The sequence below is a fragment of the Callorhinus ursinus genome, unplaced genomic scaffold (assembly GCF_003265705.2).
Source record: "Callorhinus ursinus isolate GAN/ISIS: 27379988/994484 unplaced genomic scaffold, GSC_fseal_2.0 scaffold13, whole genome shotgun sequence".
NCBI lineage: Eukaryota > Metazoa > Chordata > Mammalia > Carnivora > Otariidae > Callorhinus > Callorhinus ursinus.
In genome coordinates, this window is record NW_027397075.1 from 16,765,940 (window position 1) to 16,837,868 (window position 71,929).

The 71,929-nt window shown below is 44.8% G+C and overlaps 2 protein-coding genes and 1 pseudogene across 3 annotated transcripts in view; 2 read left to right on the top strand and 1 right to left on the bottom strand.

Moving 5' to 3' along the window:
* Positions 1-22,640: 22,640 nt before the first annotated feature.
* On the top strand, positions 22,641-52,762 carry FBXO28 (F-box protein 28). Its single transcript, XM_025877765.2, is given in 6 exon segments — positions 22,641-22,752; positions 22,754-22,924; positions 36,016-36,125; positions 39,319-39,457; positions 45,890-46,085; positions 48,029-52,762. Coding segments are annotated over 6 exon segments (1,107 nt in total). The 5' UTR covers positions 22,641-22,656; the 3' UTR covers positions 48,424-52,762.
* An 8,274-nt stretch (positions 52,763-61,036) lies between these two features.
* Positions 61,037-63,107, bottom strand: LOC112828803 (F-box only protein 27 pseudogene; annotated as a pseudogene).
* DEGS1 (delta 4-desaturase, sphingolipid 1) overlaps positions 63,009-71,929 on the top strand; it is a 9,966-nt gene continuing 1,045 nt past the window's right edge. The window contains exons 1-3 of one of the 2 annotated variants that reach the window (XR_003209544.2): positions 63,009-63,187; positions 67,819-68,561; positions 70,575-70,700. Coding sequence is in view for 1 of the 2 variants with exons in the window: in XM_025877797.2 (XP_025733582.1) it covers positions 63,106-63,187; positions 67,819-68,561 (825 nt within the window). In the remaining variant the exon portion in view is untranslated. The remainder of the gene's footprint in view (positions 63,188-67,818; positions 68,562-70,574; positions 70,701-71,929) is intronic. The other variant, XM_025877797.2, reaches the window with a different exon arrangement.

Consider the following 71,929-nt stretch of genomic DNA (forward strand, 5'->3'; position numbering starts at 1 on the left):
AAAGGGCTGATATCCAAGATCATATGGTTTCACTTATTTGTGGAACATAAAGAATAACATGGAGGACCTTAGGAGAAGAAAGGGAAAAATGAAGTGGGGAGAAATCGGAGGGGGAGATGAACCATGAGAGCCTATGGACTCCGAGAAACAAACTGAGGGGTCTAGAGGGGAGGGGGGGGGGGGGAGGGGTTAGCCTGGTGATGGGTATTAAGGAGGGCACGTACTGCATGGAGCACTGGGTGTTATATGCAGACAATGAATCATGGAACACTACATCAAAAACTAATGATGTGGGGCGCCTGGGTGGCTCAGTCGTTAAGCGTCTGCCTTCGGCTCAGGTCATGATCCCAGGGTCCTGGGATCGAGCCCCGCATGGGGCTCCCTGCTCCGCGGGAAGCCTGCTTCTCCCTCTCCCACTCTCCCTGCTTGTGTTCCTGCTCTCGCCATCTCTCTCTGTCAAATAAATAAATAAAATCTTAAAAAAAAAAACAAAAAACTAATGATGTACTGTATGGTGACTAACAATACATAATAAAATTTAAGAAACACTGTAATGAAAATTAAAGTAAAATCAAGTGAAACAATCAGAATGAAAAGAATATGGGCAATAGAAACAGCAGGAAGCTGGACGGGCTTCTTCCTGGGTAGAGACCAGGAGCCACGGGTTCTGAGCTCTGAGTGTGAAAGACTCCAGGACAGAGGGAAGCAGATTCGACTACAGGATGTGCAGAGAGTGATTTTGGGAGATTAAAGCAACTGTTCCTGGTGGAGAACAGGGAAAATGTTTTTCCGCAGGTGCTCACAAAGGAAATCCTGTGTCATCTAGTCATCGACAGCCCCAGAAACATCTATAGGGGCCCAAACTAGGTGATTCAGCTTCCAGCTGGTGGCTGAGAAAGATGGACACAGTGCCTAGCTTTCTCTCTTGAAATTTTTCTTTCGCAACATTTTCAAATTTCTCCTGCTCTTTCGTGTTTTGAGCATTAGTGGAGAAGCTGTGAGGTGTTGGGCGGAAAATGAAGACCAAATGTGAAATCACTCTGACAGTCACCACTGTTATAAAGAGGGGCGGGAGAAGAAAAGGAGGATGTCCCTCCCTAAATAAATCAACTGCTCCTTCATGTTGACAAACCAGCCCTCCTTCGTAGTAGATGTGTGCCCCGTGTCCTGCCATCCTGCGGGTCAAATGCTAGATGTGCCATCAGGACACATAGATTCCACATCTCCTGTTGAAACGACAATACGGTACTTTTTTGTCTCTCTGCTGTGAGATCTCAGCCCCACGACGCTACCCTCAGCAGCCCAGCTGGGGATGTCCTGCCTCGAGCAGTTCTTTCCAGTCTCTGCCCAACCCCTCTGGAGGCTCCCTGTTTCCTGGATCCCTGTGACCTCTGTCATGATGCTATTATATGATTGTGGCAGAACCATTAGAAATAATGTCAGGAAACCTAGGGATATAAAACAGAGTCATGAGTAATTGCCTGGCTTGTGACTGCTCCGTGCTTGGTGTCCACAGTAGGCCAAGCACTGGAAGCAAGGTAGGATAAGGCATGTGCTGCATGACGTCCTCCCAGGATGTCCCCTAGCGGGTCAGTGCCCCTGGTTAGCATCCGATGCCCATGTGATTGCTAGAATAGGCACGTGACTGTGGGGGGCAAGGGCCATCCCCCCGTGAGGGGCACTTCTCAGAACCTGGAGAAATGGACAATGTAAGCTGAAATCACACTGTAATGTGATGCTATTTTACATTGGGAAAGAGGAAATGAATATCTTCATTGTAAACACTTCTGAAAGTAATGCTCAACAAGATCTTCCTGGCTGCAGAGAATACGGAGAAGTAGTGATTCTCACAGTCATGATCAGAAAGTCAGGCCATGGGGGACATAGCCAGCCTGGCAGGACAGGACCTGAGACCTGCCCTCATTATCAGAGAGGACGTGGACTTAGCAGGTGGGAAACACCGTGCCAGATGGCAGACCATGCCTCATTCCTCCTGCTCTCCCCAGTGAACCCGCGGACAGAAAGTCCGCTCTGTGATGGTGGAATGTGCGACAGTGGTCACCGGCTGCTCAGAGTGTGTGAGGCGGGTGGCTGAGAAGGGGTGCAGGGAGCCCCTCAGAGCAAGGAAGACGTCCTGCACCTCAACTATGGTGGTGGTTGTGTGGATACACACCCTCGACATAAATCATCAAACCGCACCGTTGAAATGTGTGCACGCCCCTGCATGCACGTTATACCAGCATAAAACTGGGGGTTTCAAGTTCATTTATGTAAGTCAGCTCTACACCCAACGTGGGGCTCGAACTCACGACCCCGAGACCGAGAGATGCATGCCCCACCGACTGAGCCAGCCAGGCGCCCCCATAAAGCTGGTTTTCAAAGGGAAAGTGAACACATTCCAAGCAAAGCTCTTGATCCCCTTACCTGGAACGTGCTCCTCTCAGGCTTCCCTGGCTCCGGAAATGTCTGCTCTCTTCCTCCTTTGTTCAGATCCTGCATCACTGACTCCTCTCCACACCTCACTCTGACGTCACTCCCCGCCTTTCCCTCCTCTGGCTCACTGCAAGCCACTGTCCTCTCTTGCCTGACGCAGGAGCCTCTCACTGGTCTCCCTGCCTCCATCCTCGGCCGCTCTACTGTTCTCCCCAGTGACCCGTGACATACCTGTGACCCCTCTGCTCAAAACTCCCCTGCCATTCCCTTTCTCACTCAGTATGTCCTCCAACGTGCCTGCATGGTCTGCAGGGCCCTCCGAGGTCTGCCCCCAGCTCATCCCCCACATTCCCATATTCTCAAGCACACACCCACCTCAGGACATTTGACTTGTTCCTTTGCCTTCAGTGACATTCCCGAGGCTTCATCAGAGAGGCCATCCCTGTATAAACAACATACCCACTAAACCATCATAATGCAAATCAAGGAAAATGGACTTTTAAATATGAAAAAGTGAAGTAAATATATTACAGATTCGCAAGCATTTTAAGCATAAAACTAACTAATCAAGTTCTACCGATGAGGAAATATTTTATATTCCAATATTAATCATTTTGACCTTAAAATATGCAAACTCTTTAATTCACTAATAGCATTCCTGAAAAACTACTCTAAAAAATTTTAAAGGTAAAACCTATATACACAAAATATTTATTACATCATCTGTGCTATAAACAAAAAATTCGAAACAATCAAAATATCCAGTACTTGGTAAATACTTAAATTACAGACGTTTAACGTTATAATTACCAACCTTATGTAACACCAAGGAAAAAATGTTTCTGATATATTTTGTAAACAAAAAAGAGGCAGAATCCAACCTTTGGTATTTTTACATTTACAAGTACGTAAAATGTGAGTGTAGTATATGAGGAAGCACTATAATGGAACAGCAGAAATAAAGATAGTCTGTTTTCAACTCTAAATTAGTTATTTCAGTAAGTTTTTCTTTTTTTAAGATTTTATTTATTTATTTGAGAGAGAGAGAAAGAGAGACAGTGAGAGAGTACAAGTGGGGAGGAGAGGGAGAAGTAGACTCCCCACTGAGCAGGGAGCCCGCTGCGGGGCTCGATCCCAGGGCCCTGGAATCATGACCTGAGCCGAAGGCAGACGCTTAACTGACTGAGCCACCCGGGTGTCCTCAATAAGTTTTTCTAAGAAGATTTAGATACAGAGCAAAATGACGTATATACCCTTGGATCCTGTGGACACTATTCGGCAGTACACACCTGAAGACAGAGTCTTCCAAACTTTCTGGACCTGAGAAATCCATTGAGTTCTTAGGGTTCTTTTTGTTTTGTTTTGTTTTAGTTTTTTTTTATTTAAATTCAATTAATTAACATACAATGTATTATTAGTTTCAGAGGTAGAGTTCAGTGATTCATCAGTTGCATACAACACCCAGTGCTCATTCCATCATGTGCCTTCCTTCATGCTCATCACCTAGTTACCCCTTCTCCCCACACCCTCCCCTCCAGCAAGCCTCTGTTTGTTTCCTGAGATTAAGAGTCTCTTACGGTTTGTCTCCCTCTCTGATTTCATCTTGTTTTATTTTTTCCTCTCTTCCCATATGATCCTCTGCCTTGTTTCTCAAATTCCAAGTATCAGTGAGATCATATAATTGTCTTTCTCTGATTGACTTATTTCGCTTAGTATAATGCCCTCTAGTTCCATCCACGTCGTTGCAAATGGTAAGATTTCATTTTTTGATGGCTGCATAATATTCCATTGCATATATGTACCACATCTTCTTTATCCATTCATCTATCGATGGACATCTGGGCTCTTTCCATTGTTTGGCTATTGTGGACATTGCTATTATAAATGTTGGGGTGCAGGTGCCCCTTCAGATCACTACATTTGTATCTTTGGAGTAAATACCCAGTAGTGCCATTGCTGGGTCGTAGGGTAGCTCTATTTTCAACTTTTTGAGGAACGTTGAGTTCTTGTTAATGCAGGTGCCCTGTGCCCACCCCAGGTCCACTGAGTCCACATCTCCAGAGGAGTTGCCCAGGGAACTATATTTTTAAAACTGATGATTAGACAACCACTAATTTAGGGCAGAGAATAGCATCATTGTGACATAAAAGATTCCAGTGTAGTTTTCAGGCCACTAATTGATTTGTCTGTAAGTATATGTTGCTCATTCTTCCTCATCCCCTCTCATTAAGGAGCCTCAGAGAACCATCTCAACAAGTCTCTCAAGCTACTTGCTCTGTGAGCTCACGAGGCAGCAACGTTCTCAGGCCATACATGGTAACAGAAAAGAAACAGGAAGACTGACTTGAGTCACTCGTTGAATTACAAGTAGAGAGTAGACCAAGGCGTTGTTTGTGAGATCCAGAGACAGAGGAAAGGAAGCTATGGGGGTTTTGTTTGTTTTTTAAAGATTTATTTATTTGTGGGGGTGCAGAGGGAGAGACTTTCAAGCAGACCCCCTGCCAAGTGAGGAGCCCGATGCAGGGCTCAATCCCATAACCCATGAGATCATGACCCAAGCTGAAACAAAGAGTCAGATGCCCAACCAACTGAGCCACCCAGGTGTCCCATTTTGTTGGGGTTTTTTTTTTGGTCTTGTTTTGTTTTTTAAGATATAATTGTTTTTTAAGTTTCTATTTAAATTCCAGTTAGTGACCCATATGGTGTAATATTAGGTTTAGGTGTGATTATTAGGTTTATAGTGATTCAACACTTCCATAGGTCACGTGGCACTCATCACAACAGATGCATTCCTTCATCCACATCCCCCCACCCACCACCCCTCTAGTAACCATCAGTGTGTTCTCTAGAGTTAAGAATCTGTTTTTTGGTTTGCCTCTCTGTTTCTTTTTTCCCCCTTTGCTCATTTGTTTTGTTTCTTAAATTCTACATTTGAGTGAAATGATATGGTATTTGTCTTTCTCTGACTTATTTTGCTTAGCATTATACTCTCTAGCTCCATCCATGTTGTTGCAAGTAGCAAGATTTCAGTTTTCTTCATGGCCGAATAATATTCTAGTGTGTATATATACCACATCCTCTTTATTCATTCATCTGCTGATGGACACTTAGGCTGCTTCCATATCTTGGCTACTGTAGATAACGCTGCCGTAAACATTGGGTGAGGAAGCCATGATTTTCAAGGGCATTAACATGATTGGGATGACGGTTTGGGGGGGTATGATATTGGAAGAAGGAACTGGAGAGGAGCACAAAACAGAGCTTCCTATGGTTGGAAAGAAAGGTGCCCCTGCTTCTTCACTTGCTCCCCACCTTCGGCCCAGGGTAAGGGAGAGATGCCCAGGTAGTCCCCTATCCAGGGACACAGCCCACATTTTACTAGACTAACTGCCATGAAGAAATTCCCCAGGGGGAGGTGATGCTCCTGGATTCATTCCCAATGTGTCAGATGAACTGTGAGGATACACAGCAGGGGAGTCAAGAGAAAGAACAAAAGACAGAACAGGTGGGTTGACTCGAGGCTTGGTCCTCAAATGGGTTGTGCTCTCTTTTTTGGCAGCAGCACAAGTCTGATGGTGAGGGCAGCAGAGTTCTTCAACGCCCTCCACCGTGCTGGACTCGAGCCTCCTCCTGCTCATCGTGCACACGATGAGAACATTACTCGCTCAGCTACAGGTTCCGACACAAGCCTGCCTCACACGAGCCCTTCCCAGTTTACCTCCTGCTCTGAGATGGTTTCTCGGAACCACAGTTCTGCCACATATTGTCCCAGCTTACGAGACAAAATGTCCTCCACTGAGAGTGTCATGGCACAGTTCGCCACGCTGGGCATTTGGGCTGCTGGCTGTCCCACCCTTGGGGGCAGTTTCTCTAGTTCTGGTTCCACTAGTGTCCTTCATCCCAGCCCTTGAGTCAGCAGGCCAGACGACTGATACACAAAGGGTATCTGAGTGACGCTGGAGGACATTATCTACTCGCATGCATTTGACATTTTGCAACAGGGCTGAGGATCAAGACACCTTCAAAGAGGTGATCATTTCTGATTTTCTCCAGACACCACAATGCCTCCAGAGGCTCAGAACCTGAGCAGGAAGACAAGCGTCTTGCTCTTTAAAAGCCCTTCTCACTCGTTCCCTGCTCTCTGCGATGTATTTGAACCCAGCAGGTGGGGTCTGAACCACAACCGCTAGTTCAGAGTATGCGGGCACCCTGAGCCTGCGGCTCTGCCATCTCCTTTTGGCCCCCACTCCATGCCTCTGGTTCTGTGGTCCACCCTCCACTGCTAGCATCTCCTTTGCTGACCAACGATAAAGCAGCTTTGCTCCTCGACTCCCCACACTTCCTAATCTGGCTGCACTGCATTTCTGCTACACCTGCGTCCGCTGCTGAAGCCCTAAAACGTGCCCCCCTCCTGCACCTACAGGACAATGACTGGGGGGGGTTGCGGACAGTAGAGATGTTTGAAAGGCCATACGTTGTTTCCATACAAAGTCTTCAGGCCTTTCTTCTCCTGAAAGCTGCAGAGTCATTCTGGCTTGTTGTTTATGGCTTAGGACTCCAAACCTGGGTTCCACATTCCGATGAAGACTGGAGAACTATGAAGCGGTTATTAAGGAGCCACGTCATCTGCATAATTTGTGCCCAAACCCCTGAGGGCAGGAGGCTCTGGTTCCCTCAAGACTTCATCTTAAGTCAGAACCACATTTGACCCCAAAACTATGTAGATCAGGATTTGATTTGGGGGATGATTCCCCTCAGACCACAGACCTGCTATGGCTCATGCTGCTGATGCCCACCCCCACAGACAGAGCAGGGTGATGCTGAGCCCTCCGTGGTTAAAGAGCTGTCACCCATTCCAATGACTAGTAACTATTAACACCCCTTGCTCCGCATCATTATCACGTAATCGAATTCTTTAGATACTTGTTAGCATCTCCTGTGCCAATGTACCACGCCAGGTACTCGAGGCACACGGAGAGTAATAAGACAAGTTTTGTCTTGAAAAGAATCACAGATGCAATCGCAAATTTAGGAAGAAAAAAAAAGGAGAAGTATTTGTCCAAAAGAAAAAAGCTGGATGGCCTATTCCTCACAAAGCGGTATGAAAATAACGAAAGTAGAAGCCAGTGCCTCAAAGTTAGAGGAAAATAAGGAAAAATTGTTTTTAAATAGTTAACTGACCAGAAAATCTGAGTTCCAGATTACCCTGACCTTGAGTCACAATCACACAATCTGAAAACACAGTTCCTCACAGATTGGTGTGGGGGAGGGATAAATATAGACAATCAAACCCTGTAACATGCCTAAGAAATGGGTGTGGACAAAAATAATAAGATACCGGGCGCCTGGGTGGCTCAGTTGGTTGGGCGACTGCCTTCGGCTCAGTTCATGATCCTGGAGTCCCAGGATCGAGTCCCGCATCGGGCTCCCTGCTCAGCGGGGAGTCTGCTTCTCCCTCTGACCCTCCCCCCTCTCATGTGCGCTCTCTCTCTCATTCTCTCTCTCAAATAAAAATAAAATCTTAAAAAAAAACAAATATTAGGTGTTTGCTTTAAAAAAAAAATAATAAGATACCTAGGAATAAACCTAACCAAAGAGATGAAAGGCCTGTATGCGGAAAACTGACAAAAGAAATTGAAGAGGATACCAAGAAATGGAAAGACACTCCATGCTCATGGATTGGGAGAACAAATATTGTTAAAGTGTCTCTACTACCCAAACCAATCTACAGATTTAATGCAATCCCTATCAAAATGCCAATGGCATTTTTCACAGAGCTAAAACAAATAATCCTAAATTTGTATGGAACCACCAAAGACCCTGAAGAGTCAAGACAACCTTGAAAAAGAAAAGCAAAGTTGAAGGCATCACAATTCCAGAACTTCAAATTACATTACAGAGCTGTAGTCATCAAGACAGCATGATATTGGCACAAAAACAGGCACATAGATCATTAGAACAGAATAGAAAACCCAGAGATGAACCCACAACTAATGGCCATTTAATCTTTGGCAAAGCAGGAAAGAATATCCAATGGGGAAAAGACAGTCCCTTCAACAAATGGTGTTGGGAAAATTGGACAGCAACATGCCAAAGAATAAAACTGGACCACTTTCTTACACGATACACAAAAATAGATTCAAAATGGTTGAAAGACCTCAATGTGAGACCTGAAACCATAAAAATCCTAGAGGAGAACACAAACAGTAACCTCTTTGACATCGGCCATAGCAGTTCTTTCTAGATATGTCTCCTGAAGCAAGGGAAACAAAAGCAAAAGTAAACTACTGGGACTTCATCAAAATAAAAAGCTTCTGCACAGCGAAGGAAACCACCAACAAATCTGAAAGGCAGCCTACAGAATGGGAGATGTTTGGAAATGACATATCCAATAAAGGATGAGTATTCAAAATACACAAAGAAATTATACAATTCAACACCCAAAAAACAAATCATCCAACCAAATATGGGCAGAAGACAGGAACAGACATTTTTCCAAAGAAGACATACAGATGGTCAACAGACACATGAAAAGATGCTCAACGTCACTCATCATCAGGGAAATGCAAATCAAAACACGATGAGATGTCACCTCACACCTGTCAGAATGGCTAAAATCAACAACACAAGAAACAAAAGGTGTTGGAGAGGATGTGGAGAAAGGGGAACCCTCGTGCACTGTTGGTGGGAATGCAAACTGGTGCAGCCACTCTGGCAAACAGTATGGAGGTCCTTCAGAATATTACAAATAGAATTATCCTATGACCCAACAATTGCATTAGTGGATATTTACCTAAAGAATACAAAAACACATGGGGCGCCTGGGTGGCTCAGTTGGTAAGCAACTGCCTTCAGCTCAGGTCATGATCCTGGAGTCCCTGGATCGAGTCCCGCATCGGGCTCCTTGCTCAGCAAGGAGCCTGCTTCTCCCTCTAACCCTCCCCCCTCTCATGTACTCTCTCTCTCTCATTCTCGCTCTCTCAAATAAATAAACCTTTAAAAAAAAAAAAAAGACAAAAAACACTGGGCGCCTGGGTGGCTCAGTCGGTTAAGCATCTGCCTTCGGCTCAGGTCGTGATCCCAGGGTCCCGGGATCAAGCCCCACATCGGACTCCCTGCTCAGCGGAAAGCCTGCTTCTCCCTCTCCCACTCCCCCTGCTTGTGTTCCCTCTCTCACTGTCTCTCTCTGTCAAATAAATAAATAAAAATCTTAAAAAAAAAAAAAGGAATACAAAAACACTAACTCACGGGGATACATGCACCCCAATGTTTGTAGCATCATTATCTGCAAATAGCCAAGATATGGAAGCGGCCCAAGTATCCGCTGAGTGACGAATGGATAGCGAAGATGTGGTATATTGGGGCACCAGTTAAGCGTCCAACTCCAGATTTTGGCTCAGGTCGTGATCTCAGGGTTGTGAGATCTTGAGCCTGTGTCGGGCTCTGTGTTGTACATGGAGCCTGCTTGGGATTCTCTCTCCCTCTCCATTTGCCCCCCCCAAATAAATTAAATAATTAATTTAAAAAGAAGTGGTATATATGTAATGGAATATTACTCAGCCATAAAAAAGAATGAAATCTTGCCATTTGCAGCAATACGGATGGAGCTAGAGAGTATAATGCTAAGTGAAATAAGTCAGAGTAAAACAAACACCATATAATCTCACTCACATGTGGCATTTAAGAAACAAAACAAACAAAGGCGCGGGGGGACAGAGAGAGGGTAGGGGGAGAGAGAGACAAACCAGGAAATAGACCCTTAACTGTAGAGAACAAACTGCTGGTCACCAAAGGGGAGGGGATAGGGGTTGGGGGAAACAGGTGATGGGGATGAAGGAGGGCACCTGTCCTGATGAGCACCGGGTGATGTAGGGAAGTGTTGAATCAACATTTTATACACCTAGAACTAATATTACACTGTGTGTTAACTAACCAGAATTAAAATAAAAACTTAAAAAACAAACAAGAAAATAAATAGGTGTGGAGCTTACTGACAATAAAGATTCTCACAGCTTCTGATTTGGTAGATCTTGGGCAGGGCCTAGGAACCTTCATTTTTATCCAATTGCTCCAGATTTTTCCGATCCAGGATTCTGCCCAGTTTGAAGACGTGCATGCTGACCCATTGTAACAGGAGCCAGGGCAGACCATGCCTAGCTGTCCCAAGACTTACCTGGAATGTTGAGATTCAAATATCCAGCTGCCCTGCTGTCCACTCATCCTCCCTCATCCCCCTTCACTAGAAGCTTCCCTGAACATGAGAGAGGCAGCAAGTGAAGGCTGAGGTTCAAGCTTCCTAGTAAGTCCACTGTGTGAGGAAGTGAACCACGGGAGCGTCTAGGTGAGGCATTTTGCGGGCAGAGAGAATGACCACGAGAGGGTGAATGTTGGCCGGGTGGGGGAACAAGAGGCCAGAGTGACGGAAGCCCGGGAGTAACAGTGAGTCAGAGCCGTCACGGGACCGAGTTTGCCGGGTCTTGCAGCCCGTTGCGAGGACTTTGGCTCTCCTGAGTGAGGTGGAAACCATCAAGCAGAGGGATGCGTCTGCCTTGGGACATGGCTGTGGCTGCTGGTTAGAACATTCTGAAGGGGTGCCAGGGAGGGCCCAGGGACCCCAGCTAAGAAACTGTCATGACAACCCAGGCAAGAGGTGGTGGGGTTCGGGTGCTCAGCGGAGGTGTGGAGGGGTGGAATATTCAGAATGATCCCGAAGGCAGAGCCCACAGGGCTTGCTGACGGATTCCAGGCGGGCCATGAGGGAGGAGTCAAGAAGGGCCTCCACGAAGGGTACTGGGTCTCTTTTTGGAGTGACGAAATGTTCTGAATTGACTGGTGTCGGTTGCACAACTCTGCGAATACACTAAAAGTCATGGAGTTGTACACTTCAAGTGGGTGAATTGTATGATAGTCAAATTATATCTCAATAAAATTGGTTTTTTTTTAATGAATGACTTCAAGTTTTGGGGCCTGAGCGATGAGCAGGGTGAAGTCTTACGCAGATGAGGAAATCTGTGGAAAGAGCAGGTCTGACGGAGCTCAGCTGGGGATATGGCAATGTGGGGACTTACTAAATTTGGGATGCCTGTTACACATCCAGATGAAGATACTCCTTAGGCTGTTGGATATTTGAATCTCAGATTCACAACGTGGACTGGGCTGGAGATACTCTCGTTTTAAAGGCACTGGGTGAGATCAGCAAGTGTAGACAATAAAGAGAGGAAGTCCAAGAACTGAACTCTGACGACTCCAGCCTTAAGGGATCAGGGGGACGAAGAGAGATAGTGGGTAGACGGGAAACCCAGGTGGAAGGTGATGTGAAGGCAAGTGCACAAAGTGTCCCGAACAGGGTCAAGCAATCAATGCATCAAATGCTCCTGACAAGTCAAGTAAGATGAGAACTGAAAATTGGCCTCAGACCTTAATGAGAGCAATTTTGGAGGTGTATGATCAGAGCAAAGGCCCTATTGGAACAGGATCGAGAGAGAACATGAGAAGTTAGGGGCAGAATCACAGCCAACTCTTTCCAGAAGTTTTGCAGGGAGGGGAAGGAGGGAATGGAGCAGCGGCTGGAAGGGCAGGTGAGGTGGAGAGATTCTTCTTCAAAGATGGCAAACCAGCGGCGTGAGCGTACCCGAACAGAAATATCAGGTAAAGAGAGAAATTGTAGAGGCGAGAAAGGATTGCTGGAGTGAGTCCTGGAGCAGCGGACAGAAGGCGGGATGTGGCATGTAAGTGGAAGGTCAGCAACGCTGGGAGCTAGCCAAGCACGTCCAAGGAACAAAGGAGAAGGCGGAGCGCGTGGGCAGGTGCAGGTCAGCGGACAAGGTAGGTTGACTGACGGAGGTTCTCCTGACTGCGTCTGTTTTTGTCATTGATGTAAGAAGCCAGGTCACCACTGAATGGAGTCGGGTGGGGGCGGGGGGAGTATGGAAGATCTGAGAACAGAAGGGAGGGTATGAAATAATCACTTAGGAAAATGGTGGGCGGAGTGAACTTGGGAAACGTACAGTGACTGCAGAGCAGCAGGGAGGCCCACCTGAGGGTGGCGATCGGGAAGTTAAAGCGAGAATGGTCAGTACAGTTGTATGTCTGTCAGCAGCCATGCTCAGCCTGCTAGTGCAGGCAGGATTAAGTAGAGAGTATGCTAACCCCGTTTGAGCCCGGAGCAGGACAGAGCAAGAAGGGCAAGAGAGTAGAGGTCCCCAGCCTGGAGAAGCGGTAACGAGTCCCCGAGGCTTGAAGCATCAGGCAGGATGGTGCCACGAGCCAACGAGGGGCAGTAAACAAGCCAGTGGGAGCAGCGGGGGTAGCTCCGGGGTTCAGGGGATGATCAGCATCGAGGTAAGAGAGTGAACTGCAAAGACAGACGCTTGGAACATGTTTGACGAAGATACAGAAAGTGACCATGGGTGTGAGCAGCTGAGACCGAAGAGAGAGGATCCTTGAGAGCAGAGGGACGTGATGGCATGTGCTCTGTCTCTAGATCTATGATGCTTTGGTGTCTGGGGCTTCTCCGATCTGGGGGAGGGGCTGCCCCTCCCAGGGTCAGCATGTTCCTAGAGAGAGCAAATAACCCGCCTTTGGACTCAGACCAACCTATCCAGACTCCAACCACCTCCTTTTATCAGCCTCTGGCAGTTCAGAAGACTGTCCCCTCGCCCCAAATCACCCCAGCGCCCGGTACCAGGCCCTCCTGTAACGCAGAGCCCACCAAAATTATTCAAACTAGGCAACCCTACACTCGGTCACCTTGCCCATCCTGCTTCACCAGTTCCTCCCTGTGAAAGCTGAGTGAAGGCTCTGGGCCAGACTTCCCCATTCCCCCTGCACCCCCACATGGCCCAGCCTGGCAAGGCCCTTCCCTCGGGGACTACAGGTGGCAAAGACTTCCTTTAAGGGGCTGTCTCTGTGTCTGCTGTCTTCCCTGATTAACACAAAATGCCAAGCACATTTAGAAACAGAGGATAAAGAGAGAATCAGGGAATCATAGTGACTATTCGATAAGTTAGAGCTACGGCTAGCATTCTCTGGACGGCCCAAATCAGACTCATTTTCTCTCCTCCCACCCCAACCTGGCCCCTTCCTGTCACCCTCACCTCCCTCAATGGTATATCAGTCATCCTGATGTGAGACACCAAGGCAAAAGAAAAAATTAAATTTCCTTACTGCTTACAGCCCACTGACAAGTCCCTCAAACAGGCAGAGTGACCTTTCTCTGGGTGCTGACCGCCCTCTGGGTGCTCAGCTGCCTTGATTAATACTTGGCAAAGGGCAAGAGGCAACCTTAGCCCAACCCCCAAGATCCTGTAAGTCTACTTCAACATACAAAAATTCCTTTGGAAACTCCCTTTATCTCTACCCCCCAAGATACACGTTGGCAGTCACCCCCCAAGCTTACGACCCACCGATATACATCCAAAGGTCTCATGACTCAGGTTTTATTAGACAGTAAAAAAATGACCTTTTCCTAACAGCTAGACCCCTCCCCCTCAAGGTTCTGGAAACCTTACTTCCAAATTCCTTAGAGACTTAACGCTCTCCCTAGCCCCTTCCCAACTTGAAAGTATAGAATCAGTCACTCCTCACAACCACAGAGCAGCTCTTTCTGCCCACAGGTCCTGTCCCCGAGCTTTAATAAAACCACCTTTCTGCACCAAAGACGTCTCAAGAATTCTTTCTTGGCTGACGGCTCCAGACCCCAACATTTTCCTACATCAGTCCTGCTACTGAATTTGTAGGACAGTGTCGTCTTTAACTTCTCCAGTACCGCATTTCTAGTACTGTTAGTTTGTTTCAGGCCTGTCAATTTTAACGACTTTTAACTCTGTATTTCTCTTTCCCACTCTAAAAGTCACTCCTCTAATTCAAATCCAAAGTCTTATTTTTCCTTGACCATCCTCCTAACTGGCATCCCTCCGAACCAGCTCTCTGCCTTCCAATCTAGTCTCGTTATCACCAGAATTACTCCCCCAAAACACACAACTGACCCAATCACTCCTCTACCTCCAAATGGCTCCCAGCTGCCCACAGCAACGGTCGTCAAGTGTTTGCAGACTGTTGGTTTTAGAGAAGCTGCCTCAGGGAACAAGAAGGAGATTGAGTGGGCAAGACTTGGACTGTCCACCTGGTTTTACCAGAAAAGGTCTGTATTAGGGTTCTTGAAAGATTTTCACTATAAAAACAGGATTTCGCTACTGTATCAGTCTGAGTCCAATAAAGAGAGAGAAACCGGCACCTGGGTGGCTCAGTCGTTAAGCGTCTGCCTTCGGCTCAGGTCATGATCCCGGGGTCCTGGGATCGAGCCCCACATCGGGCTCCCTGCTCGGCAGGAAGCCTGCTTCTCCCTCTCCCACTCCCCCTGCTTGTGTTCCCTCTCTCTCTGTGTCTCTCTCTGTCACATCAATAAATAAAAATCTTTAAAAAAAAAAAAAAAAGAGAGAGAGAAACCATAGAGTAATTTGAACAGGAAGAGTTTAATATTGTTCCCTGGAGGGGAGTCTATGAGCAAAACGACCTCCAGAGGCCAAAGGAGCCGTAAGATGGAAACCAAAGGCTGACAAGTCCTGCTTGACCAGAAATGGCTTTATTAAGGGGACTTAGGGAAGAAGCAAGTCCTGGGTGGCCACCAGATAAGATCTCCAAACCCCAGCTCCCGCAGGACCTGCTTTCACAGCCCTAGAGGCTAGGAGTACAGCTGGGGCCACCCAGGGGTGAGGCTTAAGAATCAGAGCGTGTCACAGTCAGATCTCCCCGCAGATCAGGGACTTGTGCCTTGAGGGCACAGGGATGGGTGTGATTAAACAAAGGGAAGAACGGGGTGGGGGCGGCACTCGGGAAGGTTTCTGGTCAGAGTGGCCATCAGGGGGATTTGTACAAGATGGTGGCAGTCGGGTCACACAAACATCAAGGTTTCATAACCATAGCAGTGGATGGGAACGAGACACTGGCTAGTAAGCAGGAAAGGGGACTCTAATGCAGGCCTGGCAAATAGAAGGAGCAGCCACAGCTTGGGAGCTGAGATACAGCCTCCAAGGGAGAGGCTCCCTCGGGGCTGGGACCCAGCCTTGCTGGAGGGCACAGCAGTGGCTGGGAGGATGGCGGAGCATGGCTGTAGGGCAGTGCTGATAGGATGGGCTGGAAATCCGCCCTCGGGAACTCACCAAAGCCTGGTCTCCAGGATGCCAGGGAAGGCTGCTCTTGGGGAGGTGTCCCAGGAGTGGCACTTCACCACTAGCCACCCAAGGGAGCAGGCGGTGCCAGGGGAGGCCGCTGGCCACTGGGTGCCGCTGACGACTGTGCACCACGGGAGTTGGTGCCCTGAGGAGCCCACAAGCAACCCCCTACCTGTTGCATAGTTCACGCTATTTGCTCTTACTGTTCCTTTTCTTTGAAATGCCCTCACATTCTCCTGCGCTTGTTCATGAAGAAAGCCTCCGAAAGGACCCCAACACCACCATCCTTCTAGGCCAGGCTGACCTGTAACCTCTTCTGTGAAGTGTTCCCTGATGCTTCAACTTGGAAGTAACAACTCCTATTTAGATGTTCGCATCAGTTTTGTTTGCAGACTTTGCGAATGGGCGGGAGGACACAGGTCGCTGAATCACTTGGTCTGAAGAACGTTCAGTCCAGGAAATTCAACTTATCTTTCCAAATGTACAACTTTAGGAAGACTGTGTATGAGGAAATGAGGAGATACCCAGCCAGCCTGCCAGGTCAGCGGGGTCAGTTCTGCGGGTCCATGTGATGATCAATACTGCAGCCAGACCCCATCCTCTTGAGGGTGGGAAACACTATTTATCTTGGTGTCTTCCCAGCATCTTACCTGTTTAGCAACCAATAAACATTCACTGAACTGAAGGTCAGTGGGCTATCTTTCTGTAGAACCAAAGCTTTAAACTAAAAATAAAGCATCTAAGGATAGCATTTCAGGCATTGGCCACAATAGGGAACTTCTCATCTGGTCACAGGATGGGTCTTAAAAAGATACTTAAAGAAGAACAAAGTTGGAGCCCCCCCCCCCGCACTTCTTGACTGATTTCAAAATTTGTTACAAAACTATACTAAACAAAACATTGTGGACTGTGGTACTAGTGCTAAGAACAGACATACAGGCGCCTGGGTGGCTCAGTCAGTGAAGCGTCTGCCTTCCGCTCAGGGTCCTGGGATGGAGCCCCGGGCTCTGAGCTCAGTGGGGAGTCTGCTTCTCCCTCTCCCTCTGCCCCTCCCCCTGCTCATGCATGCTCTCTCTCTCAAATAAAATAAAATTTTTTTAAATCTTAAAAAAAAAAAACAGACAGACATACAGACCAAAGGAATAGAGTAGAGCTCCCAGAAATTAACTCTCATATATATGGTCAAATGATCTCTGCCAAGGTTGCCAAGACCAATCAATGGAGAAAGGGCAGGCGCTTCAACAAACGGCGCTGGGAAAACTGGACAAACACATGTGGAAGACTGAAGCTGGACTCCCTCCTCACTTCATATACAAAAATTAACTCAAAATGGATCAAAAACCGAAATGAAAGATCTAAAACTATAACTCTCCTAGGGGCGCCTGGGTGGCTCAGTCGTTAAGCGTCTGCCTACGGCTCAGATCATGATCTCAGGGTCCTGGGATCGAGCCCTGCATCGGGCTCCCTGCTCCACGGGGAGTCTCCTTCTCCTTCTGCCTCTGCCTCTCCCCCTGCTTGTGGGCTCTCCCTCTCTCTCTCTCTCAAATAAATAAAATCTTTTAAAAAATAAATAAAATAAATAAATAAAAACCGGGCAGGGGCGCCTAGGTGGCTCAGTCGGTTGAACGTCCGACTCTTGGTTTCAGCTCAGATCGTGATCTGGAGATTGTAGGATCAAGCCCCACGTGTTCAGCAGGGAATCTGCTTGGATTCTCTCTCCCTCTCAAATAAATAAATAATAAAATCTTCAAAAAAAATTTTTTTAAGAGATGACACAGATGGCCAACATGTGAAAAGATGCTCAACATCACTAATAATTTGGGAAATGCAAATTAAAACTGACGTGGAGAACAAAGGTAAAAGAAATATAGAAAAAAATGAAATTTCCTTGCAACTTACAACCCATTGACAAGTGCTTGAGACAGGCAGAGTGACCTTCCTCTGGGAGCTCAGCTGCCTTGATGTTAATACTTGGCTAAGGGCAAAAGGCAATCTTAGTCTGACCCCCAGGATCCTGTAAGTCTACTTTAACATATAAAAATTCCTTTGGAGACTTCCTTTATCTCTGCCCCACAAGATATACGTTGGCAGTCATCTCCCAAGCATATGACCCACCGATATACATCTGAAGGGTTTCATGACTCAGGTTTTACTAAACAGTAAAAAATGACCTTTTCCTAACAACAGCCCCACAAGGTCCTGGAAACCTTGCTTCCAAATTCCAGAGACTTACACTCTCCCTAACCCCCTCCCAACTTCAAAGTATAGAATCAGTCACTCCTCACAACCACAGAGCAGCTCTTTCTGCCCATGGGTCCTGTCCCCGAGCTTTAATAAAACCACCTTTCTGCACCGAAGACGTCTCAAGAATTTTCTTGACCATTCACTCTGAACCCCAACATTTTCACATTAATAACCACAGGCAACTATCCACAAAACAGAAAGTTACAAGTGTTGGCAAGGATGGACAGAAATTGGAACACCCACACACCATTGGTGGGAATATAAAACTAAAATAGTGTAGCTGCTAAGGGAAACAGTATGGCGGTGCCTCAAAAAATTAAAAATAGAACTACCATATGATCCAGGAATCCCACTGCTGTGTATGGCTCCAAAGGAATATTATATTATACAGCCCTTAAAAGGAAGGAGACTCTGACACACTCTACAACACGGATGAACTTTGAGGGCATTATGCTCAGTAAAATAAACCAGTCACACAAAAAACAAATACTAGTCGATTTAGATGCGGTATCTAGAGTAGTTGAATTCGTAGCAACAGAAAGTGGAAATGTGGCTGCCAAGGGTGGGGGGCAGCAGAGAAGGGGGAGTTGTTTAATGGGTGTAGAGTTTCAGTTTTGCAAGAAAGAAGGACTTCTGGAATTAGTCGAGCAACAGTGTGAATACACTTAACACTACTGAGCTGAACACTTAGAAATGGTGAAGATGGTAAATTGTTTTTTTTTAAGATGATAAATTTTGTTTTTTTAATAAATTAAAAACATAGCTAATTACAATCTGTAGAAACTCTCAAATCTCTTTTTTTAAAAGATTGTATTGATTTATTTGAGAGAGAGAGAGCACAAGCAGGAAGGAGGCGCAGAGGGAGAGGGAGAAGCAGGCTCCCCGCTGAGCAGGGAGCCCAACATGGGACTTGATCCCAGGACCCGGAGATCATGACCTGAGCTGAAGGCAGACGCTTCACCAACTGAGCCAGCCAGGTGCCCCCAAATCTCTTTTTAGTCTGTGAGCTCATCCTTCTTTCTCTGTGTTGTAAACCTGCTAACAAATAGGAAAACCAATGTCTGGTTTGGGTTTCCTCTTTTTCATATATAAAGTCCTTCTTTCGGTGGAGGTGACATAGCACAGGTCACCCTTCCCCACACCTGACTGCACCCAAGCCAACACATCGTGACCAGGAAGGCTGATGGATAAGGGGGACCAAAATAATGTACATAATGGGCAGTGTCTGCATTGTAGTAATTTGACTTAGAGGAATTCAAAACTCCACCCATTTGCTCTATCAGCTCATTTTCATATGTGTGAGATAAAAGAAGGAAGGTAACGCTATTCACCCATTGTAAACATGAAACAAGAAACATACAGATCTTGAGATGCATACTTCCATCCTATACCAGAGATCACCATCTTGCAAAGGTCTTATAGTACTTGACTCGCATAAAGGCTCATTTAGAACCCAGAACTCCAGGAAGTCCAAATATTTGTTTTAGTTACAAGTATTTGTTTTGATTGGAAAGCATCTTCAAAGCAAGCTTTGATTTCAATAACTGGAACGAAGAAACCATGTGTTTTGAAATTTTCTCTATTAGAAAAAAATGTATAGGGAGTATAAGGGCACCAGATCCAATATGCATAAACAGAGGATAGTTTGAATGAGCTTACTGGCAGGAAGTGGCTTAAATTGTTTCCAAAGTTGTATTCTGTTGTGCAGATCCGTGGTCAGCGAACCCTAGGTTAACTAGTTGACCACCACAGATGGAGAGATAAGGGAGTAGGAAGGCTTTTCACAAACCCATTTCAAGCAAAACAAAACTGGTTGTAACTAGTGGATTTACAGAACAAATTAAGTTAGGGATGATTCACTTTTTAAGGGATTTTCTAAGTTTTCTTTATGAGAGTTGCCATAATATAATTAAAGCATAGTTCCACTTATAGAAGTCCGATTTCAACCTAGACTATTAAGAAAGTATCAAACTTGGGGGCGCCTGGGTGGCTCAGTTGGTTAAGCGTAGGACTCAGTTTTGGCTCAGATCGTGATCTCAAGGTGGTGGGATCAAGCCGTTAGGGGTTCCATGCTCAGTGGGGAGTCTGCTTGAAGATTCTCTCTCTCTGCCCCACCCCACCCCCCAGCTTGCATGCAGGCACACTGTCTCTCAAATAAATAAATCTTAAAAAAAAAAAGCAAACTTGAATAAAATGAGGTTTCATTTCAGACCAAACTGTAATAGGTTTTATAGAGAACAACACCCTAAGTAAAAAAGTGAACTTACAATCTATTAGAGTCGATGAAACAACATTTCATAAATTTGCAAGTGTAGCAGAAACATTTAGGCATAAAGCATTTATGGAATGCTAAACATGGTGGGGGGGCAGAAAAACGAAAGAAAAACTTCAAAGGGTTTCACAATGTGCAACAAGATAGGTGAAGTGACCAGTTGTTTAAGAGCCTGTGAATGGGGAAAGTGTGCCATTCTTTTTTTTTTTTAATTTTTTATTTAAATTCAATTAGTTAACATATAGTGTATTATTCGTTTCAGGGTTAGAACTTAGTGATTCAGCAGTCGTATATAACACCCAGTGCTCACTATATCCTGTGCCCTCCTTACTGCCCGTCACCCAAAAGGGTGCCCATTGTGACCAGCGAACCCCACCGCCAGTTAATCTCGTGTTACGTGCCCCTTTGCCCATAGCCCTTACTCATGCTTAGCTTCTCCTGCAGTTTCTGCATCTACTTTGCAACCCTTAGATTCCAAACCAGAGCTGCAAAAGAAGGGACATACTGGAGACTGAGATCAAGACCCAGGACTAAGAAGACAAAGCTTCAAAATTTAGTCATCTGTGCACCCTTACCTTTGTTATAGGATATTATGAGAATACAAAAATATAGAAATATTCAGCATTAGCCTTAAAAATAAAAGTCAGTTACTTTCCCCGTGAAAGGGGATTTGGGAATAGCAGAGAATTGCCGTCTGCGACATGCAAGCTATGACAAGACCACAGGCAAGTCCAACATAACGAAGGAGAGGAACGTGGTTTTACGGACAAGGAGGGAGTTGGGAGGGTTGCTTTGAAGCAAAGTCCACTGGAGAAAAACAGGAGTTCGGGGGGACGGTGGTTTGTCACCGGCCGCGCTGCTGGGGTGCTCGCTTCCTGTAGGAGGTGCGGTGAGCATCTTTCCCCGTGGGGGCCTGTAATTAGGGATTCTTCCCCGGGGAGGGTTCTTCTGTTCGATCTGCAGTTGACCTTGAGTGATGCGGCTCCCCCTTCCAGCCTCCCCTTCCGCATCCTTTACTGATTTTCACAAACACAACCTTTAAAAAGTTTTTATTTTGAAATAATTGCAAATAGTACAAGGAACTCTTGTATACTCTTCATCCAGATTCACCACTTATTAACATTTATTATATTTGTTTTATTAATCTCATTCTCTATCTGTTGAACCATTTGAGATAAAAGTGAGAGATGCCCCTTTACCTCTAAATATTTCAACGTGTATTTCCTAAGAACAAGGACATTCTCTTAAGAGCACAATAAAATTATCCAAATCAAAAAATGTAATGATTACAATATTGTCTAATATATAATCCATATTCAAATTTTGCCAATTGTCCCAATAATGTTCTTTTTAGCTGTTTTTCCTAATCCAAGATCCAGTTCAAAATCACCCATGAATATAGTTATCTTACCTCGTTAGTCTTTTAATCTGGCACAAAATGACAATAATGTTTTTGAAGAGCGTGGAACAATTAACCAGATTTGCCTACCTCAAATAAAGGTTATGCTTTCATTTCTTCTTCAGCAATACGATCTCGTGTGGCGTTCTTTTGAGGATATCGTATCAGGACGTACATGATGTCCGTTCCTCTCAAAACGCCTCATGTTAGCGTTAATGACATGGTTATGGTAGTTGTCCACCAAATTTCTCTACTGCAAACTTATTTATCTTTATAATTCGCATGTAGCTTGTGGGGAGTTATTCTGAGACTACCTAAATATTGTATTCCACATCCTACCTTTACTTTCTCCTTTTAGCAGTTTTTGATGACTCCCGCCTAAACCAACGTTTTTACTGAGATAACAACCACTCCAGCGCACTGGTTTTGGTGCACTCACAGGTGGTGCGCCCACGCTCTCCAGCCCCGAAGCATCCCGGCAGGACGAGTCCCCCCCCCCGCGTCACCCCCCCAGCAGCCCCCCCCCAGCAGCAGGCCCCGCCCCCCAGCGGGACGCCTCTCCCTCCGTACTTCCCCCCGAGCGCCGAAGCCCGCCCCTGGGCCCTCCGCCTTCCGCGGACTTGGCGGCTGCCCACATCCCCAGATGAGTGCTGTCCTTGGGTCTGGCTTCTTTCATTTAGCACGAAGTTTTCAAGGTTCCTGCACACGGTGGCTTTAATCAGTACTTCACTCTCGTCATTCGCCTAAACGGACCATTACCTGGCTCTCCACAAACGACGACGCTCTGACACACGTCGCGTCTACACTCGCCAGGCAACACTACTCTCCCCGCCCCGCGTCAGGAGGAGCGCCAAGAAAACCGCGCCGGCGGACAGCCCTCTAACGGACAAGGTTCCCTCGCCCTCCGGTCCCTGCCGGGCTCGGGTCAGAGGGCCTCCAAAGGTCTCCTCCCCGGGATGAATACCCCCCGGGATGAATACCCCCAGGCCTCACCGGCACCTCAAGCGGCCCCTGCCGCCGGCCACCGCGCAGGCTCCGCCCCTCCGAGGTCCCGCCCCCACGGCCCAAGGCGGAAGTGACGCACCGGAAGCGCCCCTGGTCCCCTTGCAGTGGGGGGAAGGAATCAAACCCCCAAGATGGCGGCGGCGTCGGAGGAGCGGATGGCTGAGGAAGGAGGCGGCGGCCACGGCGACGGCGGCCCCTCTTCGGCCGTCGGCTCTGCCCAGCGACTGCCCCCCCCCGCCCCCGCCCCCGGCCCCGCAGCCGGGCTCTCAGGCGCCCCCAGCCCCGGCGCTGGCTCCCGACCAGCTGCCTCAAAACAACACGCTGGTGGCGCTGCCCATCGTAGCCATCGAGAACATCCTCAGCTTTATGTCCTACGACGAAATTAGCCAGCTCCGCCTGGTGAGGCCCCCGCGGGACCCCCGCCGCCCCCTCCGCCGGCCGAGGTCTGGGGAGGGGCGGAGAGGGGAGCGCGTCCCCCGGGGAGGGAGCCGCAGCCGGCTCCAGGACGCGGAGTCCCGGCGCCGGGCGGCGGGGTCGTCCCCCCTTCCTGCCGCGGGGCTAGGGTCTCGCTGCCCCGGCCCGGAAGCGGGGCGGCGGCGGGAGTTGGGCGCCCCAGCGCCGCCCGGCCTGAGCGCCGGCCCCGCGGCTCCGGTAGCCGCCTTTTGTGCACCAGCGTCCAGCCCCCAGCCGGGTCCAGCCAGGTTTGGTCGGTCCGCAGGAATCACGCACTGTGTCCCCCCCCTTCCCCCCCAACCCCCGACCCAGGTTTCCCGGTTGGAGAAGATGAAGTAGGGTTGGGGAGGCCTCCCCAAACCCGGTGGGGGCTCCGAGGGGCGTGAACGCCATTTGGTGGCCCCAGCTCCCCAGGTGACCAGTAAAGTAGAGCCCACCGAGAGCGCGTCCGGCTTGGCCTCGCCCCGACACTTCCCACCCTCGGGGAGCACCTCGCCCCTGGACAGGGTTGGTTTCTCTTGCAGTTCATTTTCTAACTAGTGACTTAACGCCCACCCGCCGGCTTCAAATCACAGTAGTTCAGTGATTTATAGAAAGGAGGAATTTACCTCGCTCCACAGCGTGGACTGAAGGTTTGATGAATGTCTTAGTTCAGTAAGATCTTTTGCTTCCTGTCGGGGGATTTATCTTTAAGTGGGAAGGAAATTGAAGGAGGTGGACATTTTGAAGTGATTGCAAGCCGACTGTGTGTAGGAGCTGAATCTGTGCTTGGGATTGTTTATAAGAGGACAAAGACATATTTCTGAATGTAGTGTGTACAGCATTTTCTCATTCCTGTGCCACATTTTAGGTTTACACCTCCGGTTTAAATTTGATTCTGATTACGTTTTGGAAAGAAGATCATACTTTTTAAAGAAAGTTTATTAATTTTGATTCAAACTGATGACCAGGTTTTTTTCCTAGTCAGCCCAGCAGGTCTACCATGCCAGCCTGCAGAATGGAAGATTCCTCAGTTGAAAAGTCATATTTCAAAATTGATTGTCCCTGAATTCCCCAAACATGTCATCCTAGAATTCCATATAGAATCTTAAATATTCCTTCCGATTTTTATAAAGGATGGTGTTTGATCAAGATTCATGCTGTACACAGTTGGGCATAACATTTGATTGAATTGAGCCTCTCAGCCAGACAGTGGCTTTGTAAAGCTTGGAATATTCACAGTTTGGGTTTGTCAGTGTTGGGGAAAACTGGTTTTTTGTTCGTTTGTCAGTCGTGTACTTTTTTTAAAATTAGAAACATTTTTTGAGGGGGAAAACTAGCTTCTTAGGACATCCCACAGTTTATTAATAAAGGACATCTCTTACAAGTGAAATATTCAGTTGCATTCTCAATTTTAAAGCAGTCCTCTAGCCTTTTAAGGGTACAGATTTGTAGTTTCAAACAAAGATTTTTCATAAGGAGCTCCTTACCATCCCCTGCGCCACCACCCTCTTCCCCCCTGCCCCCCAAAAGATTCTGCAATTTTATGTCTCAAAGATGGGTCTTTTCCCTCTGGTTTAGTAATGAGGAACTATTTTCTTATTCTTTTGTTTACTTAAGGTTAATAGATAATTCTTAGATTAGGTGGTTAATCTTTTGTGGGCATTTGGAAGTGTCTTTGGTTTCAGATTGATTGGCTCGGTGTTGTAAGGTACAATTCAATTCCGGTAGCATTATAAAAGAAGATGTTCTTTCTTGCCACTAGATGTCAGCATTAATTTAATTGTGGTCTTTTAATGAAATTGGCAGGGTAGAAACAGGGCCTGGTAGGTGCTTTACTTATACCTAATGGGCTATTTGCCAAAAAATCAAGGAACTTTAGTATGTATGCTGCTATCTAGAGTACACATTAGATAACTCCCTTCATTTTAAGTTTTTTTTTTTTAGTGGAATTAAGGGTGGATATGCTTGGAAGAGAGTGATATTAATTAAGAATAGAATTAGTTTCCATAAAGCTAAATGTCAACTACTCAGTGGTTGATGAACTAGTTTATGTATTGTTTAGATGTTTGGGTTTTTTCTTTCTTCCCACTTTACTTGCCTTATTAGGACCTCAGTTGTAACTGTGGTTAGCACCTAAATTAGAGGACAGGCACACAAGCCATGTACTCATTACTTTGTATTTTCTTTAAAAGATTTTCTCTCGGTTGAAATTGCTAAAATAACATTTTTCAGTTCTTTGTGCAGTTTAGTTGATGATAGTCTTTGCTTCCTGTTGCCATGAATAATTGAAATTTGACTCTCCAGTCTAGTTCTTACCAAGGGATTGTCCAAATGCCTTATTGAATTGTTGGTTTGTTTGTTCGTTTTTCCTGCCATTGACTGTTGCTCCAAAAATGTACCCAGAGCCTAGAGATCCTGGTTACACAGAAATAGTTCTTTAAATATTTAACTCTTCCAATGTATTTAAAATTATTTGGTGGAACACAGCTTTTGAAGTGACAAAACTTGTACTTTGAGTTGTTTTTTCAGTAAGTCAGACAAATTTGTGCTGATGCAGCATTAGACTGTCACCTAGGCCCTCTTGATGGGGTGAGAATTTTTGAAACAAGTGGCAAAGGTTAAGAAGTGAGGTCCTACCCCCAGTTCGGGAGTGTATCTAAGCCAAGTTTGAGCCTTTGATTTTGACTTGTGAGCATAGTGTTCTCACTCACTGAAAAATGAGTATGGAAGGCTTTTTAAAAAAGCTGTTTCAGAGGAATCCTATCAAATTTTTTCCTGTATGGTTTGAGTGGGGAGCTCCGGTGGTTCAGGACATAAATATGACTGAAGGTTAAATTCAGAAGTCTTGCTCATTATCTGGAATGAAATTTTCTGGTAGGTAACAAAATACATCCATACTTTCATCCCAAGTTATTTCTCTAGAGCACTCTAGCTAGTTAAATCTCTTACCCATTTATAGTTCCTTTTTCATCTTTTGTTCAAATATGTTTGAAAATTTTATAGAGAAGGTTGATTGGTAGGAAATACGAAGGAAAATGAGAAACCATTACTCTTTTTTTTATAGGCAAGCGCTCTTCCTAATATCTCTTGCTCTGTGCCAGTAGTTCTCAAATTTTTTTTTAACCTCGGGACATCTTTATACTCTTAAAAGTTATTGAGGACCCTAAGAGCTTACCTTAGAAAATTCTAGAAGACACAGGAAGAGACAGTACATACTTCGTTAGTGGTCAGAAAAATAATGTTATCATGTGTCATGTGGCCACTGGAAAAGTCCACTGTATGTTATGGAAGAATGAGAGTAAAAATGGCAAATACCGTCTTAGTATTATGAAAATAGTTTGGCCTCACAGACTCTCAAAAGGATCTTGGGAATCCCAGGGGTCCCTAGACCACACTTTACAAACCTCTTTGGCTCTTTGTGGCGGCGTTATGGAGAATATATTCTGTGCATTGATGATTTGTGGTTTTTTCCCCACCATCTCATCATTGGGTTATTTTTATTAACAGGTACTTAAGTACAGGTTGGAGATTCTAATATTTAGGGGACAGTTCATTTTTCCTGCAGATTCTAGTCCTAACGTGAAGGGGTTCAACCAGTAACCCTGCCCAGAGTGTCATGAAGACAGAATGGACACACCTTCCTTGAGCACACTTAGAAAGCACCAGGGTAACAAATGCAAAGATAAGAAATACGAGACTGTTGAGGTTAATCGGGAGACTTAATCAGAGAGGCTTCCTCAAGAGAATGAGTGTTTTATCCAGTTTATCCTTAGTAAAGGTGAGAGAACATTCCCAGCAGAAAAGAAATGACGTGTACAATGTAGTGAAGTGACTGGAGCAGGCTAACTAATTACAGCTATGAGGTGATTGTCTGAAGTGTCAGATGTCCTGGATTAGTGCTCAGACTCCCCCCTTGTTTCACCTTTTTTTATTTCTCAGACTGGCCAGGTTTAAGAAACTGTTTTGAGAACCTACGGGGTTGACACCTTTTGCTGGGGGGAGCAAGTAAGAATGTTAAGAAACAACTTCCACCTCTTAACATCATCATCATTTCCTAACAGACCAGGGGCACCTGAACAACCTGGTCAGCAGAGCAGGGCAGATTCAGACGGTATGGGAGGATCCTAGCTTCCAAGGATGGCCCATGTGTAGGATCCAGTCTCAGGATGTTTAGGAGCCAAAGATAACCCTTGATCGAGGTTTCTCCCAACCACCTACTTCTAACATCTTGGACTTAAGCTCAGATTGAAACAGGCATCATCAGGCTGTTGAGTTTCCCAAACATGCTAGGCCTCTCGCAGCAGGTGCTGCTTCTGCCTGCAGCCTCTCCTTCATTCCCCCCTCCTAGAGAGTATCTGTTCCTTCAGGATACACCTTAAGTGTCAGTACCTCAGTACAGCCTCTGTGCCTCTTTTCTGAACCTCACTCAGTAGTACTTCTGAGTTCCCAACGCAACATGGTTGTACTTAGAGATTCTATTGGAATTGTCTTTGTAGGGGCCGGTTGGGCACCGAATTTAGGCTCCTCGTACCCTTTCATCAGAAATCCCGATGGCCTTCTGTAGTCTGTGATTCAATATGAGTACTTAGTGTTTGTTGAATAAATGAAGTAGTTCTTAAAAACACTGCACTAGGGACGCCTGGGTGGCTCAGTCGTTAAGCATCTGCCTTTGCCTCAGGTCGTGATCTCAGGGTCCTGGGATCAAGCCCTGCATCGGGCTCCCTACTCCACGGGAAGCCTGCTTCTCCCTCTCCAACTCCCCCTGCTTGTGTTCCCTCTCTCGCTGTCTCTCTCTCTGTCAAATAAATAAATAAAATCTTTAAACAAAACAAAACAAAAAACTGCGCTACTCCAAGTAAAGGATAGAAAATAAATGTCATTGTGAAATAAATGTGTTTTCTGTATACACTGTGGTGGTGCTAGAAGATGTGCTGCTTCATATTTACCTCCAACAGAGGAGAGTAGAATTTTTTAAATTTAAGACCATTTTAAGAAGCTTGGGTGACTAGAAAAATCCTCGTAATAAGGATGAAAATCGATAAGGTGAACGTGAAGCTCGTATGTGATTAGTAAGAGTAGCCATTTCCATTAGTGCGTCAGGCAGCATTGTAAGCAACACTCCGTTCCCATATTAATGAGGAGAATGATGGTACAGATCATCAAAACCAGAATAATCAGAAAAGCTGTTCTGTTTGGCTTCTAGGCGGTATTATAGAAATCCTGGGAACAGGCTTTTCTTCCTAATTGTTTTGCTCAGGCTAATATTTAAATACATTTTTAGGGGCACCTGGGTGGCTGAGTCAGTTAAGTGTCTGCCTTCAGCTCAAGTCATGATCTCGGGGTCCTGGGATCAAGCCCTGCATTGGGCTCTCCGCTCAGTTGCGGGTCTGCTTCTCCCTCTCGCTCTGTGATCTCTCTTACTCTCGCTGTCTCTCAAATAAAAATCTTTAAAAATAAAATAAATTTATATTTTCTTTCCAAGTGAACATGTAGGGGGGATACCCAGAGAATTTAAAATTTGTTGTAATTCTTCTTCTTTTTTAATTTTTTATTTAAATTCAATTTAGCTAACATACACTGTATTATTAGTTTCAGGGGTAGAATTTAGTGATTCATCAGTTTGCATGTAACACTCAGTGCTCATTACATCAAGTGCCCTCCTTAATGCCCATCACCAGTTACCCCATCCCCCAACCCAGCGCCCCTCCAGCAACCCTGTTTGTTTCCTATAGTCCAGAGTCTTAAAATTTGTTGTAATTCTACCTGCAGATAATTAACTCTGTGTCTCTCTGTATATGGTATTATGTATTAGACAATCCACACCGCGTAGACAGAATTTTTTAAGTGATTCTATCACCCATCATTAACTTTTTGCCACATCTGCATTATCTCTTTCACTTGTGTGCTCATTCTTTCCCTCTCTAAATGTGTGTGTTGTATGTCCTCCACACAGATTATTTCATTAAGCCATTTGAAAGTAAAATGCAAATATAATGACATTTTATCCTTTATGTAATCAGTGTTATCACTCCCCAGGGATTTAACATTGTGTTTTATATTCTAATTTCTCAGTTATCCCCAAGATGTCTTTATAGCTTTTTTTTGGTGGAGGATAAAGCTTTTGAATCTAGTAAAACAGTTGTCTCTTTAATCCAGAACATTCTCCCTACTTTTTTCATTCTTTAATGCAGTTGGCTTTTTGAAGAATCAGGGCAGATGGCTTATAAAATGTTCTACAATGCAGTTTTTTTTTTTTTAAAGATTTTATTTATTTATTTGAGAGAGAGAATGAGATAGAGCATGAGAGGGGGGAGGGTCCAAGGGAGAAGCCGACTCACTGCCGAGCAGGGAGCCCGATGCAGGACTCCATCCTGGGACTCCAGGATCATGACCTGAGCCGAAGGCAGTCGCTTAACCAACTGAGCCACCCAGGCGCCCTACAATGCAGATTTGTCTCATTGTTTCCTCATGGTTGACTTCTGGTTTTTGAACTTTGAAAGAATTCTAGAAAGATTTTGGTCTAGCGCCATTTCTCTAAACTTTAGCAGTGTGGTGAGAACACCCACTAATGTCCTTAAGATCTCGTATTGCCTCAAGAAGTCCTACTTGAGACTCGCGCCAGCAGTATTCTGTAGCAGTGGGTATTAGTCAAGACTGTGACCAGTTGAGAATAGTTAGAATAAGTGTTTCACTCTGTAGAGCTGCAGATCACTAACTGTAAAAAGATACTAATTAGAAGCCTAAATTCTTAATTTCACTTTTGCCACTAAAGAGTTTGATTGACTTTGTACAAATTACATAATTTCTTAAGGCCTCCATGTTCTCTCTCTGTAAAAAGAAAGAAAGGTTCCAGTGTCTTAAGTTCCTACCAGTTTGGGGGTTATTGATAAGCAGCCTAATTGTTAATAATAACTTCCGGATTAATTGGAGAAAAGCATCAAGTATTCAATTCGTTTGAGAACTGTAGAGCACTAAATAAGTACATGAAAAATCTGGTTCCATTACAGTATTTCCTCAATTCTAAGATATAATTTCATGTTTTAACATTTTTGAAATCAGAATGCATCTTGATCAACTTGTATGTGTATTATTCTAGCAGTGCTTTTTTTTTTCCCAGAAGAGCTTTTATTAAATTAAACAAAATCAAAGAAGTCCACCCTTTTATATTTCACAGCATCTAAGCCATCTGAAAAAGAAATGGTGCCAGTTATAATTGTAAGACCATTCCGATGTCAAATGTTAAAATATGAAAAAATATGTATCTTAGAATCAACTGAGATTTGTTACTAAGATTAGGTTTCACAGGAAAATTGCAGGCTTCACAGATTTATGGCATATGTGTCTTGCATTGTTAAGAAGGACCATAGGGGCACAAGAAATCAAAAAAGATTCCTAAACAAAGCAAAGAAAAATGTTCATTGGGGCGCCTGGGTGGCTCAGTTGGTTAAGCAACTGCCTTCGGCTCAGGTCATGATCCTGGAGTCCCAGGATCGAGTCCCACATCAGGCTCCCTGCTCGGCAGGGAGTCTGCTTCTCCCTCTGACCCTCTTCCCACTCGTGCTCTCTATCTCTCATTCTCTCTCTCTCAAATAAATAAATAAAATCTTTAAAAAAAAAAAGAAAAAGAAAAATGTTCATTACTACTTATGTTAGAAAGTGATGGAAAAGGATAAACATGGCATTTTAACTCTTCAAGTAATTAACAAAGAAAACCACATGTCCTAACTAGAGTGGCAGTAACAGAGGACCCAAACTAAATGTCTCTGCTGCAGACCGACATATTCCATGAGCTCCCTGGTATGTTGGTAAGTGTCTATTTTTGCTGATCTCTGAATGCGATGATAGTTTTTGACATAGTCATCATCATTGTATATTAGACTCCAGAATTCTATTTTACTCTCGTGGGTGAATGACCAAATTGCTAGGATTTTTGTTGTATTTTAATAACCAGGAAACTAAAATTTCTTCCCGTCAGCTTTGGGAAATTCTTTTTTTTTTTTAGATTTTATTTATTTATTTGACAGAGAGAGACACAGTGAGAGAAGGAACACAAGCAGGGGAAGTAAGAGAGGGAGAAGCAGTCTTCCCACCGAGCAGGGAGCCTGATGTGGGGCTCGATTCCAGGACCCTGGGATCACGACCTGAGCCGAAGGCAGATGCTTAATGACTGAACCACCCAGGCGCCCCAGCTTTGGGAAATTCTTAAAATACCCATAGATATAAAGCTACATTTTATTTTTTTTTTAAGATTTTATTTATTTATTTGACAGAAGGAGAGATAGCAAGAGAGGAAACACAAGCAAGGGGAGTGGGAGAGGGGGACAAGCAGGCCTCCCGCCGAGCAGGGAGCCCGATGCGGGGCTTGATCCCAGGACCCTGGGGTTATGACCTGAGCGGCAGGCAGACGCTTAACGACTGAGCCACCCAGGTGTCCGTAAAGCTACATTTTAAGTGAGATAAGTTTGCATTGCAAGTTAGCATACATCATCAGCAGCTATCATTAAACTGCCTACTGTAGGGAAAATTAGTGTACAGTTGACCTTTGTTTTCTGTTTTGTTTTTTAAAGATTTTATTTATTTGTCAGAGTGAGAGAGAGAAAGCACAAGCAGAGGGAGAAGCAGGCTCCCTGAGGGAGCCTGACATGGGACTTGATCCCAGGACCCCGGGATCATGACCTGAGCCGAAGGCAGACGCTTAACCGACTGAGTCACCCAGGCATCCCAACAGTTGACCTTTGAACAACGCAGGGGTTAGGAGCACCAACCCCTATGCATTTGAAAATCCACATACAACTTCTGACTGCCTAAAAACTCAACTACTAACACCCTACTACTGACCAGAGCCTTATCAATAATGTAAATAGTCGATTAACATATTTTGTATGTTCTATGTGTTAAGCTGTGTTCTTGAAGGGAAGCTGGAGAAAAGAATCATGAGAAGATACGTTTACAGAATTGGACTGTGTGTATAAGAAAAAAAAATCCATGTTTTTTAAATTTTTTTTTTAAAGATTTTATTTATTTATTTGAGAGAGAATGAGAGATAGAGAGCATGAGAGGGAAGAGGGTCAGAGGGAGAAGCAGACTCCCCGCCAAGCAGGGAGCCCGATGTGGGACTCAATCCCGGGACTCCAGGATCATGACCTGAGCTGAAGGCAGTCGCTTAACCAACTGAGCCACCCAGGCGCCCAAAAAAATCCATGTTATAAGTGGACCGGTGCAGTTCAAATTTGTGCTGTTCAGGGGTCAACTACTTCTGATTTCAAGGGTCACTTTGCTTCTTTTTGAATTCTCAACAAATATATGTGATCTATCGGTCAATTCACTGAACATCCAGGAAAGAAAGAATACCAAATTAAATGCTCCTTTTCTTACAATATTGATTAATGCTTAAAATATTTTTGACTTCAGCTTTTGTGGTGCTAGTCTCATTTGTCTGCCTTTGTGACCTTCTGTTTTCTCTTTTTACCAGCTTTTAACGATAATGTCAGTTGAGACTCTGTAAGCCTTTATTTTCTTTCTTTTTTTTTTTTTAAGATTTTATTTATTTGAGAGAGAGAGAAAGAGAGAGCACATGAGAGGGGGGAGGGTCAGAGGGAGAAGCAGACTCCCTGCAGAGCCGGGAGCCTGATACGGGACTCGATCCAGGGACTCCAGGATCATGACCTGAGCCAAACGCTTAACCAACTGAGCCACCCAGGCGCCCTAAGCCTTTATTTTCTTATGTTATACTTGTTCATTTGGGGGTTCATCTACATTGATTTCAGCTATCCCCATGTGAAATTTCTGGAACCAGATCTTTAGTCCCAATATAGTTTCTTAAAGAAAATAACCAACTATCCCCACACGAGATCTTTCAAAAAATGGGTGGCCTTTTTAAAGTTATTTCTCATTACCATCTGATTTCCCTGCTCAAAATACGGGAGATTTTATTCCGCTCAGATTTGCCTGCACATCTGATCTACCCTCAGAAGTAGTTTGCTTGCCAATGGTTTATTCACTCCAGATTCTGCCTTTGCTCGGGCCACACCTCCAACTTAGCAGTCCTTGTCCTCTTTGCGAAGCTAATTCAAATCTTGTATCATGTGAAGTCTTCCTTGGCTGACCTTATCTGCTTATTTATTCGCATTCTGATCACCCACACTAGTACTGGTCAGCACTCAGACGCTGAGCCGAGTTTTTGGGTTATTAGAAGATATCTCCATCCTAGTAGTTAGTTGATTCAGTGCAGCAAAATGCTGGTATAATAATAAAATAATTAGACAGTACCCGGGAAACTTACGATAACATTTGACCTTAATTTTTTCTCAGTAAATTTATTGCTGCTAAAAAATTATTTCTATTATTTTGTCTCAGAAATTGTCAAAGAGGTTGCAGAGTCCACAATGACAAGACGTGTTTCCTACCAGATTGTGTTAGAAGGCGCTTCACCTCAAATAGTTCTGGCAACAACCAAAAAAATTGCTTTTATAGCCCTCAATTTTTATCCCCCAGAAGTGCTGCTTTCAAGTCTTTGGGCTGATACTATTTTGATATTATCTGTTGACTTTCTACTGTGAAAGATGAGAATTGAGCCTGCTGTATTCCCCCTCATCACAAATACAGACGCTCTCCTCCTTCCCCCAATAACATAAAGTGGTTTTTTCCCCCCTCACATAAAGTTTCAGTACCGTATCGGGACAATGTATTTATTTAGGAATGGGGCACTGGTTCTTCAAGTTTAGTCTAGGTCTCCCAGAGTGGTTCCCAAGACCCTTTCAGGGAGTCTGTAAGATCTAAAGTATTTCCATTATAGTTCTAAGTTGCTATTTCTGCCTTTCACAAGTGGATAGTGGAGCTTTCCAGGAGCCCTGTGACATGTGATGATGTCAGCACACCGACAGCTCATGAAATGTCTGCTTGTGTGTTATGTTTTCTAGAACTTTCTAAGGTAATACTTAAGTAGACTGAATGCAGAAGCAGATATGGCCGTCCATTTGTGTTCTATAAAACTACATATCAAAGAGATTTGCAAAAATGTAACTCTTAAGTATTTTTAGAAGAGTTATTTTTCCTTTAAAAGTTATTTATGTTTTTGTTTTTTTTTTAATATTTTATTTATTTATTTGACAGAGAGAGACACAGCGAGAGAGGGAACACAAGCAGGGGGAGTGGGAGTGGGAGAAACAGGCTTCCCGCCTGAGCAGGGAGCCCGATGCGGGGCTCGATCCCGGCACTCCGGGATCACGACCTGAGCTGAAGGCAGACGCTCAACGACTGAGCCACCCAGGCGCTTGGGCACCTGGCTGGCTCAGGCAGAGGAGTGTGCAACTCTAACCCTTGATTTCGGGGTCATGGGTTTGAACCCCACGATGGGTGTAGTGATTACTATAAAGCATAAATAAACTTTACAAATTATTGATGTTGATATGTATTGGTTTTGTTATTTTTTAATAGACATTGAGCATATGTTGACAACTGGTTTGGTTTAGTTAAAAATAGATCCCACCAGGGGCACCTGGGTGGCTCAGTCGTTAGGCGTCTGCCTTCGGCTCAGGTCATGGTCCCGGGGTCCTGGGATCGAGCCCCGCATCGGGCTCTCTGCTCTGAGAGAAGCCTGCTTCTCTCCCTCTCCCACTCCCCCTGCTTGTGTTCCCTCCCTCACTGTGTCTCTCTCTGTCAAATAAATCTTTAAAAAAAAAAAAAAATTGATCCCACCAAATTCTAAAATATCATTTATTAGGAATTACTCTTAGTTTCATTACTTAAAGTTTGCTATGTTTTTATTTATTTTCAACTGGAAAAGAAGTGTTTTCCTTGATACCTTTCATTTGGCATGCTATGATTTAGGAAGTACATAGTATTTAATACTAGAGTATTACAACCTTCGTTAGCTTCAATCCAGTTTGCCAGAATTTACGTCTGTGTATTCTCAGGAGAAAGCAGACATATCAAGAGTTTCATCAACATTTCAATTTCAGCAAGTATTTGTCAAGCGTTTGTGCTTGGGTGCTATGAGAGATAGAAGCATATGACAACCACCGCCTAATCACCTTGGCCTTGATCTAGAGTTTCTCAATGTCTTGCACTTTCAACATCCACACCTGTACAGTGAGAACTAACATTCAAGTTGATTCCTCTGAGTCACTGCAAAATTCTCAGGGATCAAAGAACAAACGTATTTTGTGCACTGGGTTTCATTAAGATAAAAAAGATGCTGGCATGTCTCAGAAATAGAGCACCTATGGAACAAAGTGTTCCAGTTAGTACTAAGTTAAACCATTTATTTAACATAATTTTTACAGAGCACTTTAGGGTTTATCAGAGTGATTTTAGGGTGTGTTGTTTCTTTTAATCCTAATGATGTCCCTATTAATTAGATACTATGCACAGTATACAGAAGGCTGACTCAGTCTTTCAGGTAGCTGACTTGCTTAAGAATGTATAAAAGTTAGGTTCAAATTCAGGTGTTCTGACTTATGATCCTGTGCTCTTACTGTATAAAAACATACTATTCCTTAAAGATTCAAAATAGTTGAGATTCTACATATGTTAAAATATTTTATATTATGGAGGATATGACAGTGTCTAGTATAGAGTAACTCTCTGTAGTTAACCCTGACTAGAGAATTCTCATTCTGATTATAGATCATATAAACTTTATGAGAGGTTGAGCTTAAGTTTGAATGCACATTTTGAGCTAATGGAGAATTTTCTTTATTCAAACCATTAAAACCCTTTTGAATATATTGTTTTACTGATCTTCAGGACTACATTTTCTGACCACAGTAGTGGGGTACATTCAGAACATTCAGCCAATATCTAAAATAAAGGTAAAGTATTCCTTGCCTACACATAGTATTAATTTCTTAAGGTAATGCTTCAAGAGTCATAAAGCATGAGGGGTTCACCTCACATATATAGACATATTCCATATGTACAGATGTAGAGGTTCAGACAGCAAACTGGGCAACAGTACTGACACAGAACTTTCCTCTAACAGGAGTCTAAGTTAACTGTTACTTATTTGGGTTTTACCTATTAAAATTCTTCCTTCTCCTCCTTTTTCCCTGTAGGTTTGTAAAAGAATGGACTTGGTCTGCCAGAGAATGTTGAATCAGGGATTTCTAAAAGTGGAGAGATACCACAATCTATGTCAGAAACAAGTTAAAGCACAACTTCCAAGGTATGTTGTGGCTAGTGGTGGCAATAATTTACAATGGGAATTTTCTTTGTTTCTTGGTTGTTTTTTTTTTCTTTTTTTTTTTAAGCAATGGCTATAGCCAACATGGGGCACCTCTATTGTTTTGAGTTTTGTTTTTTGATTTGGGTAAGTGTACATATTAAATGGTTTCCAGCTTTTTAGAGGGAAGGGTACCCAGATCACAATAAGTGATTTTGACTATGGTTCGCCCATTCTCACCATTTCTATTCAATATTATACCAGAGTTTCTAGCCAGGGCAGTTAAGCAAGAAAAGGAAATAAAAGGCTTCCAGATTGGAAAGGAAGAGTTTGTGTTCTCTCTTCATAGATGACAAGATCTCATATATATGTGGTTGTATACACAAGGAGTCCTCTAATTGTTAGAGCTCATAAATAAGCTCCATAGGGATACAGGATGCAAGATCAATAGACAAAAAGGAGTTGTGTAATTGTATATACTAACAATAAATGATCCAAAAGCAGGTTAGGGCAATTCCAGGGTGCAGGGATGGGCAGGGTGGGTAAAGGGGAGTAGGAGGTGCAGGCCTCCAGGGATGGAGTGAAGAAATCACGGGGATGAAAAGTACCGCATAGGGAATCTAGTCCGTGGTAGTATAATCACATTGTGTGGCGACAGATGGCAGCTACACTGGGGTGAGCAGGGCATAAGCTAGAGATGCTGACTGCGTTGCACACCTGAAACTAATATAGCATGGTGCGTCAGCTACACTCAAAAGGGGGGGGCGGGGGCCTGGCTGGCTCAGCCACAAGAACATGTGATTCTTGATCTCGGGGTCATGAGTTCAAGCTCCATGTTAGGCATAGAGCTTACTTAAAAAAAAAAGACCATCCCTTTTATAGTACCATCAAAAAGAATAAGGTGCTTAGTAGTGACGATAACAGAAGAGGATTTGTCTGCTGAAAACTACAGAACATTGGTAAAAGAAATTTAAGGAGACTTCAGTGGAAAGACATTTCATGGGCATGGATTGGAAGACTTTTTGCTCTGAAAGTGGCAATTCTCCCCAAGTCGATGTGCACATTCAGTGCAATCCCTGTCAGAATCCTAGCTGTGGTTTTTGTGGAAAATGACAGGCCCACCCTACGATGCCTGTGGATATACAAAAGACTCAGAATAATCAAAACAGTCTTGAAAAAGAGCAACAAAGTTGGTAGGGTACTACCACCTTCCGATATCAAAACTGCAGAGCTGCTGTAATTGAACCAGCGTGGTGCGGACATGAAGACAGACGTGTAGACCGATGAATAGAACGGAGAGTGTGGACAAGAAATCCTTACATATTTAGTCAGTTGATTTTCAACCAGGATGCCAATAACTCACTGGGGAAAGAATGATGCTTTCCACCAGTGACACTGGGATAGCTGGGTATCTGTATGCGAAAGAATGAAGTTGGGCTCCCTCCTCATTCCATCCACAAAAATTAACTCAAAGTAGACTATATAGATCAAAGGTGAGCGTCAGGGCTATACTGTAAACCCTCACGTGGAAACAGTACTGACCTCCATGAACTTGGATTAGGCAGTGGTTTCTTGGCTATGACACCAAAAGCACGAGTAACAAAAGAAAAGAGTAGGCAGACTAGACTTCCTCAGAATTTAAACTTCTGTGCCACCAAGGATGACATCAAGATGGCAAAGGGACACCACACACAAGGGGAGAAAATAGTTACAGCTCCAATATCCAGTGAGGGACCTGGATCTAGATTGTGTGAGGAACTCTTAGAACTCAACAATAAAAAGACACAGAGCCAGGTTTAAGGGTGGGCAAAGACATTTCTCCAAAGAAGAGAAACTGAAGGCCAGCAAGCACATACAGAATGCTCAACATCCACGATCCCCGGGGTGTTGCAGATCAAAACACTGAGATAGCACTGAACACCCACTAGGGTGGCCAGAGTAAAGAAGTCGTCTTGGGAAAGATGTGGGCAAATCGGAACCATCATAAATTACTGGTGGGATTGTATAGTGGTTCTGCCACTTTAGAAAACACTTTGTTCCTCAAAAGGCTAAACGTAGAATTACCAAATGATCCAGCAATTTCACTCCTAGGTGTATAGCAAAATAAGTGGAAATACAGCCATACAAAAAACTTGGACATGAGTGTTCTATGCATCATTATTCATAATAGCCAGAAAGTGGAAACAGCCCAGAAGTCATCACCTGATGATCGGATCATCAGAATACTGCTATGTCTATATGACAGAATGTCAGTGGGCAGTAGAGTGGAGTCCTTGACACATGCTCCAACATGGATGAGCCTTGAGAGCTGTGCTCTGTGAAAGAAGACGGACACGAAATGCCACATACCATACGACTCCAGTTACTTGCCGTGTCCAGAAGGGGCAGATCCCTAGAAACAGAAAGTACACTAGTGGTTGCCAAGCACTGGGGAATGAGAGTGACTGATAATAGTTATGGGCTTTCATTGCGTGGTTGTGAAAATGTTTAGAAATTAAATGGTGGTAGTGGGTGCACAACTCCGTATGTACTAAAAAACGAAGTTATTTATACACATTAAAAGTGAATTTTATATGTGAATTATTTCTCAATAAAACTTTAAGAGTTTAAATGAGCTAGGGGTGCCTGGGTGGCTCAGTCAGTTAAGCCACTGACTCGGTTTCGGCTCAGGTCATGATCTCAGGGTCATGAGATCCAGTCACACATCAGGCTCCCCACTCAGTGCAGAGTCTGCTTGAGACTGTCTCTCCCTCTCTCTGCCCCTAGCCCCACTCTCTGTCTCTCTTTCTCTCTCTAAAGTAAATAAATCTTCAAAAAAATTTTTTAACTAAAACTTTAAGTGAGCTGATTTTATGGGCATACAGTCCCTTATCCACATGTCCTTGTGTAATTCTTTCATTTCTCTTTTCTTTTTGATTCATATGGCCATTAGGCTTGATACAGCCAAAAAACAGGAAAAAAAAAACAACCTGATCCACCCCCCCCCGCCCCCAGCCATTGATTAATTAGTACTAGTCCTTGGCAGGAATTTCTGGACATAGCGATTCATTGATGGTTACAGTTAAATTATGACCCAATCATAGGTATCAAATTAACAGGTAAATGTTAAACTGTTAGAAATCCCATTAAGGCATTTTCACTCCTTACCATTTAGTTCACAATATTTCCTTCATGCTTGCTTTTTTTCTTACTCTAGGAGGGAGTCGGAAAGAAGAAACCACTCGTTAGCTCGTCACGCGGACATCCTTGCTGCTGTGGAAACAAGGCTCTCACTGTTAAACATGACTTTCATGAAATATGTGGATTCCAATCTCTGTTGCTTCATCCCAGGAAAGGTAAAATAGAACCGCTTACCCAAAACAGCTGGATTGTGCTGCTTAAACTTAAATTATTATAAAGCGATTGTTTAAATGTCAGAATTGTACCCGCCTTTGTGGAATGAGTTCCTGTGAATGGATTTGTTTAGCTCCTGTACAGTAACTGATATAAATCCATGTCATACTTGATCTTCATGTTTAAATGAAACACACAGTAGAAGCTCTGCTGTTCTTTAGAAAAGCTTGTTAGGAATTCATCCTCACCTCCAGTTAACAAACTATTTCCATAAATAGGAAGAAATAACAGAGTTCCTGCTGAAAAACACATTTGTGGGCTTTTGCTCTTTGTTTAAGATCGACAGCAAACGAGATGGGTACTGTCCCTGCCTTCAAGATTGTTCTCATTTGGGGGAGATGGAGTGGGAGGGACAAGCTGGTTTTCGTTTTGTGTGAGAAACGTTTCATAAAGACAGATACTTCCAGATTCGGCAAGAATTGACAGTTACTGGGTAGCAGCACAGAAATAGTGCTGTTGAACACAGAAGTCAGTCTGTCCTGGCGTATTTACTGTCCCCAAGTTCACAAAAGCTCCAGCACTCTACATGCTACTCAGGATACTACCTCAGTGCATGTGGTATCTTGCTTCTTGAATTGAGAGTAAATTCAGATGAAATCTGCATTGTATTTAGAAGAGGCAGAGATGGATTGAAAGGTCCTTCTGCTGCTTAGTCGATACTAGCAAGAGTCCCTTAACATGGTCAGGACTAGTCAGTTCTGGAAAAACCAGAATGTTCTCTTTTTGTTATTTCTGTAGATACTTAACAGTGGCAATATTTTATATATACTTCCTCCATTTTCAGTTTTCTGTGATGTTTATGGGGAGGGGGATCCTGTTTCTTATTTTATTTGAAATATTCTTTAGTATACCTCACTTTCCTCCTGTTAGCTACACATTCTTCTGTGGGGTACTTAACTGTAAAAGGCAATTCTCATTCTTACTCCAGATTGCATGCAGATCTAACGTATAGGCCTCATCTCTCGTGTTCCTGGGAAGTTCATGGAACTAGTGTAGGTTGTCCCCTACAGCCTCATGGTTTTTGTCGCATATCTCATTGTTAGGAATGTGAATACATAAGAAACATCTTACAGTTTTCATAACCTCAGAAACACTTCAGCCAGTCGTTACGAACCAGAGTGGAGTAATGTGTGCTCAGTCCACATGGCCCACGGAGCCTGAGGTGCTTAGTACCTGGCCTTTACAGAAGGGGCTGATCTTTCTGGGTGATCAGGATCGCGTGATTGCAGTGCTGGTCTTGACTATCTGAACAAATAAATCCCATTGAGTCCTGCTGTTTTTTTTGCAAGTTTCTGACTTTTCACGTTAATTTTAGGACCAAAATAACAAAACCGAGGTGCCATGGAGAAGTCTTAAGTTGTCAAGGTGCAGCAGCCCCCGCCGCCCCGGGCCTCACCTCAGGACAGCTCCTCACTGCAGCCCCTCCTGTGCTCTCAGTGCCCTCAGTGGCAGAGCCGTGGGGAAGGAATTTCGTGCCCAGCCTCACCTGTAACGCACACCTGTACCTGTCCCTCTCCCTCGTCACTGCTATCTTCTTAGTTGCATGAAATACTTCTTCTAATCCTCAGAGCACGTTCATGTTCACTGACTCCTTTGCTTTCCACATGGCCATGGAAGGTCGAGTCCTGTTCCCTTGGTAAGAAAACTGAGGCTCAGCAGCAGATGGGTTTGACAGAAGTTTTGCACCAGCCTGCTGATTTTTCCTTAATAGTACCTGTGTCTTCACAAAAACTCACCCGAAGTTTTCTCCTGTAAACCTAAAAAACAACCCCACAAAAAAAACAAACAAACACAGAAATGATTTTTGTTTTTATTATCACACTTAATTCACCTTGGATTACTTTGTTTCTTAAAAGTGCCATCTTTATAGCTTATATTTTGCCTAAAACAACAAACACTGTATACTCAGAATATTACTTTTTTTGTTGTTTTGTTTAAGTGATCTCTGAGCCCAACTCATGACCCCAAGATCAAGAGTCGCCTGCTCTGGGGCGCCTGGGTGGCTTATTTGGTTAAGCATCTGCCTCCAGCTCAGGTCATGATCTCAGGGTCCTGGGATCGAGCCCCGCATCAGGCTCCCTGCTCAGCGGGGAGTCTGCTTCTCCCCCTGCCTGTCACTCCCCCTGCTTGTGCTGTCTCTCTCTCTCTCTCTCTCTCTCTCTCACAAATAAGATCTTTAAAAAATAATACTATAATTCTTTCTCAATATAACATATAATCTTGATCTGGCATATAGTTTCTATATTAGATTATTCTTGTGTTCCCCCAGATCCTGCTTCTGGATTTTACTTAAAACTTCAGGAACTTTCAGGACGCCTGGGTGGCTCAGTTGGTTGGGTGTCTGCCTTCAGCTCAGGTCATGATCCCAGGGTCCTGGGATCGAGCCCTGTAACAGGCTCCCTGCTCAGTGGGAAGCCTGCTTCTCCCACTCCCCCTGCTTGTGTTCTGCCTCTTGCTGTGCCTCTCGCTGTGTCTCTCTCTGTCAAATAAATAAGTAAACTCTTTTAAAAAATAAATTCAGGAATTTTCATACTTCATAAAATATCTCATTTTTATAGTTTTGGTAGAATTCATGTCTATAGTAAACATTTCATTTGCAGATTACTCTTTCACAAGCTATTTAAGTGAACCTGGGTAATATCAACATTATAGTTTAAATTAGAATGCCTGATATAAGAATTTTGGAATTTTTAATACTTGGGAAAAAAGCATTTTTAAAATTATTCTCTGGGGCGTGTGGGTGGCTTAGTCGCTTAAGCGTCCGACTCTTGGTTTTCGCTCAGGTCATGATCTCAGGGTTGTGGGATCGAGCCCCATGTCGGGCTCCACGCTCAGCACAGAGCCTACTTGAGATTCTCTCTCCCTCTGCTCCTCTCCTCTCTAAAAATAAAAATAAAATTATTCTCTTAAATAGTAGTCAAATTTACTCCTAAAATCAAGTGGTAGGTTAAAGATGGCAGATTAAATACATATTACCTCGAATTCCTCCCAAAGCTTGCTCTTATAGTAAAGAAGCTAATTTTAAAAAGAAAAGAAAACAGAGACCCCAAGAGGGAAGTTAGGAGAGCAACAGCAACAAACTTCTGGAAGCTGGAAAGTACACGGGCCAGTGGTGGCTGGTTTAGGGATCTGAGGAAGTTAAAGCCTGGATGGGCCACGCGGAAGCTGGGAGGCAGCGTCCTCAGCACAGCTGGCCTCCAGAAAGCTCCAAGCACCGCCAAGAGTGGGGCTAACACGGCAGGGTGGGGCGCGGCTCTGCATTTAAACCTACAGGTCCCCTTCCAACTCCAGACGGCTGGGTCATTGCCCTCCTGCTGAGTGAAAAACTAGGTCCTACTCACCAAAGGGGTTAAAATGGGGGCTCTCGACACACAGACCATACGATCACAAGGACATTAAAAGAAAATCGGTCTGAAGAATTCAGACTCGTCAGGAGTTTGCCATTGTCAGTCCTAGAAAGGGATCATCAGACTTTTTCTGTAAAGGGCCAGGTAGTACGCATTTCTGGCTCTGCAGGCCACGTGGTCTCTCTTGGCTCCTCAGCTCTGAGAAAAGCCGTGGACAGCATGTGGGAAACACACACGTGTGCATGTGTTCCAATAAAACTTTATTGACAGAAACAGCTGCAGGTCCAGCAGGGCCCCAACTGCTGACCCTTGACCACTGTATTGATATTCCGTCCATCTTCTCTTAGAACTAAGAGGCTGTAGGTGCCCAGTTCACTCCTCTGGACATTTTTCAAGTCATCTGACAGAAGTCACACTTTTCACAGTAAATTCAGGGTCCGTGTTAGCAGTTCACACATACTGAAGCACACATAAACAGAGGCCAGCTGACTGTTCTGGGAAATATGAAGAAAGACATGGTGAGCCCCTGTTCTTAATTAAGGCATTACCAGTAGGCCCTGGTAACACTTCTGTGCTTATTGAAACCCAGTGATTCCTAAAAGTCAGGATTTTCAGTGTAAATGATTATGCAAGGTCATGAGGCTAGATTTCCCTGAGCAAACTGAAAGAATTAGGTTTTGTTGGTTGGTTTTTAATGTTTTGGCCAGGGAGGCAGCAGGAGGAATGGCAGGATCGCATTTTGTAATCTCTTCTCTTTTTTGGGTAACTTCTTGTCTTGATGCAATTTCACATTTGCACAAAAATTGCAAGAATAGTACAAGGATTTCCCATATATCTTTTATCCAGATCCCACAGTTATTTACCTGTTGTCCTGCTTGCTTTTATTCTTCTGTATATGTTTTATTTTTTCTGAACCATTTCAAAATAGTGGAGATACTGTGAACCTTTATTCTTAAATATTCTGATGTATTGCCTGAGAAAGGGCATTCTCTAACTGAGCCACAGCGCAGTTACCAAATCAGGAAATGTAACTTTGGTACGATGGCCTCTCTCACTGACAACCCGCATCAGATTTCACCACTGATCAGTGATACCCGTCCTAGCTGCTCTTTTTCTCAGCCCGGACCCCAGGCCACGGTCACGCTAGACTCTGTAACCTCCTTAATGTGGAATACTTCCTCGGCTTCCTTTGTGTAGCTTGATCTTCACTTTTGAAGAACATGGGTCCCTTATTTTGAGGAATATTCTTTCGAGTTTATCGAATGTTTCCAAAATGTTGTGTTTTTTGTTTCTTTTAAAATTGATTTTAATATGAAGATGTTCTTAGAAATCAGTATTATTTGGGAACATTTCTTCTTTTTACTGTGCTTGCCCCAAAATAAATATATACGGTCCATGAACCTTTAAAACGAAAGAAGAAAAATCAATCTGTTCTTGCCACTGCCCCCTTTCTCGGTGTCCCCGCCCTGCCCCTCTTGTCTCCCCCCGCCACTTTCCTGGCGCCCCCTCCCACCCCCACCCCTCTTGCCCTCTTCAGTCTTCAGTCGTGTCTATGGTATGTCGTGTATTACGACGCTGCCAGTTTTAACACGAGCTGTGAGCATGAGAGACGCGCCGTATGTGGTCAGTAGCATACTTTGTAAAATATTATGTTAGCACCTCAGGCTCAGGAGGGATTCAGCATGCGGCATATTTGAAAGCTGTAGAAACAGCCATTAAGAGTTTGAGTGACCAGGGGCTCCCGGCTGGCTCAGTCAGTGGAGTGAGCGCTCTCTGGGCCCTGGGTTCGAGGCCCACATTGGGTAGACATTATTAAAAAGAATAAATAAAACTTAAAAAAAAATAAAAAAGATTGCAGGAATGATCTGCTGAGAAGTAGAAAAATCACAAGCTATTAAAAAAAAAAAAAGTTTAAGTGACCAGCCTAAGGCCTGTGATCTTTCCAGTAGACCTCAAGACTCATCATGCCCTTACATTCTTGCTGCTAAAGTAATTTTTGGAAAGTAATTAAACCCACTTGGAGGGTGAAATATTTTGAAAATTGGGTCGGCACCACGCTTTCCTAACATGTGCCGTTGCTGCCCTGAGTCACTCTGAACGGTAGAAGCCGTCGGGCCGTCTCTCCTTCGTCTTGTCCTTCGAGTGTAACTTTGGGACAGAGGAAAGAGAATGGTTTTAATTTTATTGAAAACGTGGATTATCCCACTTGACTAACATAATCTCCCTATAGTAAAATTTAGAAATGTTACCTTTCCTAATGGAAGACCTGAGCAAAGGGAGAGAGAGACCTTTCACACCATTACCTCAAAGACCAAAATCAGTAAAGATAAGAATATGGTACAAGTTAGTTTACAGGTGCAGTTTATCAGTTCTAAGGACTAGAGCTGAGGCCCAGAGTGCCTAGGGAAGGTCCGGCCGCCATCCCAGCAAGAGGGTCAGGACCCGGGACGGTCAGGACTGTTTCTTCCCCACATACGTCATGCCTGTGCTTCCCCACTGCGATTACCCTTAAAGTGAAAAGGGGTCTCTCGCTACCCTTTGCTGATAGTGGGAGAGGGGGACCCGAGGAGACCTCATCCCAATCCATAGCAGGTTTAAGAGAAACAAAAGCTCCGAGGACAGAGCGCCTGGTCCCGGAGCAGGATGTCAGGTCAGGTCCCCGGGGCTTTGGGAAACCATCCGGCTGCAGTGAAGTGCGTTTGGGTCAGTTTCTGTAGCGGCTTGTACACCCTTTTCCTATCACCCATTTACACTGTCGCCCTGTGCTTTCCCTCAGAGCGAAAGCTGTGTTTTATTCATCCTAAGTCCTTAGCCCCAGCACCTGATACAGAAAATTTTAATAAATGTGCATGTGAGGCCGGTGAAGGATTATAACAAGCCCAAAGCTGTGTGGGACAGACGTCTTGTCACCAGTGGCCAGCACCTCGGTCCCATCACCCCGGAGGTCTTTACCAGGATCGCACAAGAAGTGGTGAGTCATTTTCTTTTAAACACAGTGGAAAGTGCTAATGAGACTCCTTGTTTTAGGTGATTGATGAGATTTATCGTGTGTTGAGATACGTCAATTCTACCAGAGCCCCTCAGCGAGCTCATGAAGTACTTCAAGAGTTAAGGGACATCTCCTCCATGGCGATGGAGTACTTTGATGAGAAGATCGTGCCCATTCTGAAGAGGAAGTTACCAGGATCAGATGTGTCCGGAAGACTCATGGGCTCTCCTCCAGGTACTCTTGTTGATGTGTTCAGTGTAAAGTAACATTCAGACACAGTTCCCTAACTTGTTCCCCGCCCCCACACTTAATCATACATCGAGCCCTTTTCTGTGTCTGTAAATAGTATCTGCAACATGATTTTTAAGGACACATTGATTACAGACCGTAACTTGTGTAACTGACCCACTGCTGTTAGGCACATTTGCAGTATTTACACTTTGAAGAACAATCCCCTGGCTACATCTTGTACATATCCATAACTATTGGCATACAATAAATGTATTAGAATTTCTGGGTAAAAAGCCACAAATATATATGTAGGGTTTTTTTGTTTGTTTGTTGATGTTTCTGACTAGTTAATATCCATTTTGCTAAAACAGAATTATAATATACCAGATAAAACCCAAAAACTTCTTCATGGAATATTCACTTAATTATTTCAGCCCCTAGAGGGTCTGGCCGCTACTTGAAAAGACAGGGTACATAAGGCTGCTTTGAACCCTATCACTGCTTCTGTGGTAGCTCTTTTGCAAAAGTATATCTGATCCGAGGGGCACCTGGGTGGCTCAGTCAGTTGGGCGTCTGCATTTTGGCTCGGGTCATGGTCCCAGCGTCCTGGGATCGAGCCCTGCATCAGGCTCCTTGCTCCGCGGGAAGCCTGCTTCTCCCTCTCCTCCCTGCTTGTACTCTCTCACTGTCTCTCCTTCTCTCTCTCTCTCAAATAAATAAATAAAATCTTAAAAAAAAAAAAAGTACATCCAATCTGAGAGATTTGTGCCCAAATTGGTCAAAATATCTTCAACCTTTGCAAATACTTTACATCAGAAAACCTTTTTTAGTAAGACATTTTGTTCTGTTTGGATGAGTTAGCTCCCTAGAAGTGCTCAGTGGGGTGACCGAGTGGCTGTCTGTAATTGAATCATAAAGCCTGTAGCATCTCAGCATTCATACATTAGTAATTTATTATTATGGATGTGTTAGTGGAAATTAGATGAAGGTACGCAGAGAGAGAAGGAACAATGCGTCAGTCCAGGAAAATATTTATATGTATGTACAAGGAGATTGTTAGGACGGGTTTAGGGTAGGAATGGATCCATTTAGTCCTTTTAGAAAACCTTTAAGAGATAACATTTTTTAGGGTGCCTGGGTGGCTCAGTCGTTTAGCGTCTGCCTTCAGCTCAGGTCATGATCCCAGGGTCCTGGGATCGAGCCCCGCATCGGGCTCCCTGCTCGGCGGGAAGCCTGCTTCTCCCTCTGCCACTCCCCCTGCTTGTGTTCCCTTTCTTGCTGTGTCTCTGTCAAATGAATTAAATCTTAAAAAAATTATTTAAAAAAGGAGAGATAACATTTTTTAAAAAGGGCGTTATTGGTTTGTGATAGTGATTTTTATGCCGATGTTAACTTGTAGTATTCCTAAAACAGAATGATTCCAAAGCCGTCTTGCATCACCTCAGAACCTCTTCACGATCATTGTGTGTGATGTAACCCACTTTTTGATGGTATCCGTGTTTGGCTAACGTGGAAGCTCTTGTATAGAATTAAGTGCAGAGAGAACTTAAAAACATGATAGACCTGTACTTCTAACTCGAATGTTTACAGTTGCTCGTGTGAAAGAAGATAGAAAATAGTTCTATTCTAGTTTTACTACTTGTGTTTTCTTAGTAAGTCTTAAAAATGTTCTCCAGTATTTTAGCACAAGTTGATGCCGCTAAATGCCCCTCTCCATTTCCTGGCGATCCACCCATTGCCACATGAACCCAAGCATTGGAATTCAGGCTCATTTACCGTTAAGACTGGGGTGTCTGATTAATCCATTCAACCAAGTAGATTGCCAAGAGAACATTATTGGAAGTGATATTAGAAGGATATTCCGTTTCAAAAGAAGTTTAATGAAGTATTACCAATGATGAGACATTTTAAGTGATTAATGACCATTTAAAACCATTTCTCCGCAGTTCCGGGACCTTCTGCAGCCCTCACAACAATGCAGCTCTTCTCCAAGCAAAACCCTTCACGACAAGAGGTAACCAAACTCCAGCAGCAGGTTAAGACAAACGGTGCCGGTGTGACTGTTCTCAGGCGTGAAATTTCCGAGCTTCGCACCAAAGTGCAGGAACAGCAGAAGCAGCTTCAAGACCAGGACCAGAAACTGCTAGAGCAGACCCAGATCATAGGCGAACAGAACGCGCGGTTGGCGGAGCTGGAGCGCAAACTGCGGGAAGTCATGGAGAGCGCGGTGGGAAACTCCTCAGGGGCTGGGCAGAACGAAGAGTCTCCTCGGAAACGGAAAAAGGCAGCTGAAGCCATAGACTCCCTTAGGAAATCTAAGCGTCTCCGGAATAGAAAGTAAAGTGGGGGCGGGTCCTGGCTCCAGAGGAAGACGTGGCTGAAGCAGTTACGTACCTCAGGACGCCCCGGAGGCTTCTGGTCTTTCAGAAAGAACACAACTTCAGCTTGAACTCTCACGGTTGGGACAGTCTTCTCCCGCTTCTCCTGGTTGAACTGATGCACAGAACCTTTTTACTTTGCAATAGATTTGTACTAACCAGACCTGTCCTATCATGTTTTGAGGAGTTAACTTTTTTTCTGTGCAGATAATGTTTAAAGTAAGTTTATTTGTTCTTGCATATATGCACATTACAGAAGGATCTAAACAAACCAGTCTGGACAGACTAGAAGTTAAGTTGAATACAGAAAATGTCCTGTTTCACTTGAAAGAAAAGACCTACTTTTTAAATGGACAGTATCTTGTTTTAAAAAAAAAAAAAAAAAAAAGAAAAAGTTGACTTTTTGTTATAAGTGACCTTTGTCTGGAATGTCTGAAAAGTAGTAAATGCTTTTTGGTATCGAAGTAATGGGTAACTAAAACGGACTTCCATAGTGTTGACTATAGGAGGGGCCTCTACAGTATTGACTATATATTTTTATAAACTACTGGCAAGGGACTTATCCAGTTGTTCTACACATGTTTTCAGTTCTCTTCTGGGACCACGCCCTGCATTTGCATGGATGCATGCACGCATCGCCTAGTCAGCTCACGTAAAAAGCTCTTGCACTGGTATTGACCTTGAACCTCTCTACTTCTCCACTTTCTAGAGCAGCGTTAGTTTATTTGAGCACCTACCATCTTCCACCACCACAACAGCTTGCCTCCAGGGAAGAATTAGTCAGTCCATTTGTCCTCCGGTTTTAGGGGAATGAGGGAGCATCAAAGCCCATCGCTTTCTCTGTTCTCTCTAGGGTTCAGGTGCAGTGGCCAAGGCAGAACCCCAAACTCCAAGGCTCTGTCAGTGTTGGACCTCTGGGGACTGGTAGTGGCCCTTACTCACCACCGTGTGTGTTCGTGGATCAGTGTGGTGATCACCACGGGTGTGAGCAGGGGACCCAGCTTGTGGGATACAGTTTTGCCATTGAAAGAAAGCTCATTGAAGAACATCCTACTATGAAAAAGCATTTTCATCATTTCATTTCTGGGAGATGACCTGAGGGAAGCTTTTAAATATTAATTTCAAGCTTTCCTTATCCTACAACTTTAAACAAAAGCTTTAATTTCGTTTGCACTCCTGTTTTGAGCGTGTAACTGGAAAAGCATGTCTTGCACTGTTCACACTGCTAAGCGGTCACTTTAACAACCTCCAAATTGTGTACAGTGGTTTCTTTCCCCACTTGTATATTTTTGAGACCTTCAACTATTACTGTCCTCGTTTTATGTTAATGTACTAAATTATGTAGTTATTATTTGACTGATAAGTTCTTTTATCAACTCTCAACAACTGTTGCCTTGGGCTTCAGTTCTTTAAAATAGTTTTAGGTGTAATATAGAAAATTATCCCTGTCCAGGTGGGAGTTTGACACCTGCATAAAACCTAAGGTTTTGGTAAGTACCTTAGTTGAATAAAAGCACAAAGTTACCGCCCTTTTCACCCGTCCACCATGACACGGTTATGCATCCTTTAACCTCACCAAACGAAACTTTTTCTTACCCATTTTTAAGATTGTCCTTCCATAATACTGTCCTTAGATTTTGATCAATTTTCTGTCTGACTTGGAAACTCCATTTACAATGTAGTACGTTTTCAATGAAAAAACAAAAAAAAATACCATATAACATCCAAGTGTTTCATGGTTTGTTGGGAAGGTAATTTTAAAATAAACAATTTCCAAAAAACATTTGTCAGCCAAGGTCATCCATAAAAGTCCCCGTCTGGAACTCGTTTTCTCGGCAGGTGTCATTTTTGTAATCCTAGGATTTAGCCATATTGTCCTAACTCTGGAGCAGGCCTACTGGAATACTCATGGCTGTGAATAGTCTGCCTTCCCGGTAATAGGAAGACTCTATTAACCAGGTAACATGTTTACAGGTTTACAAAGTAGGATCCTTACGCATCAAAGGGATACAACCTCAGATGATGAGCAGTTGTTCATGAACTATTTAAAGTCCCTGGGTTTCTTTTTAAACTACACCTAGACACCCTAAATGTATGTAGAATCTTCCATTAGTTAGCATGAGTATTTGGCTTTCACAGGAAGCATCCACACTATCAGAAGGTAGATTTTCTGTTTCAAAATCCACACTTACACAGGATTCGCTCGTAACTGTCCAGAAGGCCCCTGAGTTGCACTTGTTAATGCACGAATGTTCCAGAAGAGTAGGAGAAGAAAGCACTACAGTTCAGTTGTCTGCTTAAGTCTTAAATCTGACTTAAGACATCTCGCTAAAAACACGTTAGGCTGTGGCCTTGACTGATTTGATAGCTGTTACACTTGCTTTGGGATAGCATAGTGGCATTTAGGGTTCGACGGATCACAAATTTGCATCCGCTAAAACCGACATGCCACGGGAAGGTTGCAGACTAGCCTCCCGAATGGGAAGAGTCTTGCCCTTGCCTGGGGTTAGACACCGGTGGCTTCAGCGCCAGATGGGAGCGTCATGTTGTCCTGGAACGAGATGCCATGAGTTCCTTGGGTCCTCTTCCTTGGCTGTTTCTCAGAGGAGGCTTCTCTGTGTCAGCGGGTCACTCCCACTAGTGACTCGATTATGGCGCAGCGCCCGTGACACAGACCCGAGGGGAAGAGGCGTCAGGAACGACGGGGACTTGCCCCCGCCTCACCCACCCAGGGCCCCCCACGTCTCTCCCACATGGACTCGGCTCGGTTTTCACATAATCGAAATACGGATTCTTTCAGGACGTGAGGTTACAGAACCTGCTGCTTTTCAAGCTCCTTTGTCGCTGTGCAGAGCCTGGAAGTGCCGAGGCAGACGCAGACGGAGCACCAGTAATGCATCAGACTGCTTTAAAGACTGTCGGGCTGCCATCTGGTCTAAAGCCACTGGTTTTAGAAGCAGCTTTGTTTTTGTTTTTGTTTTTTGGTAAGACGTGTTTTTTGGAATACTGAACTTTACAGGGGCTTGCCTTAATCTCTATTTAGTAGTTTCAAGGTGTTATGCGCTATTATTCTACTTGTTAAAATGTTGAAATATTCTATGTAGCCCCGAAGGTGGGTAAAACAGTATGAGTCATGCCTAAATAAATAAGCTAAAGGTGTCACTCTAGCTGGATTTTTTTGTTTGTTTGTTTTAGAAAAGATGGACGTATGAACAGAGGCTATGTGTAAGAAGCAAAAACCATGGCACCTTGAGATTGCACTATTTTATGCATTGTTTTCTATGCCATTTCATAGCCTGCACTTTAATCTCCAAAGAAACAATGTATGATGTCCCAGTTCCTGATCAATAGGAAACTGTTTCCTAAGACAGGGGACTTAATTCTGTTTTACTGAGAGTTTCTTGGAGGTGGATCCCTTTCCTGAGTTCTCTATTTCCTTAGCCATTAATATTTTCTAGGATCTAGGAACTCCTGATCTTGTATGTTTCCAACAGTATAGAATTTTAATTTAATGTAACGTAAAATCTCATCCTTGGCGATCAGCACATTCTTACATGCTGCCCTAGCAGTGAGTACCCATTTGTTACAGAGCCCTCTCGAAATATCATGTAAGTACGATCTGAAGCCGGGAATAGAGGCATTCTTAAAAGTAAACGTCCCGTATGATGCAGGCTCTCAGAACCGGCTATTTCTAATAGAGAACACATAAGGTCCGATCTGATAATGCCGTCCAGTTTCTTGAGACCTGAGTCCCTTTAGTCCACGAAAGGTTATGAAGTTAAAACTCCTCGGAAATAACAAGCTTCTGTAGCCCGCTATCTGAGGTCAATTCTTTTCAAAAAATACTAAAGCAATCTAAAAAATGAAACTAGCACTCGGTTGACTGCTGCCCACCATTTTCTTTTTAGTAGCAGTACTTTATGTTCGTGGTAAGTATAGCTTAAGTAATGTTGGCCTTTTCCAGCTTCCGAAGAATCTTTGTTAAATTCCTAAAATTCAAAAGTTAAATCCAAACTTAACTTGTGTCTGAAGAGAACCATGGGATTTAGAAGCATATTGGAAATCTATGAGGTCCATTGCCAAAGTATACTGGTCCATATTCAAAACTATACCAAAAGTTTAGAAGTGTTTTTAAAATTCCTTCATGTGGTACCATGTCTGTTTACTTATGCTCATGAGCACCAATAAATTACTAGTTTGCCTTCTGGAATTTCAATTGTTATAACCTAATTGAATTATTGAAAGTGAAAAGCACCTCCCGCTCACACAACAGGGTACGTGAATAAATGTGTTGTAACCAGTGCTACTTGTTTTCTTTGTATTTCCTGCACAAAAGATGGCGGAGCTCCGCCTCTAACAAACGCTGTGTTGCTAGCTACCACCACCGGAAGCATCTGCTGTGTGTGTTTTCCATCTGTTCTTCCAGCCTTCCCAGCCGCCTGGTGGAGCAGGTGCGCCCCATCTAGGGAACTTAAACACCGGTTGAGCAGCTTATCTATGGTATTAGACACCAAGTGCCCAAGTGGCATTTGAACACAGACCTGCCTGCCTCCAAAGCTCACGTGCTTCCCACTACGCTGTACTACATTCTGAACCAGCTGGGAGCTTCGAGACTCTAGATTACATTAATTCTAAGTTCAATATACATATAAATATACATATAGATGAACATTCCATACATCTACTAGGAGCAGTCAATGACAAAATTGCTAATGTTGAGTAACATATAGAACTTAATAGCACAAAAAGGCAGCCCTTGAAGAAGGCAACTTTTGTCCTGAAGTTTTTTGGCAATGGATTCACCCTAAGCATGCAGGTAAAACATTTTTAAGGCTTCTAGGACCTGTAATCCTATATGAGGCAGTCCTAACAGTAGACGGGGTCCAAGGCCACTAATACGAATCCAGAGTTGCCTTCCTATAATATATGTTGCCAGTCAATTCAAAAGATCACCACTGGTTCTTTTGCCCTGTCAGGACAAATACCAGTTCACTTTTCAAAATTCCCTCCAGCTCTAAAATAAATGTTTAGAATTTCAGTGAAATGAAAACATACAAGTCAATCTCACAAATTGGACTTCGTGAAAATGTAAAAGTTCTGTGCATCGGAAGACACTATCAGAGTTAAAAGACAACCCACAAAATGGGAGTAATTATTTGCAAATCATGTATCTGATAAATGGTTAATATCCGCAACGTTTAGAGAACTCTTAAATCTCAGCCGTGAAAAACAACCCGATTTAAAACTGTGTGAGGACTAAGACATTTCTCCAAAGGATATAATCAAATGGCCAAAGAAAGATGCTTATCACCACCCATCAGGGAAATGCAAATCAAAGCTACAATGAGAGACCACCTCCTGTCCATTATGATGGCTACTATATTTATTTATTTTTTTTAAAGATTTTATTTATTTATTTGAGAGAGAGAGAATGAGAGAGAGGGAGCACGAGAGGGAAGAGGGTCAGAGGGAGAAGCAGACTCCCTGCTGAGCAGGAAGCCCGATGTGGGACTCGATCCCGGGACTCCAGGATCATGACCTGAGCCGAAGGCAGTCGCTTAACCAACTGAGCCACCCAGGCGCCCGATGGCTACTATATTTAAAAAACAAAACAAAAAACCAGAAAGTAACAGTATGGGTGAGGATGTAGAGATACTGGAACTATCCTTCCCTGTTGGCGGGCAGGTAAAATGGTACAACTGTGTAAAACGGTGTGGTGAGTCCTCAAAAAATTAAAAATCGGAGCTTCTGGGTGGTGAACCCGTGGAGATGTGGGGAGTGTCACGTGCCTGGAGAGGACACGAAGTTCCAAGCCCCTCTCCCCCACCTCACCCTGTGCATCAGTTCCATCTGGCTGTTGATTCCGATCCTTCATCATATCCTTTAACAACACTAAAAAAATCATAGAATTACTACACGATCCTGCAGTTCCAATTCTGGGTATATAAAAGAACTAGAAAGCAGGGTCTTGAAGAGATATGTGTACATACACCATGTTCACAGAAGCTATTCACAATGGCTAAAATGTAGAAACAACCCAAGCGTCCACCGACAGATGAGTGCAGAAGCAAAATGTGGGGTGTGCGTACCATGGAAGATACTCAGCCTTCAAAAGCAAGGAGACTGACACCTGCTACAACATGAATGAACCTCGAGGGTGTCCTACTCAGTGAAATAAGCCAGTCACATAAAGACAAGCACTGAGATTCCACTTATGTAACATACGTGGATCAGTCACAGTCACAGGCACGGGAAGTAAGAAGATGGCTGCCAGGGACTCGGGAGAGGGGTGAGGGGCAGAGTTTCAGTTTCGCAAGAGGGAAACGGTCCAGAAAGTGGCTGGTGGTGATGTTTGACAGCTACAGATTTCCCTCTAAGTACTGACTGGCTGTGTCCCACCACTTTTCGTGTACTGTGTCTTCATTCCCATTCATCTCAAAGCATTTTCTGATTTTCCTTGTGACTTTGTCTTTGACTCATTGGTTATTTAGGACTGTGTTGGTTAATTCCCATATATACGTGAGTTCCCCAAATTTCTTTCCATTTTTGACTTCATTTCTCATTCCACTGTAGTCAGGAAACGTACCTTGTATCATTGCAATCCTTTTCACTTTTCAAAGCTTGGTTTCTGACCTAGAAGGGGAGCATCTGAGAGGATGTTCAGAGAAGAATAGGTCTTCTGCTGCTCTTGTGTAGAGTTTTCTATACATAGTTTTTAGGTCTAGGGGGTTCGCAGTGTTTCCAAGTCTTCTATTCCCATGTGGATCACAACTAGTTGTTCTCTTGTTCTCTCCATTACTGGAGAGTGGGTATTCAAATCTCCAGCTATGACGGTTGAATTGTCTACTTGTCCCCGCAGTTCAGTTTTGCTATCATTATAAAACGACCTCCATTATCGCTGTGTTGAAAGCCTATTGCATCTGATACTTGCAAAACCACTCCAGCTTTCTGATTGTTGCTGTTTGCATGACATCTCTTGTCCCGTTATTTTATTTTCAAGTTATCTGCATCTCTGAAACTGAAGGGTCTCTCCTGTAGTCACTATATACAGACAGTCCCCAACTTTACGATGGTTTGTCTAACAATTTTTCGACGTTACAATGGTGCGAAAGTGATATGTACTCAGTAGAAACCATACTTTGAATTTTTATTTTCTCCTGTGTGAGACAACACTGTCTTGCGATGCTGGGCAAGTCACAGCCTCCTGTCAGCCATGTGATCACGGGGGTAAACAACTGATACCCTTCAACCATTCTGCTTTTCACTTTCAGTACAGTATAGTCAATAAACTGTGTGACATATTCAACACTTTTATTATAAAATAGGCCTTGTGTTAGGTAGTTCTGCCCAACTATAGTGTTCTGAGTGCATTTAAAGGGCGCACGGGGGACACCTGGGTGGCTCTGTCAGTTAAGCGTCTGCCTTCAGCTCAGGTCATATCCCGGGGTCCTGGGATCACGCCCCGCATTGGGCTCCCTGCTCAGCAGGAAGCCTGCTTCTCCCTCTGGCCTGCTGCTTCCCCTGCTATGCTTTCTCTCTCTCTCTCTGACAAATAAATTTTAAAGGATGCACGGCAAAGCTATGATGGTCTGTAGGTTAGGTGTGTTAAATGTAATTTTTTAAAATCATTTTTTAGAGTAATCTCTACACACAATGTGGGGCCTGAACCTATAACCCTGTGATCAAGAGTTGCACGCTCTGCCAACTAAGCCAGCCAGGTGCCCCTAAATGCATTTTGATTTATGGTTCATATTTTTAACTTACCAGGGTTTATCAGGACATAACCCCATCAGAAGTCAAGGAAGATCTGTATTTGGAGCTTATATTTTTATCTAGTCTGTCAATCTCTGCCTTTTGACTAGATTCCTTAATCCATTCACATTTAATGTTATTGTCGATATAGCTGGATTTATCTTTGCTATTTTACTTTTTGTTTCTTATATGTCTCGTCTTTTCCCCCTCTATTCCTCCTTACTGATTTCTTTTGTGTTTAGTGAATATTTCCTTGTGTAAAATTTTAATTCCTTTAATGATTTTTTTCACTACATGTTTTTGTTATGTTCATAGTGCTTGCTCTAGGGGTTTACTATATACATCTTTTAACTTATCAGGATAGTTCAAGATTATTCTAACCTAATTTCAGTGACATATAGAAATGTTACTCCTATAAATATTACTTCCGTTTCCTTTCCCTCTGCTTTGTGCTATTATCATTAAACATATTACATCTGTGTATGGCACAAGTCCCAAATACACTGTTATAATTGTTACTTTATGTAATCTTGTGCTTCAGGAAGAAACTGAGAGGAGAGGGACTATATATGGAGTTTGTTATACTCGCCTTATTTTTTTTTTAAGATTTTATTTATTTATTTGACAGAGAGACACAGCAAGAGAGGGAACACAAGCAGGGGGAGTGGGAGAGGGAGAAGCAGACTTCCCGCGGAGCAGGGAGCTTGATGCGGGGCTTGATCCCAGGACCCCGGGACCATGACCTGAGCCAAAGGCAGACGCTTAATGACTGAGCCACCCAGGTGCCCCTATATTCACCTTATTTACCATTTTCATTTCTTTTCATTTGTTCCTGTGGATTTGAGTTACCATCTGGTGTCATTTCCTTGATCCAAGGCAGCTTTGCTCTTATCACCTGGGCTGTTATTGTTATTTATATTTGTATATGCTATCAGGCCAGCAATACAATTATATACATATTGCTTTCTACAAGTGCTTTTTTTTTTAAAGATTTTATTTATTTATTTGACAGAGACAGAGATAGCAAGAGCAGGAACACAAGCAGTGGGAGTGGGAGAGGGAGAGCAGGCTTCCCTCCAAGGAGGGAGCCCGATGTGGGACTCGATCCCAGGACCCTGGGGTCATGACCTGAGCTGAAGGCAGACGCTTAACGACTGAGCCAGCCAGGCGCCCTACAATTGCTTTTTAAATCAGTTAAGAAAGTAGAAGAAATAGGTGTTTATGCTAGCTTTTATAAGTACTTAACTTTATTGGTGCTCTTTACCTTTTCATGTGGACCTGAGTTATCTTCCGTGGTCACTTGCTCTCAGCATGAAGAACCTCCTGTAGTATTTCTTACCAAATGGCTCTTTGAGTAACACATTCTCTTGGTTTATGTTTATTTGGAAATGTTACCTTCATATTTGAAAGATAGTTTTGCACGGTGCACCTGGGTGGCTCAGATGGTTAAGCATCTGCCTTCAGCTCAGGTCGTGATCTCCAGGTCCTGGGATCGAGCCTCGTGTTGGGCTCCCAGCTCAGCAGAGAGTCTGCTTCTCCCTCTGCTTCTCTCCCTGCTTGTGCTCTCTCTGTCTCTCTCTCAAATGAATAACTAAAATCTTAAAAAAAAAAAAAAAGATAGATAGTTTTGCTGGATATAAGATTCTTAGTTGCTAGGGTGTTTTCCCCCCAACACTTTGTCTATGCCATTCCACTGCCTTCTGGTCTCCACTGCTTCCAATGAGGAGCCAGCTGTTGATGCTGTGGGGTCTCCTTGTATGAAATGAATCATTTTTCTCTTGCTCTTTCAAGATTTTCTCCTTGTGTTTCAGCATTTTACAATGTAAAATGTGTCTGGGCATTGATCTCTTGTTTTGTCCATTGAGTCCATGAGCTTGGAGTCCACTGAGCCTCTTGCATGTATAGAATAATGTTTTTCAGCATAGGTGGGTTGTTCTCAACTATTTTTTTCCTTGAAAAATTTGCCTACATTCCCATTACATGTATACAGGGGATGAACATAACGGTGTCTCACACTTCTCTGAAGTCTCTGTCGTTCCTGTGTGTATGTGTGTGGTAGAATATATGTAAGATAGTTTACCATTTTAACCATCTTGAAGTGTACAATTAAGTGGCATCAAGTATATTCACAATGTGGTACAACCATCACCTCTATCCAGTTCCAGAACTTTTTCATCATCCCAAACAGAAACTCTGTACCCATCAAACAATAGCTCCCCGTTCCCCACTTCCTCCAGCCTCTGCTAATGTCTGCTATTTTTCATTTGTCTATGTCTGGCCAACTTTTATACTTTAACCCTAGCAGCTTCCTTTTTATCAGGCTTTCATGGGTGAGGGGCAGTTCTTTGGCTTAAAAATATAAGTTGAGGGGCACCTGGGTGGCTCAGTCGTTAAGCGTCTGCCTTTGACTTGGGTCATGGTCCCAGGGTCCTGGGATCGAGCCCCACATCGGGCTCCCTGCTCCGCGGGAAGCCTGCTTCTCCCTCTCCCACTCCCCCTGCTTGTGTTCCCTCTCTAGCTGTCTCTCTCTCTGTGTCAAATAAATCAATAAAATCTTTAAAATATATATATAGAGAGAGAGAGAGAAAGAGAAAGAGAAATTACTGCCTGGGGAAAAAGAAAAAATATAAGCCAGGTGGGGATGGGAATGGTGGTAAATTTCATTTGAAAGGATTTTTTTTTTTTTTTAATACACAGAGAGAGAACACGTGTCATGAGTAGGGAGACGGAGAGAGAATCCCAAGCAGTCTCCACACTCTGCATGGAGCCTGAAGCAGGGCTCGATCTCACCACCCTGAGATCATGACCCTCGCTGAAATCAAGAGTCAGATGCCTAACTTACTTAGCCACCCAGGTACTCCCATCTGAAAGTATTTTTTGAGTAGCTCTGTGGTCAGAATTGTCCAAATTAGAAGCTGACATTCAGAACCTGACAGGAAAAAGAAGACATACAGAATGGCCAATAGACACATGAAAAGATGCTCAATATCACTAACCATCAAGGAAATGCAAGTCAAACCCACAATGAAATATCACCTTACACCTGTCAGAATGGTGATTATTACAAAGCTATACTGTTTTACTCTGATCACTTTTGCAAAAGTGTTCCTGCAAAATGCTTTGTGTTCAAAGAGATTCATGGAAAGGACTTTAAAAGTACAAGTTTTCTGATAACTTTAAAATCATAAAACTAAACTGGGTACAAATTTCCAGAACTAATAGAAACACTGGATTCCAGAAGAACAAGTACAAAGTATATGGGACTGAATGAACTCACGAGGATGATTATGATTTTTTATGACTTTTTGTTTGAAATACTGCTGGTTCCTTAATGTTTTGTTTTTCCAGACCTAAGGAAATGCCTTCTCTTAAACCATCTATGCCTTCCAGCAATTTGGTACAGTACAGCTTTGTAAACAAAGATGAAATATTTACCTTTTCTCTGGACCTATTCCCTCCAGAATTCAGAAACTCTTGAGGATTCTTTTCATACCAATATGGGTAGTTATTTGCATAAGTTCAATAAGAATCTGTTTTCTTTGTAACAGAACACAACTGGAAATGCTGGCCATATTGCCAAGGGTTTGATTGGAATGTCATATTTGAGAGAGACCTGCATAGACTCAGATGTGACCACACAGCCTTCAGGAATTGCTTGGATAAATCAGTCTGGAATCTTCCTCAGGGTTCTTGGAAGCCTTACCAGGTAAGTAAGGAAGGTCACTTCTTGGTAGGTCCAGGAACCTCAGCTTATTTGGGGGGATCTCAAGAAGGGAGGAATTCACCCCAACTGTAAGTAGCGCAGGTAACATCTGATGACAATCCTTGGCTTGGCTTCCTGGCTTTAGAGGCTTTTAAAAGTTCAATCTGAAATTCCTTTTTTTTTTTTTTAAGATTTTATTTATTTATTTGAGAGAGAGAGAATGAGAGATAGAGAGCACGAGAGGGAAGAGGGTCAGAGGGAGAAGCAGACTCCCCGCCGAGCAGGGAGCCCGATGCGGGACTCGATCCCGGGACTCCAGGATCATGACCCGAGCCGAAGGCAGTCGCTCAACCAACTGAGCCACCCAGGCGCCCCTTCAATCTGAAATTCCTAATGAAAAGTTTCAGGGGCGCCTGGGTGCCTCAGTCGTTAAGCGTCTGCCTCCGGCTCAGGTCATGGTCCCAGGGTCCTGGGATCGAGCCCCGCATCGGGCTCCCTGCTCGGCGGGAAGCCTGCTTCTCCCTCTCCTGCTCCCCCTGCTTGTGTTCCCTCTCTCGCTGTGTCTCTCTCTGTCAAATAAATAAAATCTTAAAAACAAACAAAACATATTTTATTTATTCATCTGACAGAGAAAGAGCACAGGCGGGGGGCAGCAGAGGGAGAGGGTGAAGCAGGCGCGGGACTCGATCCCGGGTCCTGGGATCATGACCTGAGTTGAAGGCAGACGCTTCACTGACTGGGCCCCCCAGGTGCCCTGCCCGTGCCTTAAATTTTGATCACATCCTCAGGTAGGCTGAAGGTTGGATCAAAAGCGGGAGAATTGTTAAGAGACAAGGCCATGGACAGAATCAGTTGGGCCGAGTCCCAGGCAGCAAACCCAGACCTAACACCCAGGCCAACTGCAGCTTCAGCCTCTACTAGTCTGCACCAGTGGGGAGACTGCCGGTGCGGGGAGGGGATATTCAAACCCAAGTCCCCACCAGCGAGGGGATCCCTGACCGCGGGAAGGGATCATTCAGCCCCGGGTCCCCACCAGCGAGGGGAGACTACCTGACCCAGGAAGGGGACCGGGCCGGAGCCCGCCCATTTCTCGCTAGAAGCCCCCCCACTGTCCCCCAGGCTCTGAGGCTGAGCTCCAAGCTCCTCTGTCTGCTGGGTGGATGCTGGAAGAAATTGTGGTTTTTTTTTGGCAAAATAATAAATTACATGAGATTGGCAGACAGTTGTTGCTGATACATTATTCTCTCAATGTTTGTGGAAATTTTCAAAATAAAAAAAGTTTTTAAATATTTTATATATTTGAAAGAGAGAGCACATGAGTGGAGGTGAGGGAGGGCATAAAGAGGCAGAGGGAGAAGCAGACTCCCCGCCAAGCTGGAAGCCTGAGCAGCAAGCCCAATACCAGGAAGCTGGACGCGGGGATCCACCCCAGGACCCCGGGATCCTGATCTGAGCTGAAGGCAGATGCTTAACCGACTGAGCCACCAGGCTAAAAAAATAATTTTATACACCACACAATCACTGGGGTCCTTGAGGATCTCCAAACATATTTTGAGCTAGTCGGCTTTCAGCTGCCAGACCTGGTCCCAGCCTTAAAGCTGCTGGACATTAAGTTTGCCACCCAAGGTGGCTGGAATTTTCCCAGCCATAAGGATTCCACTTCAGAGATGAGAGGCGTTCTCTAAAGGGACTGATAAAGCCCCTGAAGCAGAAAGGAGAGGAGACAAGGGCAGAGGGGACTGCGGCTGAGCAGAGGGCCTCCGCGAGGAGGACCAAGAGCCCTTCCAGGACCAGCATCGCGCCCTGCTCACCAACAGGGGGAGGGAGGACGGCCCTGTAACAGCGGTACTGAACTCTGAAGGAAGGACTCTCTTCTAGTAGTTTGCGGAACCCCAAGACGGGGCCCAGCAGGACCCTCGAGGGGATCCTGGAGTACCCAGGATGCCAGGGAGGTCAGGTCCTTGGCCAATGGTCCCAGGTCCCAGAAGGCACCGGGCAGGTTGTTTTGCAAGGACAGCCCTCGACTAAGACAGCCGGGGGGGCCGCACGACCACACTGGAGTTGGTCACACGGGCTCCATAGTGACCAGCCCAGAACTGCGTGTCCTGGCCCGGGTGTTGGAAAGACACAAAGCGCAGGCCCATCCTGGTGTTGGAGAACACGTGGGTGACCTGAAAGCAGACGTGAATTCGTCCAGGACGTCCTGCCTGGCATCTAGAAGCTGGACAAGGAGTCTGTACCCACAGCCACAGTCGTCAGACACCGGGCTCCCCACCAATCAGACACACAGATCTCAACCCTGCCACTATCTGGCAGCTCTGGCCACAGACCCTCCAGGTCCCAGACCTGCTTTTTGTGACACCACCAGTAGGAAGACACGAAGCAGGTCTGCGAGGGGGCCCCAGGCACCGGGGACAAGTTCACCTCCACCACCCGGCCGTCCCCACCGTGCTGCACGCACTGCTGGAGGCCTTCCTGGTCGCAGGGGTTGCGGATGAGGTTGCGTCCGATCGGGCGGCGCTCGCAGAGGCGGCCCAGGAGGCAGGGCCTGCCGTCGCGGGCGGGGGGGCAGGCAGCTGCGGATGAGCGGCAGCACGGCAACCTGCTCCCGGGCCAGGATGCTCAGCCACAGGGCCCGGCTGTCCACCAGGGCGCGCCAGCCCCGGCACACCCGGCGGCAGCACGCCAGCAGCGCGCGCGGGGGCACGTGGCTCAGCACCAGCAGGAGCAGCTCCGGGGGCAGCTGGCTCAGGCCCTGGGCCTCCTCGGGTTCGGGCTCCGGCGCGCCGGCGTCGGGAGGCCCAGGCGCCCATGGTCCATCCCAAGACCAGGTACGGAAGCGACTTGGACCACAGCCCAGGATCCTCGCCCGCTGCCCTCTCTGGTCCTAGCAGTAGCTTCCTCTTTATAGTTTTAGCCGGGGCCAGAGGGGCGGGGCCAGCCCGACCAGATCGTGGGGCGAACCAATGAGCCGGAGGGGCGGGACCGTGGGGGCGGGACGAATGGCCCGGCGGGGCGGGGCGGGGGCGGGGCCATGGGGCGGGACCAATGGGCCGGCGGGGCGGGGCGGGGCGGGGCGGGGCCTCGGGACTCCGCCCCGGCCTTCGTCTTCTGCGGGAGCTGCAGCCGCCGCCGCCTCGGAGGAGCCGGGCCGGAAGCGAGAGCCGGAGCGGGTCCGCCAGCCGCCGCCATGGGGAACCGCGTCGCGCGAGAAGACTTCGAGTGGGTCTACACGGACCAGCCGCACGCCAGCCGTCGCCAGGAGATCCTGGGTGAGGAGGCCGGGCCCGCGCCCCGTTATGTGCGCGCGGCCTCCCGCCTCGGGGGCGCGCTCTCCGCGTCGGCCTGGCTCCCCGGCGCCCGCGGCCCGTTAAGAGCCAAGGCTCCCGGCGGGCGGGGGACCCCGGGGAGGCGGGGGTCCCGGCGGGGGCGGCCCGGGGGCGTTTCCGGCAGGGAGGGGGCTCTCGGGGGCGCGGGGGTCCCGGCGGGGGCGGCCCGGAGGGTTCCCGGCGCGCCCGGGCAGATCTTGCGGCTCGGAGACCCTCCAGCGCGGGCCTCGGGAGCGCGGGCGCCGGCGGATGCGGGACAGGGCGTGGTCCTGGGCCCCTGGGCGAGCGGGGCTGGCCCGGGGCGGGGGCGAGGGGCTGCGAGCTCGGGGCTCCGGGAGGCTGGACCCGCGCGTGGGCCCCATCCCTCCCGCTCGGCGGCCGCGAGAACCGGCGCACGGAAGATCGGCCGAGCTTGGCCGGCTGCTCCCCGACTGTCCATTCTGGGCCCTTCGCCCCAGGCTCGCTAGGCCTGGGCCGGCCCTGCAGGTGCCGGGCGCGCTCAGCTGCCGGGAGCTGCGCCCAGGCCGCTCCTGACGCCGGGGCCGGCATTGTGCTGGGTGGGTTACAGACACGACCCCGCCGGGCACTCGCAGAAGCTGGTCGGTGGTATCCCCACTTTAGCGACGACGTAGAGTGAGCAGCGTTACAGGGGTTCCGATCGGGGCAGATGCTCTCCACCTCTTTGAGAAGATCAGGGAACCAATGGGTACTAAGTCCAATAGGAGGAATGATTTCTCGCAAAGTCCTTACCTAGCTTTTCTTCTCAACATCCATTTGCCCAGTGAGCAGAGAAAGCCAGCCCCTGATTTTTGCTGGGGTGTCTAGAGTTATAAATTTCATGCTTTTACAAATAGGAGTTAGTAGGTTCAATTAAAATGGATTTAAAAGAATGGAATCAGTAAATTGGTAGCCTGAATCTTTACAGTTGCTATTCAGGATAGCCCTTTAAGAGATTTGGTTATTGGATGTGTGCTTTCTTTTTATTTTTAATTAAAACATATTTTGCAAATCACTTACACAGGAGAGAAAGCATATGATACATTTGATCCATGCCTTAGACAGTGAACATGCCCCATAAGAACAATTTGGTGTCCACCTTGTAAAAACCCAATGCCTCAATACTGGAACTTAGCCATGGATTTAATACTCAGATAATCAAGGAAGTGAAAAGGTGCTTATTGATGCTTATCTTCACAATGAGCCTTTTCCCACATACTTAACATCACTGAACCATTTCACTGGGAAAGTAAAAGGATGACACATTCCTCAATGAAAATATAGTCCCTTTCCCTGCAGGTGCAAAACCTGCTCAGTATCCCATTTCTGGAGTGGAGATGCAATAACCTCAGGAAAGATGAAAATACTTAAATGATAAAGAGGTATTTCTGGAATTGGTTGGGTTTTGGGGGGAGAGAGAGAGAGACATGAGGGAACATGGATCTCTGTTTTAACAACTGACATCTGTATGCTAAATGTATATTTGGAGTTACATTACAGTTCATTTGAAAGGCATTTACTCGAGCGGCGCCTGGGTGGCTCAGTCGGTTGAGCATCTGACTCTTGATTTCAGCTCAGGTTCAGGATCGTGAGATGGAGCCCCCCCATTGGGCTCCAGGCTGACATGGAGCCTGCTTAAGATTCTCTGTCTCCCTCTCCCTCAACCCCACCTCCCCCTCCCTCTCTAAAGAAAATATAAATCAAAAAATAAAAGAAAAATAAGTAAATAAATGACCTCCTTAGTGAAGGCTAGGAACGAGACCATTAGTGGGTCAAATAATAGTGCACAAGAAATGCTCCTTTTAATGCCGTACATCCACAGAGAAACATGTTTTTTAACAGCTTCATTAAGATACAATTCATGAACTATAAAATTCACTCATTTAAAGTGTACAATTCAGTGTTCTTTAGTGTGTTCACACAGTTGTGTACCTATCAACACAATCTAAGTTTTAGAATAATTTTGTCACCCCAGAAAGAAACTCCATAGTCAAAAGCAGTTCCTGTGTTCCCCAGTCACACTCCTCAGCCCTAGGCAACCACTGATTTGCTTTCTGTCTCTGTAGATTTACCTATTCTAGACAATTTTTTTTAAAGGTTTTATTTTATTTGAGAGAGAGCATGAGCAGGGGGAGCGGCAGAGGCAGAGGGAGAAGCAGACTCCCCGCTGGGCAGGGAGCCCAACATGGGACTGGATCCCAGGACCCTGAGATCATGACCCGAGCTGAAGGCAGACGCTTAACCGACTGAGCCACCCAGGTGCCCCTATTCTGGACATTTCTTATAAATGAAATTATACAATCCTTGGTCTTTTGTGACTGTCTTCTTTCCCTTACCATAATGTTTTCAAGGTTCATCTATGTTGTAGTAGGTCAGTATTTTATTCCTTTTATCGGCCAAGTAATAGTCCAGCGTATGGCTATTCTGCATTTCATTTATTCATTCTTCAATTGCTAGACTGTGGGGTTGTTTTCACCTTATGACTATTATGAATAATGCTGCTATGAACCCTCACATGGAAGTTATTAGATGGATGTGTTTTCATTCCTCTTGGATAGCTGCCAAGGAGTGGAATTGCTGGGTCATTGGCAGCTCTGTCTTCAGCATTTTGAGGAACAGCCAGATTCTTCCAGACCAGCCGCACCATTTTACATTGTCAACAGCAGCGTCTGTGGGTTCTGGTTTCTTCATATCCTGGTTACTGCCTGTCTGTCATTGTAACCATTGTAGCATATGTGTGAAGGGGCACTTCATTTTGGTTTCAGTTTGCGTTTTCCTAATGACTGATAATGTTGAGCATCTCTCGTGCTCATTGGCCATTTGTCACTTATGATTTTGGGATAGTATCTAAGAAACCACGAAGGTTATGGAGATTTACTTCTGTTTTCTTATAAGAGTGTTAATAGTTTTCTTGTATTGAGGTCTGTGATCTGTTTGAGTTAATTTTTGTGTACGGTGTGAGGAAGGGGTCCATCTTCAGCCTTTTGCATGTTGATAACCAGCACCATTTGTTGCAACAACTCTTCTTTCCCTACTTCATTATATCAGTACCGTTGTAGTATTGGTTTTTATGTACTAAAATAAGCTTTGCAGACATTTGGTACAGAATTACTTGGAGCAACTTGATTTGTCTTGAGAGAACGAGGCGTGTGAATTTCATCATTTTAGAATACCTATAAAATGTGTATTGCCTTTTATCCTTTGTCAGATGTGTCAGTTTCACCAAGTTTTAAATAAGGTAAAGATGCCAGAGCTCTGTCTGAACAGAAATACACAGAATTATTACTTCCTGAATGAATTCTTCAAGGAATTATTTCTTATCCACCAGTTTTGTTGTTGGAGAATCGCTCCCCAAATGCTCATATTTTAATGAATGACTTGATAGGAAAATTAGTTTTAGACAAATTCACTTCTAGGCCTGTAGGGTTACCTTTTTGTGGTCTATTGCCTACAAAATTATTAACATTTGATAACATGAACTAAACCAACAAAGGTTAATAGTTAGGGAGTGGAGAGAAAAAATGGGGAGTCTCATGTCGTATATATAAAACCGGACTTCAGTAGCCTGCCTTGCAGTGTAAGCTTTGGTTGAATTCCTCCTTTCAAACGTAGAGAAAAGAGGGTGAAGCTGCTCTTTTCCCTTCTTTATCTTTTCAAAAACATTCTGAATGACTTAGCTCAAAAGAAGATCCTTCCTCTTCATGCTGTCCTGTATCAAACCTACTCAGCAACATATACAACCAGACACTCATCACACCTCCGCCTCCCTCTTGGCGGGGGCGGGAGGGTAAGATCCAGAGAAGAGTTTGCATTTACCCTTAGAGGACACTTGCCTGAAATGCAGAGTTTTTGCTATTGGGCTTTTTCGTCATACTTGGATATTTGCATGTAGATTCAACAGCGCAAATAAGAATCTGACAAATTAGCACCGTGCAGTTCTCACACATTATCCTGATTTCCTGATGGCTGTCAGAAGGCCACGCTGGCAACAATCTTAGCTATCTGAATGTCTAAAAATAGGGAAGTGGGTAGAAGTTACAACTGGCAACTAGAAGTGACTCAGTCATTATAAAGGAAATTATAAAATCTAAGTATGTGTCCTCTATAACATACAAATCATATGTGTCTAAGTACATTGCATCTACATTATACATAAGTATCTACATATATTGTACCTCTGTCAGACACTAGAATATAGAATAGATTTATCAGACTGTGATTGTGACTTTGCAAAACTTACCAATTTTATATACAAAGAACTGTTAGGGGTAAAAAGGGAATTAGGTAACATGAAATCTTTACTCATGTGTGATTTTCTTTCTGTTCGTACGGAGAGTCTAGATTTTGAGGCTAATTTTTCCTGCACAAATTTGTTGTGACATGGTATTTAGTAACTTTACTATTGGAATATACACCTCCCGGTAGTGGGGATAAAGTCTCTAATGGAGGGCATATCACGATTGGGAAAAAGAAAAAAAAATAATTAATGTGTTAATTCAATGGGTGTTGATTTAATTATAATTGCAGAACTTGTGTGTGCTCTTCTCAGCTCCTGGTTTGTTTGTTTTTCTTTACAGCAAAGTATCCAGAGATAAAGTCCTTGATGAAACCTGATCCCAACTTGATCTGGATTATAACCATGATGGTTCTCACTCAACTGGTTGCATTCTACTTAGTGAAGGACCTAGACTGGAAGTGGGTCATATTTTGGGCGTATGCCTTTGGCAGCTGCATTAACCACTCCGTGACTCTGGCTATTCATGAGGTCTCCCACAATAGCGCCTTTGGCCACTACAGAGCTATGTGGAATCGCTGGTTTGGAATATTTGCTAATCTTCCCATTGGTGTTCCCTATTCAGTTTCCTTTAAGAGGTATCACATGGACCATCATCGCTACCTTGGGGGTGATGGCATCGATGTGGATATTCCCACCGATTTTGAAGGCTGGTTTTTCTGTACCACTTTCAGAAAGTTTATATGGGTTGTCCTTCAGCCTCTCTTTTATGCTTTTCGACCTCTGTTCATCAACCCTAAACCAATTTCTTACCTGGAAATTATTAATACTGTGATCCAGGTCACTTTTGACATTATAATTTATTATGTTTTGGGAATTAAATCTTTGGTCTACATGTTGGCAGCATCCTTACTTGGGCTAGGCTTGCACCCGATTTCTGGACATTTTATAGCCGAACATTACATGTTCCTCAAGGGACATGAAACCTACTCGTATTACGGGCCTCTGAATCTGCTCACCTTCAACGTGGGTTACCATAACGAGCACCATGACTTCCCCAACATTCCCGGAAAAAGCCTTCCACTGGTAAGTAAAGACATTTGACACATACTCTAATTTCTGATGGTTATATGACCAAAATCAGTCTCAATTTGCCCATTTTAAAAGGAATCTAGTGGGGGCGCCTGGGTGGCTCAGTCTGTTAAGCATCTACCTTCGGCTCAGGTCATGATCCCGGGTCCCTGGGATCGAGCCCCACCCCTCCCCCCTCAGGCTCCCTGCTCAGCGAGGAGCCTGCTTCTCCCTCTCTCAAATAAATAAATAAAACCTTAAAAAATAATAAAACAAAAGGGACCTAGTGTATTTTGCCCATCTAAGCTGCTCGTCAAAGCAAACGACAAGTGTGCGTCCTCTGAGTGTGCCCTCCTGAGTCCTTGGCGTTCACTCTCTGAGTCCCGAAGCCTAGCGGTGGCCCTTAGGGGTCAGCTGGAGAACCTGCCGACTTATAAACAAGTCAGATTGAGAAAGGAGTTCTCATGTGAAGTGAGCCCAGGTTCACGTCCCTTTCATCACTGTTAAGTTGATGGGCTTAGCTAAGATTTATGTGCTGGCTTGTTGGGAAATGCAGACATCCCTCATAATTGGCCTGCACAGTAAATGGACAGTTTCCAGGGCAGCAGACTTTCTTCAGGCAGGGCCTGCCTGTTCCCCATGCGGCAGATTTGGGTGTAGTGTTTGTGGAGGATGTGAAAGAACACAGTTTGACCCCCATCCTTCCATCCTCTGCAGAGGCCCACCTTCGTAACTTATCTTTCAGGTTAATTCTTTTATTAGACTTCCCTTCCTCAAAATGGGTGGCTTTTACAGTTTATTGCCAAAAAATGTTTCCATAATTCAAAAAAGGGGAATATGTATGAAAGGTAATACTAGTTTTTCTTAATTTTTTAAGCTATGATATAAGGGAGCTAACAATTTTTTTAAAGATTTTATTTATTTGACAGAGTGTGAGCACAAGTCGGGGGGAGGGGCAGAGGGAGAAGCAGACTCCCCGCTGAGCAGGGAGCCTGATGCGGGACTCGATCCCGGGACTCCAGGATCCTGACCTGAGCCGAAGGCAGTTGTTAACTGACTTGAGCCACCCAGGTGCCCCGTAGGGAGCTAACTATTGCCAAATATTTTATGCCATCATATCTACCCAATCAAATTTTATGGATTTCCTCCTAAGTTTTTTTTTTTTTTTTTATAGATTTTATTTATTTATTTGAGAGAGAGAGAATGAGAGATAGAGAGCACGAGAGGGGAGAGGGTCAGAGGGAGAAGCAGACTTCCCACTGAGCAGGGAGCCCGATGCGGGACTCGATCCCGGGACTCCAGGATCATGACCTGAGCCGAAGGCAGTCGCTTAACCAACTGAGCCACCCAGGCGCCCTCCTCCTAAGTTTTTAACTATTGACTGATTACAATACAAAAACACACAACGTGAGAACTAAGTGTGACCTCTGATTATTGACTGGATTCCCACTCGAGGAAAGGAAACATCTAGAGAGAACATTGGGTCATTGGGGAAGCTTTAAAATGAGTAGTGCATCCTCGAGAATATCGTGTTGATGTTAACTTTCTTGGGTGTGAAAACAGTATGATGGTTTTGTAGCACAATGTCTTTATTCGTAGGAGGTAGGTGTTGAATAGTGGGGAGGAACGTTAGGGGTGAGTTGTCACATGCCTGCAACTTACTCTCAAAAGGCTCAGCAGGGAAAGCATACTATGTGGTGTATGTCTGTGCAGAGACAGAAAGTGACTCGTGGTAGTTGGTGGGCCTGGGTAAAGGGCATAGTGGGGGGTCTCTGTTCTGCTCTTTCAACTTTTCTGTAGTTGTCACATTTTTCAAAATAAAATGTTTGGGGAAAAACCTTGCAACTGGAGCCAAATTTGAAAGCAGGTGTAATGTGCCCAGTATCGCTCTGCCCATGCACATGCCTGACGACAGGGGAGGCCTTGTGTGCCTCTTCCCTAAAGAAGTGAATTTCCACTTATTTTTTAAAGAGGATACAAAGCTGGTTGCCCTTTGAACAAAATCATTTTTCAACATTAACCACACAGTGGATCCTTGGAACAACACAGGAGCTGGGGTGCCAACTCCCCACAGGGTTGAAAATCCACATGTGACTTTTGATGCCCCCAAAATGTACTACCAGCCTGCTGTTGATTGGAAGCTGAACCAATGACGTAAGCAGTATTTTGTATGTTATATGTGTCCTATACAGTGTTCCTGCAGCGAGGTCAGCTCGAGAAAAGAAAATGTTAAAATCATAAGGAAGAGAAGACACATTTACAGGACTGCACTGTGTTTAGCGAAAACATGTCCGCGTATGCGTGGAACCCCGTGGTTCAGACTGTGTTGTTCAAGGGTCAACTGTACCTTAACTTACGGGTTTTTTTTTTTTAAGATTTTATTTATTTATTTGAGAGAGAGCACATGAGAGGGGTTAGGGTCAGAGGGAGAAGCAGACTCCCTGCCCAGCAGGGAGCCTGATGCGGGACTCGATCCAGGGACTCCAGGATCATGACCTGAGCCGAGGGCAGTTGCTTAACCAACTGAGCCACCCAGGCGCCCTTTTTCCAACTGTTGTTAAAATATTTTAATTATGTATTTGAGAAAGAGAGAGGGAGAGAGAGAGAGTGCACGGGCAGGGGGAGGGGCAGAGGGAGAAGGAGAAGCAGACTCTCCACTGAGCAGAGAGCCCGACTCAGGACTCAAGCCCGGGACCCTGAGATCATGACTTGAGCCGAAGGCAGATGCCCAACTGACTGAGCCACCCAGCCGCCCCCATCTTGCGGGGTTTCTTGAACAGCCCCAAACAGAATTTGCTCACTTCAGACATCACTTGCCATAAGGCCCATGGTGAGCAGTGTCTGTTCCGTTCCTGCCCGCTTCCTGCTCTCTCACTGCTGAGCTGCGCTGACAGGTGTCCTCAGAGCTCTGGTCTTCCCTTACTGGCTCTTCCTGTCAGGTGTGCATCAGGGAGCATTCGGTTCTGTGTGCTCAGCAAATCCCTGGTATTTACTGGATCGTCATACTGCAGGAGTTACCGTGCGTGGTGTTAATGGGTGTGTGTGACAAGGTTTCTTATAACAGCCTTATTAAGATATAACTTCCATGTATAGCTCAGCTATTTAAACAGCACCATTCAGGGGCAGCTGGGTGGCTCAGTTGTTAAGCGTCTGCCTTCGGCTCAGGTCGTGATCCCAGGGTGCTGGGAGCGAGCCCCGCATTGGGCTCCCTGCTCTGCAGGAAGCCTGCTTCTCCCTCTCCCACTCCCCCTGCTTGTGTTCCCTCTCTCGCTGTGTCTCTGTCAAATAAATAAATAAAATCTTTAATAAATAAATAAAAGGCACCATTCAGGGACGCCTGGGGGGCTCAGTTAAGCGTCTGCCTTTGGCTCAGGTCATGATCC